At 41.6% G+C, this 72,089-nt stretch overlaps 2 protein-coding genes across 6 annotated transcripts; both read left to right on the forward strand.

Annotated features, from left to right (window-relative positions):
• The first annotated feature begins 10,935 nt into the window (after nt 1-10,935).
• On the forward strand, nt 10,936-24,495 carry znf865 (zinc finger protein 865). 5 transcript variants are annotated; one of them, XM_060904863.1, is made up of 4 exons: nt 10,936-11,969; nt 15,617-16,084; nt 16,318-16,552; nt 17,954-24,495. In XM_060904863.1, the coding sequence occupies exon 4, from the start codon at nt 18,005-18,007 to the stop codon at nt 22,538-22,540; it is 4,536 nt and encodes a 1,511-aa protein (XP_060760846.1). In that variant the 5' UTR covers nt 10,936-11,969; nt 15,617-16,084; nt 16,318-16,552; nt 17,954-18,004; the 3' UTR covers nt 22,541-24,495. The 5 variants fall into 5 exon arrangements, with proteins under 5 accessions (XP_060760846.1, XP_060760847.1, XP_060760844.1 ...); XM_060904864.1 differs by having other exon boundaries at nt 10,936-11,401; XM_060904861.1 differs by lacking the exon at nt 15,617-16,084.
• A 3,245-nt stretch (nt 24,496-27,740) lies between these two features.
• Nucleotides 27,741-55,490, forward strand: dbpa (D site albumin promoter binding protein a). Its single transcript, XM_060904866.1, has 4 exons — nt 27,741-28,692; nt 30,082-30,498; nt 43,135-43,382; nt 51,757-55,490. Exons 1-4 carry the CDS (start codon nt 28,512-28,514, stop codon nt 51,970-51,972), a joined length of 1,062 nt encoding a protein of 353 aa, XP_060760849.1. The 5' UTR covers nt 27,741-28,511; the 3' UTR covers nt 51,973-55,490.
• Nucleotides 55,491-72,089: the final 16,599 nt, after the last annotated feature.

Below are 72,089 nucleotides of genomic sequence, written 5' to 3' on the forward strand. Positions count from 1 at the left end.
GGGCATTCAGTGTTGATTTTCGGCCTTGTTCCTTACATACAGAGACTTCTCTGGATTCTTTGAATCTTTTGATGATATTATGGATTGTCAATGGTGAAATGGCTAAATTCCTACATTATACATTGCAATCGTACATTGAGAAACTTTGCTCTTAAACTATTGGACTATTTGCCCATGCAGTTTTCCACAAAGTTGTGAATCTTGCTCCATCCTTGCTTGTGAATGATTGAGCCTTTCCAATTACCAATTAACCTGTAGAAATAGTTCCAAACAGGAATTTTTGGAGCAATCCACAGCTTTCCCAATCTTTTGTTGCCCCTGTCCCAACTTTTTTGGAACATGTTGCAGGCATCAAATTCAGAATGAGTGTATATTTACAAAAAGCAATAAAGTTGATCAATTTGGGGCGGCATGGTGGTGTAGTGGTTAGCACTGTCATCTCACAGCAATAAGGTTCTGGGTTCGAGCCCAGGGGCCGACGGGGGCCTTTCTGTGTGGAGTTTGCATGTTCTCCCCGTGTCTGTGTGGGTTTCCTCCAGGTCCTCTGGTTTCCCCCACAGTCCAAAGACATGCAGTTAGGTTAACTGGCTAGTCTAAATTGTCCATAGGTGTGAATGGTTGTTTCCCAAGCCCAGACATGGGAGGGTTGTGGCAGGAAGGGCATTCAGTGTAAAACTATGCTCCAATTAATATGATATGTGGATCAGTAGGGTCCACGTGGACCCTGACCTGGCAACAGTTCTGGACAAGGGAGAAGAAGGTGGTGATGAATAAAGTTTATCAGTTTGAAGAATAAACATCTTCTCTTTGTATTGTTTTTAGTTAAAAATAGGTCAAAAAGATTTGCAATCATAACATTCTGTTTTTATTTACATGTTACACAGAGTCCCAACTTTTTTTAAATCGAGGTTATATATCGGGGTTATGTGTGAAGTGTGATGGCATCTTCCCCCTAAAGTCAGGAACCATCTCCTGTCTTTTCTGTGTGTTGAGGTCCAGGTTGTTTTGGCTGCACCAGTTTGTTAGTCATAGCACCTTTCTTCAACCCATTGGTGGAAATGAGGCTGATCAGTGTAGTGTCATCTGCAAACTGTACAAGTTCAACAAATGGGTCACTAGAGATGCAGTTGCTTGTGTATAATGAGAAGAGCAAAGTGGAAAGTACACACCCTTGTGGAGCCCCAGCACTGAAGGTCAGATTGCCAGACATGCAACATCCCATTCTCACATACTGCTTCCTGTCTTTGAGCAAGTTTGTAACCTAGTGACATATGCAGAGTAGCAGGGTGAAGGAGGTCAGCTTATTTTCTGGCAGCTCTGATATGATGGTTTTGTAGACAGTGCTGAAATCCATAAACAGAATAATTACATAAGCCCTGGGAGTATCCAGATGTTGGTGGCTGTAATGGAGACCCATGTTGATGGCATCATCCACAGAACTGTTGGCCTTGAATGCGAAATACAAGGAGCCGAGCAGACCATCTGTGTCCCCCCCCCCAAGCATGTCAGGATGAGGCACTCAGATGACTTCATCAGAACAGATGTGAAGACAACAGGTATGTAGTTGTTGAAGTCCATGATCTTCACTGTTTTGAAGACTGGGATGATTGTGGAGGTCTTGAAGCAGGCTGGAACAATGCATAAATCCAGGTATTCATTAAATAGGTCTGTGAAGATTGGTGCCAGTTGATCATCACAGTATTTGATTGTAGAGGAGGAGATGCAGTCTGGATTAACAGCTTTTCTGATGTTCAGCTTTTTGAAAAGGTTGTGTACTTCCTTCGTAGTCATGGATGGTGGAGGTGGGGAGTGAGTTAAGGGGGGGCAGCATTAGAGGGAGTAGCAATGGCAAAGGGAGAGAAGTGTGTTTCAGAACACACCTCTCAGACTTTCAAAAATTTCAGAAATCACTTTATTTCACCAGGTACATTTGCATGGAAGGAATTTGTCTTGGTACAAGGTGCAGACTTTTTTCACAGAAGTTATTCATCGTTGTAAGGCGACCCTTGTTTTAGACCAACACTGATGTTTTACCTGGTTGGCCAGTTGGAGGTTGGTTTTACAGCTGTGTGGCTTCTTTTTGTAGACTGTGAGCTGTTGAAGGCCTTTCCAAACTGAGGAGCAGTCCTTAGGAAAAAAGTGATCCTTTGAAAATACAGCCTTAATTCCCTTTAGTTGAACATACTTAACTTTCCTATATGCCTCTCAGTTGCCAGTCCAGTGAGCTTGCTTTCCATTGACAGAAAATCTTAAAGCTATTGCAGAGAAAAAACACATTCTCGACAATTGTGTGTTTCCAACTTTGTGGCATGAGTTTGGGGAAGAACCACATTTAAGTATGATGATCAGGTGTCCACATACTTTTGGACATATAGTGTATCTCATAATTGCAGAGACAGATGATATTTTCCTTAATACAAGCACACGAACAACTTTCAAAAGAATTAAAAAAAACTTTTCGGGGCAAAAGAAAGAAAGAAAGAAAGAAAGAAAGAAAGAAAAGCTTAATCATATTGAAATGTAATGCTAAACTTTTTTTAATTACCTTGAATGTCGATACCAATATGAAATAAATCATTTATATGCATAATTTAATAAAATGCACAATATGCATTTCAGTATTGATGTAATATTTTAATATGAACTTATAATGGAATACATTTAATCCTTTAGTTCAACATTTTACTTCTGTATTTAAATATTTCATTCACTATTAATTGCTTTCATTCCTTGGTGTGTGCTATGAAAATGAAACTAGTCAACAAATCTTTCTCAGTGGAACCCAGCAGGAGCTCTGCCTGCATTTGACACAATTTCTTCTTCAAATTAATTTATCACAGACTTTATTTGTACTGAAACACATCATGCACTCAAATAAATGTTTCCTACTGTTCATTGTGATTCTGTATAGTCTTCCTTGGATGAGGTGACAATGAAAACAGCAACATCCACATCCTAGTTGAGGTGCCATTATTTTATTTTTGCCTCTTCAAAACAAAACAATTTTCTAATATTTTGCCTTGCTGTTCTGAAAAACTATGAATGACCAAGGCTTTCGTTTTTGAGGTTTGTTTAGGATGCTTCTCAGAAGCAAACATTTAATCAACTTTAAATATTGATGCGTAGGCCTACAGGCAAAGGAAATGAATTTGTGTTGATCATTCAATAAAACATTAGTCCTTCCTGTTAGTTTTGATGGAAAATATTGACAGATTTAATTGTTGTATAGCATTCCCCAAAGCATGAACTAAATGGATAGTGGAAAGGAAACAAACAAACATAAGAAATAAACAATGAATTATATTCAATTTCATTATTAATTATTAAGTCTTGATTTAACATCTTAATTAATTATCATGTAAATAATAATACTTTATCTGTCACATGCACACTCATTTAACCCATCTGAAGCAGTGAACACACACACACACACACACACACACACACACACACACACACACACACACACACACAAGTGAGCAATGAGCACACACATACCCAGAGCAATGGGCAACCATGCTACAGCCCCTGGGGAGCAGTTGGGAATTAGGTGCCTTGCTCACTTCAGAAGAAGAAGAAAGAAACCTTTATTTGTCACATGGACACTTCAAGCACAGTGAGATTCATCCTCTACATTTAACCCATCTGAAGCAGTGAACACACACACACACACACACACACACACACACACACACACACACACACACACACAGAGTGGTGGACAGCCATACTACAGTGCCCAGGGAGCAGTCAGGGGTTAAGTACCTTGCTCAAGGGCACTTCAGCCCAAGGCCGCCCCATGTTAACCTAACTGCATGTCTTTGAACTGTGGGGGAAACCCATGCTGACACGGGGAGAACATGCAAACTCCACACAGAAAGGCCCCTGCCGGCTGCTGGGCTCGAACTCAAAACCTTCTTGCTGTGAGGTGACAGTGCTAACCACTACACCACCATGCCACCCTCTCTCTCACACACTCTACACACACTTTGTTGGTCCAAGCGACCACAACATGACCTCATCGCATACATCACCACAGGAAGCCCACCTAGCATTTTAAAGAAAATTCATTTTTCTCGAACACTATTTGGTCTCCAAAAATGAAAGTTTAATTTCTGAAATCTGCAACTACTTTTACTTAAAATAAGTTTGAGAATAAATCCGCTGGAGGATCCCTTTAAGTCCAGACATGAGATGGTTTTTCTCTTGTCTTGGACTTGTCTTGGCCATTGGTCTCGCCAAATATTCTAGAGTCTAGCTACCTTTAAAAACCTTTTTTTCCCTCAAGCAACTCCTCCAAAACAAAATGATTGATTAATCAAGCTCATTCAGAAAATGGGCATTAATTTAATTAATTCAAAATCCATCTAGATTGGTCATTGACAATGGCCACCTGGTAACCCATCATATGATTGGACTCAACAAATGTGGTCTTGACTACAGCTCCGGTCGCAGCATGTCACCTACCATGTGTACCCCTGTCCCAAGCCCCAAGCTAACACAAGCTAACTTACTGCTTCAACAGCTTCGTGAGTGGCCCCTGCAGAACACCTTCAGACTCCATTACAGCTTCAGCACTATTGTACTTTGGCTCGAATCTGGTGAAAACCGTCAAATCTAAATTTCAAAGAAGATTGTCACAGGGATTGACATGGGGCAAATAACAGACTTTGGGTAATTAGCTAACAAAAACAACAAAAACACCTTAATATAACAAAATATTCCATACTTTCTGTAAATTATACCATTATTTGTAAATATTTAACATTAGAGGTAGGTTTATTTATGATTAGACTATTAGGCAAATAAAAGTTTAAGCCATGATGCTAATGAGCCTATTGCTGTCAAATCTATGGAGCAAAATGCCAACTAATATTAGAAATTTTAGTTCTTGAAAGTTGGTCATTGAGGCACTTGACATTTTTTTCCCCTGCTGGTTTGTGGGTTCTGAAGATCCAATCTTGACCAGACCTGGTGGTTATGATAAAAGACCCTTTACAGAGCTTTTTTCCCCCAGCAAAAATCATAGATATAGACACATTTATGATATAGAACAATCCCAAGCACCGCAACAAAACATTTATTTGGGAAATCTCGAGTTTGATTCCTGACGAAGCCACAACCATCCATGGCCAGCATTTATTTTTGCAGGGAGACATGAGGACATTATTTTGGGAGACTTGGGACATAGTCGGGAGACATGGAACAAAAATAAAATACCTAGGCCTACATGTTGAATTTTGATTTATTATCAAAACTTGTAACATGAACTGTATGAACACACAATGCTGGAACAGCGATAGAAAAATGTCAGTTTACCCAAAACCTGACAAGACAGAACAGTTCCATTCTCAAGAAGGAATGAGATTAGCTTAATCTTCATGCAGGTAGACGCCCACATTTTTATCAAAAATTTTAAAACAATTTTAGATTTGCAAACTACAAGAAAAAACCTGTAACATGTTGAACTGTCCCAACTCTCCCCATCTGGCCATCTCATCTCATCTCATCATCTCTAGCCGCTTTATCCTTCTACAGGGTCGCAGGCAAGCTGGAGCCTATCCCAGCTGACTACGGGTGAAAGGCGGGGTACACCCTGGACAAGTCGCCAGGTCATCACAGGGCTGACACATAGACACAGACAACCATTCACACTCACATTCACACCTACGGTCAATTTAGAGTCACCAGTTAACCTAACCTGCATGTCTTTGGACTGTGGGGGAAACCGGAGCACCCGGAGGAAACCCACGCGGACACGGGGAGAACATGCAAACTCCACACAGAAAGGCCCTCGCCGGCCCCGGGGCTCGAACCCAGGACCTTCTTGCTGTGAGGCGACAGCGCTAACCACTACACCACCGTGCCGCCCCCATCTGGCCATTTTGGGGAAAAAAAACTTAAATGCTTTTTTCCCCTAGAATTTAAGTTTCATCTCGTCTCGTATTCTTCCACTTTATCCGGGACCGGGTCGTGGAGGCAGCAGTCTAAGCATGGAAGCCCAAACTTCCCTTTCCCCAGACACCTCGGCCAGCTCCTCGGGAAGAACACCGAGGCGTTCCCAGGCCAGCCGAGAGACATAGTCCCTCCAGTGTGTCCTGGGTCTTCCCCGGGGCCTCCTCTCGGGGGGACATGCCTGGAACACCTCCCCAGGGAGGCATCCAGGAGGCATCCGAAAAAGATGCCCGAGCCACCTCAGCTGATTCCTCTCGATGTGGAGGAGCAGCGGCTCTACTCCGAGCTCCTTCCGAGTGACTGTGCTTCTCACCCTATCTCTAAGGGAGCACCCAGCCACCCTGCGAAGGAAACTCATTTCGGCCGCTTGTATCCACGATCTTGTTCTTTCGGTCATTACCCAAAGCTCATGACCATAGGTGAGAGTTGGAACGTAGATCGACCGGTAAATTGAGAGCTTCGCCTTTTGGCTCAGCTCCTTCTTCACCACGACGGACCGGTAAAGCGACCGCATCACTGCGGAGGCTGCACCGATCCGCCTGTCGATCTCACGCTCCATCCTTCCCTCACTCGTGAACAAAATCCCAAGATACTTAAACTCCTCCACTTGAGGCAGGACTTCTCCACCAACCTGGAGAGGGCAAGCCACCCTTTTCCGGTCGAGAACCATGGCCTCAGACTTGGAGGTGCTGATTCTCATCCCAGCCGCTTCACACTCGACTGCAAACCGCCCCAGTGCATGCTAAAGGTCCTGGTTTGAAGAAGCCAACAGGACAACATCATCCGCAAAAAGCAGAGATGAAATCCTGTGGTTCCCAAACAGGATTCCTTCCGGCCCCTGGCTGCGCCTAGAAATTCTGTCCATAAAAATTATGAACAGAACCGGTGACAAAGGGCAGCCCTGCCAGAATCCAACATGCACTGGGAACAGGTCTGACTTACTGCCGGCAATGCGAACCAGACTCCTGCTCTGTTCGTACAGGGACCGGACAGCCCTTAGCAAAGAGCCCCGAACCCCATACTCCCGAAGCACCCCCGACAGAATACCACAGGGGACACGGTCGAATGCCTTCTCCAGATCCACAAAGCACATGTGGACTGGTTGGGCAAACTCCCATGAACCCTCAAGCACCCTATGAAGGGTATAGAGCTGGTCCAGTATTCTGCGACCAGGACGAAAACCGCATTGTTCCTCCTGGATCTGAGGTTCGACTATTGGTCAAATTCTCCTCTCCAGTACCCTGGAGTAAACCTTCCCCGGGAGGCTGAGAAGTGTGATTCCCCTATAATTGGAGCACACTCTCCGGTCCCCTTTCTTAAAAAGAGAGATCACCACCCCAGTCTGCCACTCCAGAGGCACTGTCCCCGACTGCCACGCGATGTTGCAGAGGCGTGTCAACCAAGACAGCCCCACAACATCCAGAGACTTGAGATACTCAGGGCGGATCTCATCCACCCCCGGTGCCTTGCCACTGAGGAGCTTGCAAACCACCTCAGTGACTTCAGCTTGGGTAATGGACAAGTCCACCTCTGAGTCATCAGCCTCAGTCTCCTCAATGGAAGACATGACGGTGGGATTGAGGAGATCCTCAAAGTATTCCTTCCACCGCCCGACAATATCCCCAGTCGAGGTCAACAGCTCCCCACCCGCACTGTAAACAGTGTTGGCAGAGTACTGCTTCCCCCTCCTGAAGCGCCGGACGGTTTGCCAGAATTTCTTCGAGGCCAACCGATAGTCCATGGCCTCCCCGAACTCCTCCCAGTTCCGAGTTTTTGCCTCCGCAACTGCCCGAGCTGCAGCACGCCTGGCCTGCCGATACCCGTCAGCTGCCTCAGGAGTCCCGGAGGTCAACATGGCCCAACAGGACTCCTTCAGCATGACGACATCCCTTACTTCTGGTGTCCACCACCGGGTTCGGGGATTGCCGCCACGACAGGCACCGGAGACCTTGCGGCCACAGCTCCAAACAGCTGCGTCCACAATGGAGGTAGAGAACATGGTCCACTCAGATTCAATGTCCCCCGCCTCCCTCGGAAGCTGGGAAAAGTTCTCCTGGAGGTGGGAGTTAAAGACCTCCCCAACAGAGTGCTCAGCCAGACGTTCCCAGCAGACCCTCACCATACGTTTGGGCCTGCCAGGTCTGTCCAGCTTCCTTCTCCGCCAGTGGATCCAACTCACCACCAGGTGGTGATCAGTTGACAGCTCAGCCCCTCTCTTCACCCGAGTGTCCAAGACATAGGGCCGGAGATCAAATGAAACGACAACAAAGTCTATCATCGACCGCCGACGTAAGGTGTCCTGGTGCCACGTGCACTTATGGACACCCCTATGTTCGAACATGGTGTTTGTTATGGACAAACCATGACTAGCACAGAAGTCCAATAACAAAACACCACTCGGGTTCAGATCGGGGAGGCCGTTCCTTCCAACCACGCCCCTCCAGGTGTCACTGTCGTCACCCACGTGAGCAGTGAAGTCCCCCAGTAGCACAATGGAGTCCCCAGTCTGAGCACCCCTCAGTACCTCTCCCAGGGACTCCAAGAAGGCCGGATACTCTATACTGCTATTCGGCCCGTAGGCACAAACAACAGCAAGAGCCCTCTCCCCAATCCGAAGGCACAGAGAGGCGACCCTCTCGTTCACTGGGGTAAACTCCAACACATGGCGGCTGAGCTGGGGAGCTATAAGCAAGCCCACACCAGCCCGCCGCCGCTCACCATGGGCGACTCCAGAGAAGTGGAGAGTCCAGCCCCTCTCGAGGAGCTGGGTTCCAGAGCCCAAGCTGTGCTTGGAGGTGAGCCTGACTATCTCTAGCCGGTACCTCTCAACCTCCCGCACAAGCTCAGGCTCTTTCCCCCCCAGCGAAGTAACATTCCATGTCCCAACAGCTAGCCGCTGTGTCCGGGGATCAGGTTGTCGAGGCCCCTGCCTTCGACTGCCACCCAATCCACACTGCACCAGTCCCCTACTGCTACCTCTGTGGGTGGTGAACCCACAGGAGGTCGGGCCCACATCACCCCTTCGGGCTAAGCCCGGCCGGGCCCCATGGGCATAGGCCCGGCCACCAAGCGCTCGCATATGAGCCCCAACCCCAGGCCTGGATCCAAGGTGGGGCCCCGGCTGCGCCATACCGGGCGACGTCACGGTCCTCGATGGTTTCTCCATAAGGGTTTTGGTGAACTGCTCTTGGTCTCCCCCTCCTAGAACTGCCACCTTATTGTGGTGGAGGGGTTTGTGTGCTTGAATGATCCTAGGATCATTCAAGCACCATGTTGTCCTTGTTGTCCTTGTCCATGTTGCACCATTCAAGCATCATGTTGTCGGGGGCATTATGCCCCTGTCAGGGTTTCCCAAGGCAGACAGGTCCTAGGTGACAGGCCAGAATTAAAGTTTAATAAATAATACTATATACAGTATATGGTGGGCGGCACGGTGGTGTAGTGGTTAGTGCTGTTGCCTCACAGCAAGAAGGTCTGGGTTCGAGCCCCGTGGCCGGCGAGGGCCTTCCTGTGCGGAGTTTGCATGTTCTCCCCGTGTCCGCATGGGTTTCCTCCGGGTGCTCCAGTTTCCCCCACAGTCCAAAGACATGCAGGTTAGGTTAACTGGTGACTCTAAATTGACCGTAGGTGTGAATGTGAGTATGAATGGTTGTCTGTGTCTATGTGTCGGCCCTGTGATGACCTGGCGACTTGTCCAGGGTGTACCCCGCCTTTCGCCTGCAGTCAGCTGGGATAGGCTCCAGCTTGCCTGCGACTCTGTAGAACAGGATAAAGCGGCTAGAGATAATGAGATAAGATGAGATATACAGTATATGGTAACTCTCAGCTACATACTTTAATTCCTAACAAATCCCAAATTCACCAGCGTACATTACACCATAGAGTGGAGGTGAAGTAGAAAACAAGTTTTGGTTGATAAAAAATATTTAACCGCACAGACCTTACTGCAGTGTCCAGCTTCAAAAGAAGCAGGTTACTCTAAGGGACAAAATCTAACTTCTGATGTCATCTCAAACCTGATTGGTTGAAATTAATTTATGGGAATACAAACTGTCCCCGGTCTCCCCTGCTACACTGAACTACTGCAATACTAAAAGGGCATGTTTTTAAAATAACACACGTCTTCCTAAGAGAAATCATCCAAAACATAATAATATGTAATGGTAAATGCATGAATAGAATTATATTTGTAATACATATTATAATATAAATGGGGTAATAAATAAGCTAAGTTTGCTGGAGTAGGATGTGTTGTTTGGATCCGCCCCTAACTTTGGCTTCTCAGTGTAAAAATGAAACTAAGCGTACTTTTTTTGTTTTGTTTTAAGTCTCTTTGCGTCTTTATAATACAAAACCTATTGAAAATGTACATACTTATAGTGTTATTATTTGAGTAATGGAAGTCGGACGAGTGTTTTTAAACGTGTATCACGTGTACGCGCTCTACAAGGAAACAGACGAGGCATCAGTGGCATTCGCCATTTTGAGGGGCAGGGTCAAGCGAGTCCTTCAGAAAGGGGGAAACAGCAGCAGCTTGTGGCTAAAATGGCTTCGGAGTGGTGACATTGGGTGTACTATTACCCTCATAAAACATGCCTGACCAAGTTATCCGTTCCCTCTTTCCTCAGGTTACGCTTTCCTTTCAAAACAACTGTTTTAATGTTTTTTTTTTTGGTTACACTTGGTAACTAAAACATTAGTTTTATAGGTGTCAGTGTGCATTTGGACGTTATAAATTTGCCCGAGCCATATATTTATTACTCCTTAAAAGAGTCATACATTTCTAAACTCTCCGGAGTTTTGTTTGTTTATATCCGAGTGCACACTTTTTTAGTTCGTGAATATTTATCGATAAAGTCTGCCCATGGATAGAGACTTCGAATTACGTATGATGATTTTTTTTAAACTTCACAAGCATTAAATCAAGTCCAAGCTGAAACAATTCGCGTAATAATTTTAATCCACTCGAAAATAAATCTCATTTGTACTTTCCATCCTGTAAAGTAAGTATATTTTTGCACCACGGTTTAAAAAAAAAAAAAAGCAGCCGGACGCTTTATCGTGCGACACCGGCCGGAACTGTATCACTGCCCGGAAACGACCACTCTGTGTGTGAAACGAACATAAGCGCCTACAGGAAGACGGGGACATTAAAAAAAATGACACAGAGGGGAAAAAAATTTGGTTAATAAAACTGATTAAAGCAAAAGAGAGAGCCCTGGGAAGGACGAATCCGATTGAGAAGCGGTTCAGCGACCGAAAATAGGTCGCTGTGGAAAAGCGATCACTTTGCATTATCCAGCTAACCGAGCGGAAATTGGGTTTGGTTTAACGGGGCGACAACAGAGCTCTCGGGCCAATGGAGAGGCCTGTGAAACTGTTTTCGACGGGAGGATGAGGAAAAATGACCCGCTAACCTGAAATCGGAAACCGCCTTTGTGTACATGTACGTTTCGGCGCCTTTTTCTTTTCTCCTTTTTGCATAGAACTCCTTTCATGTTGTACTTTCGAGCAGGACGACTTGTTTGTACATGATAAGCGTATGACACACACCAAGTCGGATGGTTTAATGGTGCACCGATGAACGGTGAAACAGAATACCGTGTTTATTTAGCTCACGTTAGCTAACTAGCTAGATGTATCGAGAGCTCGACTGCAGGCTGGTGAAGTAACCAGTGAGCACACTGCCTCGACACATTACACATTCATAATCATTTAACACCGTTAAATAATCACTATATAATACTTTTTAAAATATTTTTGGACACCCGTGAATATTTTGTAGCAGTTGCCAAATGGCTCGGAGTTGCTTGGAATTTTGATATGCATATCGATATATCTATTTTAAAGTTTCAATTTGTTAGCATTTTGAATATTTATAAACTTTGAGGGATGTGATTTATTATAAAAATAATAATTAAAAAAGCCTTCAGTCCCTCATTCTGTTCCGAGCTAACAAAACTCTGAGTAACCGGAGTAAGAGCACCGACACTGAACACTTCAGCACAAGTGTGGTGAGTTTTCATCTCATCTCAGTCTCATAGTTCTGCACCAAATGTGACTTGTTCTGTTTTGCACAATCGCTACATTGACTAGTTCCAACCTGAATCAAAGTCTCGCACCTGGTGTTAAATGTCGAGGTTATTTCTACATGTGTTTCTCCTACATACCTCCCGTCACTACCTTGAAGCCAAAGTGACATTTCTAATGAATACAACACACAACTGTTAGGAGTTTATAATCTCTCTCTTTTGTATTCATTCAGTGTCTTTTTTTTTTTGATATTACGGCAAACCTTCTTGACATAAAGGCTATTGATGAGGGCATTTTTCTGGCCTGACCTGCTTATGAGGACCTTAACACCGAATAGGATGTATTTCCCCAGTACGCTGAGCTTTGTTTATAGTGGTACAGTGTGTTAACTTGAGTAATTGGGAGTTATGGACCCAGGAACAATCCACCCCGAAACATTAAATATGGTTATGGGTTGTTTTACAATCAGGGTATAAAGTTTGTGTCACAGGGGTCCAAAATTCAAATTGATTCAAACTGGTTCTTGTACCAGTTTTTAAGTGAAGAACAGATTTCAGGTGATTTTTTTGACGTGTGTGTATGGTAGTTTTGTGTAATCTGCTATAAGATGGGAGAAACAAATGAAGTGATTCTCGGAGAGGACATTTTTTTTGACAATTCAGAATCCACGACTTCCATAGTGCTTTTAAATATAAGGCTGTAAGCTTTGTGTTAGTCGTCTCTAATATTTATGTCCCAATATCTTGACCACATTTTAGGATGAAAATAATCATTTTAGATATGTTATTTTATATTGAAAAATTAGCTGTCTCGGAGAGGACTTTTTTTTTTTACACAATTCCGTACTAATTTGATCAAAATAGTCTGAAAATTTACTGGCATTCAACATTAAAACTTAACTATGTTTCCAATGATATGGAACCAAATATTTGTTTTATGGTATAAAGAATGATTTAAGTGCATCCCTTTTGGAGCTACCTGTGGTCAAAAAAGCTCTTTTTCTAAATGACACGAGTAATTTTGCTAAATATGACATGTATTGCCATACATTCACCAAAAATAACGTTATCACCAATTTTTTTTTTTTTTTTTGCATGGTAAATAGAGCTATCACAGGGCTACAATAAACAACCAAGTTTATTTAGTCAAGCCTTTTGATATTGAAGATAATAAGTGTTAAATGTGATTTTTAGCTTGCGTACCCTGATTGTAAAACAACCCTTATACTGGTGTACTTGTGATGTGCATTGTAATGTTTTGCTTCATGCTGTATTTGTGTTCTTCCTGTGAGAAGTTAGATGATGTGCTCCTAAAAACAAGCAGAAATTTATTTTCTCACTCACCGTTTTCAACAGCATATGAACCATACCGTAAATCTAGGGATGGACTAAAAATTTAGTCTGGACAATTTTTTTTTTTGGACAATCATGGCCAAAAATGGTACTTGAGCCTTATTACACACTGCCTTAGGGATGTGCATCTTCATCACCGAGGCTGATGTAATACACATCTTGATGCATTACCAACAATCCGATACAGTACTAGTCAAGGTTGGACAGCATCCTAATTCAGTGATTTTTTTTTTCTTTATTTTTACATTTTTCAGACACTTCATGTCTTAAAGTAATGGATTTCGTGAGCGGTTCTTGACACATTATGAATTACTACAGTTGTAGTATTTAGCAATAGGGCTACTGTTTGATCTCAAACACGTTGGGAAAAACTCGTCCACTAAATAACTTTTGACAAGGTACACCTGTTAACTGAAAAGCATTCCAGGTGACTACCTCGTGAAGCTGGTTAAGATGATGCCAATAGTGTGCAAAGCATCAAGGTAAACGGTGCATGTTTTGAAGAATCTAAAATATGAAATGCATTAGTGTGTTTGTTTTTTTTTGCTTACCACATAATTCCATATATGTTCCATATGTTGTTTCATAGTTTTGATGTCTTCAGTCTTGTTCTATAGCATAGAAAAGTCACACTACAGAACAACCAATGAATGAGTAGGGGTGTACAAACTTTTGACTGGTCCTGTACATATGAAGCATCCACTGATGTGATGTGATGCGATAGGATATGATTCACCGCTATTGTGATGCATTGCGTTTCAACATAATGTGCTTTAGTGTGATGCAATGTGTCCACCTGGACATGACTCCAAGTTCTGCAATACTTGACCGAGAGATTTGGTAGTGATGATGAGAGCATGCTTGAGAAACAGTGTAGAGAGGAGGAATCAATCTAAATATAAAATTATTGTTAAAAAAAAATTATTGATCACATTTCTAAATAATAAAAGCAAAAGGTCTCTGCTAGTAATTTATACAGTACCGGTCAAAGGTTTGTACACACCTACTCTCCTCAATCATAGGTTTTTCTGTATTTTGACTGTTTCCTACGTTCTACAACAAAACTGAAGACGTTAAAACTATGAAATAACATTTGGGATTATGTGGTAAACAAAGTGTTAAACAAAATATGTTTAGATTCTTCCAAATAGCCACCCTTGACACTTTGCACACTATTGGCATTATCTTAATCGGCTTCAAAAAGTTAATTAGTTAAAAGTTAATTAGTGGACGAGTTTCTTGCTTTCTTAATGCAATTGAGATCAAATAGTAAATAATAAAAGTACAGTAAATAGCCCAGTTCAACAACTGTAGTAATCCATATTATTTCAAGAACCGTTCAACTAAGTAAAGAGAAACGAAATCCATCATTAATTTAAGATGTGAAATGTCTTTTAATTAATAAAATAAGGAAAAAACATTGAATGAGTAGATGTGTCCAAAGTTTTGACTAATCTTGTATATTAATACATGGGATTTTAATGATGCAGAAATTTTAGAAATGGTGCATCCTGAGTTCATCCCAAATTGTACACGGTGCACTTTTTTTTTTTGAATCAAGGCAGTTGCCTTGTGACCTTTTATACTGATGCACCAATGTGAATCTTTCCATCCCTATGATACCTATTAGATGCAGTTTTCGAGATGCATGTCTAATATACGCAGCATTGGTTAGTCCACTGCTGACTTTTTTTCCAGATTCAGTTTTTGGCCTGAATTTGGGATTTGCCCTGGAAATGTAAGTTTTGTTGTCTTACTAGAGAAATTCAACATAGAAGTAGGGGAGACAATAAACATGATGTATGACTGAGGTATGTTGACTTCGGGGGTGTGGCATAAGATATGATCAGTACGATGTCTTTGATCAATCGTGGCAGCATTAGCATGAACGTTGAAGCTTTGGAACCCTTGCTCTGTTTTCCTGGTAGGTGGTGAGCAAGCTAGGCAGGTTAAAAGGATTACAGTTGCTACTGCTCTTGTCTCTGTGGGATGAAGCAAGGGCTTTGGCTTGACTGTTGGGGGGGGGTTGTCTGGCGTGGTGGGCGTATAGGAATATATACCAAAGTTAAAAATTGACCAACCTGTCTGTGAAAGACATTTAATTGGAGGTTCAAAAATGTCCATGCATCAACTGTTTTATGGATATTACACACAATATGGCCAGAATCTTGTGAACACCTGACAATCACGCCCTTATGTGGTTCTTCCCAAACTGTTGCCACAAAATTTGAACTGCACAATTGCATAGAACGTTTGTTTGTTTTTGTATGCTGTAGTGTTACAATTTCCCTTCACTGGAACTGAGGAACCCAAACTTGTTCCAGCATGACAATGCCCCTGTGCACCAAGCTCCTTGAAGGTCCATGGTTTGCCAAGATTGGGTGGAAGATCTCGAGGGTTCTGCACAGCGCCCTGACCTCAGCCCCACTGAGCACCTTTGGGATAAACTGGAATATCGACTACACTCCAGATGTCTTCATCCAGCATCAGCACCTGAACACACATCCCCACAGCCACGCCCTAAAACCTAGTGGAAAGCCTTCCTACAAGAGTGGAGCTGCTTGTAACAGTAAAGAAGGACTAAATCTGGAATGCAAGGTTCAACAAGCACATATTAGTGTGACGGTCAGGTGTCCACATACTTTTGGACATGCAACATGTCTGTGAACACTGGGCCAATTATTTTATTATTCAGTAACCAGAGTGTGTGTAGCTGGTGCTCATGATCGTCTTGCAGTTATGGGGTAATTAAAATTCCTTTTAATTATTAAAAACATTACTTGTATTGGGCTTCTGAAGAATCATGTCACTCGGTCACAAAACGGCGTTAATACTCCAAACCCCCTAACCTCTCAAACCTTGAACAGTCAAGAATCTGTTGTCAATTGACTCTCTTGACTATTGAATACGTCTTTATACTATATATCATCTGAATTGTATATTAATCTTCCTTTTTTTTGGCTTTTTTTTTTATTAGAATGAGGTTGCTGACTGCAGACAGAGGTTACTACTGGATCATATCGCTGCAGTGCTCGTGGTCTTCCAACTTGGGACTTCATCCCATTCAGTGGACATTCTGACATTGCTTCTTTTGCCTTTTCACTGTGATTTGAACTGAACTGCAAAGACAGTATTGAAGAAGGAACACACAAATGGGGACCATTTCTCTAAATGCCTGTGAGATAAATAAGTAAGAGAACATTCCCTCACCGGTAAGATTTATTTATTTTTTTCTAATTTTTTTTTATCCCCTGCTGGCCGGAAGGCCCGAAGGGGGATTACGTCATGGCGATTTCCGTGCGTCCGTCCCGGGAAGGGTGCTGACCTTCTGAAATCAACTCCTCTCACAATTTTTGGAGGAATTTCGTGAAACTTGGCAGGATTCTTTGTGTCAGTAATACACATATTACAATTTCGTTCAATTCGGTCACATTTTACCAGAGTTACAGCCCTTGATTTAACAAAATTATACTTTGTCAATTTCTTGAGTGTATGTTTTCCTTCTGAATTCAACTCCTCTCACAATTGTTGGAGGAATTTCACCAAACCTGGTAAAAGGCATTGTTGTATGTCAGTACTACACAGATTGTAATTTCGTTAAATTTGGTCCCGTTTTACCAGAGTTACAGCCCTTGATTAACAACCTTGTACTTTCACAATTTCATGAAGGTGTGCTTGCCTTCTGAAATTAACTCCTCTCACAATTTTTTGGACGAATTTCTCGAACCTCGGCCTTGTTATATGACGATAATACGCATATTGCGATTTAATTTCGTTTGTGAAAATTTTACCAGAGTTTTGACCCTTGATTAAATAACTTGTACTTTGACAATTTCATGAGGGTGTACGTTCTTCTGAAATCAACTCCTCTCACAATTTGTGGAGGAATTTCACCAAACTTGGCAAAAGGCTTTGTTATATGACCGTTATACACATTGAAATTTCATTTAATTTGGGCAGGTTTTACCAGAGTTATGCCCTTGATTATTAACAAACTTGTACTTCAGCAATTTCATCAAGGTGTGCTTGCTTTCTGAAATCAACTTCCCTCGCAATTTTTATTCCCCGTTGGCTGAAAGGCCCAAAAGGGGGATTGTGACGTGGCGATGTCTGTCTGTCCGTCCCGGGAAGGGTACTCACCTTCTGAAATCAACTCCCCTCACAATTTTTTGAGGAATTTCACCAAACTTGACAGGATTCTGTGTTATATGTCGGTAATACGCATATTCCAATTTTATTTAATTCAGTCGCATTTTACCAGAGTTATGGCCTAGTTGCCAGCAGGGGATGTTGTGTTCTCAGAGCACTCTTGTTTAAAATGTCATGTTTATAATTTGCTGCTCATGGCAAAAATGAAACTCAGCTTGTACTATTATGCATTTTACTGTACTAAGGAAAGTGACGTGCATTACATGACTTGACATAAATGGCTCAGACTTCCAATGTTTTACCATGAATAATTTTTTTTTTTTCTGGGATTGAAAGTAGACCTGTTGAATAGTGTGCACATGAGTAGAAGTAGATTTTTGAGAGTTTAAATTAAATATCATTACACTTAATGGCACTATCAATTTTTACATATAATTTAAGTAGTTGTGTTCTTTTTACTACAGCAACAAGGGAACGAGAAGGAACCAGAGGACTGTCCCTCAACAGTGAGGGAAATGTTCCAGTTTGGAAAGTACCCTATGGACATTTTAGAAATGCTTAGTGGGCACCAGGCTCATCAGTTCAAAGGCCTAGGGTTTGAACGACAGCTGCAGCACCAACAGCAACTTCAGCACCAGCAACAGTTACAGCAGCAGCAACAACAGGGCGAGGCCTCTGGAGCTCTCCTCTCTGGGCTTGGCCTAAGTTCCCTTCAAGGCTCTAGAAGTAATGCGTTTTCAGATTCCTCGTCGATTTTTGCCAAAATGAGTGCACCACCTCCACCCATCCCCCAGCAAACACAGACTTCTTCATCACAGAGCTCTCGCAAATCTAGTAAGATGAGCACCACTGGCAGTTCAACTTCTGGATACCCACAATTTTTGCGTCCTTTTCACCCTGCAGAAGCTGCTCTAGCACAGGAGCAACTTCACTCGGGGATGGGACGGTTTGATTTTGCAGGAGGCAGTAGTACTGGTGGTTCTGGAGTGATTGGAGGAGTTGTAACATCTGCTCCCCCACCACCCCCACCCCCACCCCTGCACCCAGGTCTCTCCGTGCCTCAACCATCACCTGGACCATCTTCTTCATCACCTTCTCCCTCCAGTTCAACCACCACCTCCAATAACCCTGCTACCAGCAGCAGTACAGTTGCTGGACTGGTTGGGGCTCAGACTGAGGCACGTAGTTTACACCAGCAATTTAGTTGCATGCTTGCAGCCAACCAATACTTCCTTTCTGGAATGCCTACCAATGCTAGCCTTGAGCAGTTCCTAGTTCAGCAGGGTCCCCATAATCATCTTGGTCTTACAGACTCAAACACAGGTCTAGCTCCTCCCCCAGCACTTCACCCCTCTCACTCACATGGCCACGCAGCCCCTCAGCCTCAGCAGCAACAACAGCAGCTACCACCACATGCATTGTCACACCCTCACAGCCATGCCCACCCACATCACCCTCTTCACCCTGCCCCTCAGCCATCACCAATTAGTGGATTTGATTTTCAAGGCATCCCTGTTCTTTCTTCTAATCAGCTAGCTTCCTTAATGCAACAGGAAGCTGGACTTCCTCTTCCACTTCCACTTCATCTCTCTGCCCCAAAGGATGATGGGAAAGGGGATGGTACGCCTGTGGCTGGAGGAAGCGGAGGTAGTGGCAGCAGAAGAAAGAAAGCAATGGCTGGATACTTGCCCCAGAGGAAATCTGATGGCAGTAGTGGCAGTAGTAGCAGTACTAATTGCCATACCAACTCTGGGGCACATGGCCATAATGGGTCTTCTGGCCTTGTTGGAGGAGGTGCAGGGGTTGGCTTGAGAGGTCTTAGTAGTGACCCCTCCTCAATCCTCTCCTCTTCAACACCATCCTCCTCCTCTTCTTCGACTGTCTCTTCCTCTGCCCCCTCCTCAAATTCTGCCTCTGTGTTGGTAACAAATGTTTCACAGATACCCAAATCTGATAATCAATCTGCAATGACTCCCACTGTTACTCAGCCTGAGCCTTATCACTGTGGACAGTGCGGCAAATCATTCACACATCTTCCTAGTCTCCGTAGACACATACGTAGCCATGAAGAAGGGGTTAATGGTCGCAATAGCAGTGTCAACACAACTTCAAATACGGTCCATCAACATCAGTCAGATACAAGTCTCCCTCACTCAACACAAGATGGCATATCTCAGCAAAATGCCCATCATCAACATGAACCAAGTCAGTCCAATCCAGACCCTTCCTCTTCATGCCCAAGTCCAGATAAGACATATTGTTGCAGTGAATGTGGGAAAGGTTTCAAGAAAAGAGGACATCTCCTTCAGCATGGTGTTATACATTCTGGGGCACGACCATATGCTTGTTCTACCTGTGAGAGATCTTTTAACCGGCGTGAATCTCTTACTCGACATGAGAAGATTCATGAGGATAAGCCTTACCGCTGTCCAGCTTGTGATCGCTGCTTTAGAGAGAGTACCTCTTTGCTTAACCATGCTGCCTCTGGCTCATGTGGCAAACCAGGTAGGGGATCAAGTTCGAGAAGCAGTGATGGCAGTTCAGTGAGTTCCGAAGACAAGGTTGAAGGTAGTGAATACCAAGGTGCACAAATAGGAAATGAAAAAGAATTGTGTTATCCGAAAGTTGAGGGAGGTACAACAGAGATGTCCTGTGATGGCCTGTATCCACAAGGGAGAGGAGGGAATCCAAATACTGGTGATAAACCAGAAGGCAAATATAATTCAGCATATTCAAGAGATCCCTACCAAACATCCTATAGAGTTGATGATTATCGTCGCCCACAGAATACCCTGACCTCATACTCTGGAGATGGCTCTTGTACTAACAACATGTCAGGCCCTGCCCTCAGGAAAGCCCCCCTAGCTCCAACACTTCACCCACACCCTCCAAATCAGCAACAGCATCACCATCACCAACCACATCTTCCCCTTTCCTCTCTTCTAGACGACTCAGAAGATGAGGTTACTAGCAGTGCCATGTCTGCGATAGCTGCCGCTGCTGCTGCCTCTGTCTTGCCTGAAATCAACAGCAGTGGGGGAAGAGAGGAACGAAGAGATATAATTGGAGGTTTATTGGGGGGTCTTGGCTTTGCGTCTTTGGGTGGCCCATCTTCTACATCTGCAGGAAATGGAGGAAATGACGAGTGTTTGAATGGATCCATGATGCCTTTGTCTCATCCTGCCCAGCAGCAGCCTAATTCACAAAATGTCACCTCTAATGCCAAACCGAAGCGGCCAAGGAAGCCTAGACAAAAGAGGGAACCTAGGCCTGGTGGTATCCCTGGAGAGGGTGTTAAGCGTAGGCGGAATAACCAGAATGGGGCTCGAGGGGATGGAACAGAAAGGCCTTATTTATGCACTGTTTGTGGGCGTGGCTTTGGCAGACGCGAGACCCTCCGAAGGCATGAACGTGTTCATACAGGAGAAAAGCCATTCCATTGTGACGTTTGTGGCAAAGATTTTCGAGAACCTTTCCATCTCACTAAACATCAGACTGTTCATTCAGGGGAGAAGAATTACAAATGCTCCCTTTGTGGAAAAGATTTTGGGTATGCCCAAAGTCTGAAAAGACATGAAAAGCTGCACCTCAGAGGGGATTTCAAGCCAAGACGGAGTAAAACCAAGTCTTTGGCAAATCAAGGAGGAACAGTTCAAGATAGCAGTCAAGCAGCCCCTGGATCATATTACCCTTTTTCTCAAAATAAAGCTCAAGCATCCAATGCTAGCACATCCAACCAACCCCCTCCTAAGCTTTATACGTGTGAAATTTGCTGGAAGTCATTTCGCCATCACTTCCATTTGACTGCTCATCACCAAGCCATTCATGAACATGGTGGGGAGAAACTGTTTTCATGCGAGGTGTGTGGAAAAGCCTTTGCTTACTCCAACAGTCTGACGAGACATCGCTTATCTCAGCATGGTTTAGCACGTGCTGGACCAACCACCCAGCCAACAGGAAGTGGATCTAGTGGAAATGCATCATCCTTAACAGAAAGTGAGGCTGCCACTAATGTTCTTCTTAGTCTGGCTCCAGACAATGCAAGTCATGGTGTACAGCAGGCACATTCAACCATTGCTCATACACAGCATCTTCACTCTCAACCTGCTGGCTATTCCCCCCTCTTCTATACACCAGAGTCAGGTCCACATAGTTCGAATACCAATGCCCCTTCACACCCTCAACACCCTCAGTACTCACACTCCACTATAGGGACCCTTTCCCATCAGCCTGTAAGTGCGAAGGGACAACAGATTTATCAAGGGATTACAGGAAACCCCATTCATTCTGCTCCCCCTCATATCCACATTTCATCCTCTCCACTCCATATTTCTCAGTACCACCACCAGCCACACTCTTTTCAAATGCAGCCCCAGCATCTGCATCATCAACTTTTACAGGCGCATGGAGATGTTGCCCAGAAAAATAAAAAAAAAAAGAAAAAATATAGATTCTTTGGTGGGGGACAGCTGATTGGTGGATTCAGTCAATTTGAGAGTGCAAGATGGCATAGATTTTTGTGGAGAAAGAAAAGAAGGCTTCAGCAGCAGCTTAAAAGGAAAAGGTGGATAGCCCAGTTAAAGTGGGTCAAGTATACTGGAGGAATTGGGATTAATTTAGGGATTGGTACGTGGCGTGTAGGTCAGCTGAAATTGAGAGGTTTGAGGTCTTTGATGGTTCCCTTAAGGTTCTTTACATGCCCCATCTGTCCTTCCACCACCTTTACACGCCGAATAACCCATTCAGTTCACCGTGTGATAAGGCACCCCCCAAGGAAACATGGCTGTCGGGCTCGCCTGCGGTGTATAGTTTGTGGTAAGCGTTCTCGAAGGCTCCTCTCAGCTCTTCGCCATCGGGCTCGGCACCTTTCCCAAGGATCTTTCTCTTGCCCCCAATGCCCCTCACGGTTTTGGAATGCTGCCCTACTACAGAGGCACAAATTTGCTTGTAGACGTGTTGGTAGAGGACGAAAAACACCAAAGGGGACTTATTCTCAGAAAGGAGAGTATTATATGGAAAGGTCAGGTGGCATTGCAGAGTACAGGCACTAAGTATTTTTCACTCTGAAGAAAGTATGACCGTAAAAACTGATGAGTTTTAAAAACCTAGAGACCCCTAATGCACAGTGGAAGTTCTGCTTTGAATCCACTACATATTTACAGTCACAGACGCACTCATTATATAGATGGTCTCTGGTTCAAGCCAAGGGAGTGCCTCCAATAACAACATGAACATTTTAAGCCTGTATCTAAACAAGAAAAGACAAAACACACATCCATTAAGGACATGGATCTGAAACATGGTTTCTCCAAAGGGGAAGAATATTTTAGATTATGGGACTATTTGGTAGCACCTTTTGTTGTTATAGTAGCATCTCTATCCTTTAAAACACATTCATTACGTATTTTCGTAACTTTTTTTTTGTGCTGCGATAATGAATGCAAACCAGTAAGAGTGAACTAATCTTAACGGTAACATATTTTTCTCTAAGTGACTTTCCCCTTATTACTTAAAATTTTGGACAGTATAGTCTTTTATTTTGAAATATATGTAACTTTCTGTTTCTTGTGGCCTACCCCCAGTAGTCTTGTGTTTTATAGAAATGCTTGTCCTGGGACTAATGTTGCTGTTTGAGATGTTGTTGAACATTGTTTATTCTCTAAGGACAAATGTACTAAGACACTTAGGTTTTCAACCCTTAACATTGAAAACTAATTCTCATTCTTGCCTCAAAACTTTCAAATCATGTGAAAATTGTTGCATAACTGATGGGGTGGGGGCACCATAGCTCAATAGATGCCATGTTCCATGAATTTAATGTCACCTGTTTTTTAAGAAATATGTAATTTTGTAGGTATTTCTATGACAAGTGTTATATCTTTGGTTGTGATGATGGATTGGCGTGAGTAAGAGTGGAGAACCCAGTCCGTACTGTAAAATGCGTATTATATTTTATGTATCAATTGTTTTTGTTGCTTTTTTTTTATTCTTCAGAGTGCAAGTTTTTTAATCATTTGTACTATTTGTGGTTGGGCGTGTGTATGTTTTAAGATGAGGGGAATATATGTAACAATGTGTTTTTTTTTTTTTTTCCTTTTTATCCTCCCTCCCCCACCCTCCCCCATTGTCTAATCTAAACAAGTATAGCACAGGTCCCCAACACTATTGTATACATTTCAATACTTTGCTTAGCTCCTCTGTCCCAGTGTAATCTCAGTAAACTAAAATATGGCATATAAATACTAAACTATTGTTTTTTTTCTTCCTGTTTTCTGCAACAGCAAAAAGTAGTAAACCACAATTAAAAAAAAAAAAAAAGCAAACAAAAAAACCTGAAAGTCACCGAAGATGGTTTGATATTATTTGGAAGAACAAATAATCTCTCATCAAATAAGCTCAGCTCTTTAAGCTTGGCCTCATGACGAAGAAAGGCCTGGCGTTAAGGGCATGTAGATGGTATTGATGACAAAAGGCTCAAAAATGGACCAGGTGGCATGCACCTGGCACTTGCAGTGCTGCCTTGCCTTTCTGGAGCTGTTTCCCCACTCACATGTTCTGGCACATGCCCTCTGCAGTGCCATACGCCATTAGAGACGGGGAGGAGAATGCCTGCAGGGTTGCCGTGGCAGAGGCACACAGCCGTCTGTTCTTTGAGTTTCTCGCTTTCTGCAACCTAGTGCAATGAGTTCAACGCTGTTTTGGATTTTATTCTCCCGTAAAGGGTCTGAACTCATTTGGAGTTACTGATAGTAAATCAGTCATAACTGATGTGAAAGGTACAGAACGTTTTAGAATGATTGTTTTTTTTTTTTTTTGAAGTTATACCAGGCTTTTTAAAAAAGGTTATACATATCTTACGATGCAGTGCACAAGAAGTTCACTAGATGGTGGTAAAAGACCCAGATGTGATCACTTCATGGTGCCTTCCTGATGAGTGTTTTGCAGGGTGGGGAAAAAAAAGCCTTGAACACAGCAGTATGTTTTGAAATTAAATTGTATAATGGAAGGTTTGTGTATGTTGTTAATTTATAAGAGACCCTTATACATAGTATAGAATGTTTTCATGACCCATACATTTGTATATCTGTCTGTCTGTCTATTCCAGTCCCCTTGTCCTGTTTAAAAGCAAAAGGCAGAAACATGGCTTTTCGATGAGAGGTGTTGCATTGAAAGCATAATACAATTTTTAGGACTTTTAATACAAACTGAAAATATGTTACCACACAGAACTAGACAAACCTGTTCAATCCTCATGAGTCCTTGGATTTTTTTTTTTAATAATATATAAAGACTTGTGCTTGCTCTCCACAGTTTGTTGTAGTTGTCTGCACTAAATCCACTGGCTCTCACCTACGGTATGGCGGTGTTTGTTACTCGCATCTCACGCGGCCCTAGCAATAGAGGGAACAGAGGGGGAGGCGCAAGTGTCTTAAATTGGACCAATGGGATGCGGAGAAAGGCCAGCAGTGACCTACTTTAGTCCAATCGCATGGCAGGAAGGCTGCCGGTAAGGTAGTAACCGCGCGTGCATGGGCCATGTGCACGAGTTGGGCCACGAGTTTTTTTTTTTTTACCGGTGAGCAAAATGTGTGTGTAGGCGCTCCTGGCATGTTAGATTATTATTATTATTTATTGATTGCGTCATATTTAAAGCAGTCTATATCTATTTTCTCTAAAACAAATTGCTTCAAACATTTGTTTCGTTAAAAGTATTACACACGCCGACCATTACACGTCACTTCCATAATTTATTAATAATCCTATGGAACTCTGTTTCTGCCCCAATAATAATGAAAGGGTTTCTCATAACTGTGATAAGTTCTCATAATAATGAGAATTTTCTAACAATTATGATATAACGGAAATCCTATCTCATAATAACGACTTAATAGTGATTTTTTTTAAATCCGATGACGTAATATCTCATGATGTTGATTTTCTCATTAACTCGAATATGAGATCTCATTATGACTTTAATAATTTGCTTAACTTGCTATCTCATAATAATGACTTGGTATCTCTGGACCAGCAGGAATGACTAAAATGTCCATTTAGCAAGGCATTGAACCCCCAGCTGCTCCCTGGGCTGCCCACTGCTGTGGGGGTGTCAGGGTCCTGTTGTACTGTACGTCGCTCTAGATTAGAGCATCTGCTAAATCGCTGTAGTGTAATGTAATCTCATGACTTAAGCGCTCATATTTATGACTTGCTCTGTCAATAATGACATGACTCCGTATCTCAAGGACTTACTATCTCATAAATATGACTTGCTATCTCATAGTAAGTTGTATGTCATTATTATGAGATAGCAAGTCATATGTCGTTATCTCCGTAATAAGGACTTGCTACAGGTATCTCAGTGAATTGAATTATGACTAGTATCTCATAATTATGACTAAAGCGGTCATTAGAATGACTTGCTATCTCGTTAATAATGAGTCTATATTGAGAAAATGTTCACGTATGAAATAGTACGTCGTTTTTATGACACGCTTTTTTTTTGCGGAAACATAAGGACATCCTAAAATAAAATTAAATGAAAAAAAAATCGCTCGGGTGTTTTCACCAAAGTGGATGTGGGACATTCCACCGAATGGGTGCCATTTGCTGCTTGTACCACTCCCAAATTAAACTTAATTTGTTATATCTTTTCAACACTGATTATAATAACACATATTTAACTATTCAAAATGTGTATTGGTCAACCTCAGGCTACGTTATTTTTTTTACAAGGTTTGGAAGTCAAAGATGGCTGCATACTCTTTATATGAGTAACAGGACTGAAAGTAACAGGACTGACTTTTTAGCCTAGGATTAGTTAATACATGGAATTAAGCCACATGGCGTCATTGCTAATAGCATGACCACACTTAGCACATTCTAGTGATTTGCCAAAAGTCTGTATTTTTAAAATAAACAAATATCATCTAAGAAATGTTGACATTGACCTTATAAGTCAAAGTTAAAAAATCATCAAATATACAGAAAAGTAAATGAGAGAACTAACTTTTGGTCTTCCCATGGCCTTCAGAAGACACAACTGATGTAACTTCCTGTTGAGCATGTGATTTATGGAACGTTCCAAATTTGTCAGATGGGGTAATATGTTTGGGTAACAGGACTGAGTGAAAACCCAGGGACACGACTAAAATGTGTATTTTAACTAAGATATTGTGGATTTCTTCTCATTCATCTCATTATCTCTAGCCGCTTTATCCTTCTACAGGGTCGCAGGCAAGCTGGAGCCTATCCCAGCTGACTACGGGCGAAAGGCGGGGTACACCCTGGACAAGTCGCCAGGTCATCACAGGGCTGACACATAGACACAGACAACCATTCGCACTCACCTGCATGTCTTTGGATTGTGGGGGAAACCCACGTGGATACAGGGAGAACATGCAAACTCCACACAGAAAGGCCCTCGTCGGCCACGAACCCGGACCTTCTTGCTGTGAGGCGACAGCGCTAACCACTATACACCACTGTGGATTTCTTATGAAAACATATACAGGGTGTCTCAAAAAAATGTACTCACACTTTAACTGTCCCTAACATGCTGCCTTTTTTTGTGTTGCAGGTGTAATTAATCACAGCATGGCAGGAAATTATCGCACCAAACCAAGAACAATTGATGCATTGAAATTGGAAATTGAAAGACAATGTCGCGATATTCCTAATGACCTGTTTCGTGACGTTTGCGAATCCCTTGGTGCGCGTTATCAGCGTTGTCTGGACAATAATGGTCATCAATTTGAACATTTGCGTACATGATTCTTCAATTACATTTGTCTTCTGTATTCGAAGCTATTCCATTTCACTCTATGTTCATAAATAAAGGTTTTCTCGTCATTCAAAGTGTGAGTACATTTTTTTGAGACACCCTGTATTTAAACTGTTTGGAGTCACACAGCAGTGCAAAAGAAATACTGTTTCTGAAGGATTTTAATCATAATATTTCATAGTTAAGTATAAAGTTAGAGTGCGGGGACAGGTAACACATGCTATTTTTCAGTGTTTTAGGTAGTTTTTATTAATCCTTACAGTTATACATCTTAAATTTGCAATCGGATCAATGTGCAGGACAGTCTGCGTAATACGAAAATGTATTTTAAAGTACATTTTTATGTGCATTTATACATATAATTTTCTAGGGACGGAAATGGCACCGATTCGGTGGAATGGCTCATGTAATTAATATTCATGCTCCCCGCCCACTTGTAATAATTTATTCATGAGCCGCGCCCCTCAGCGCTCCCCCTGTCCCCGTGAGAGGTGACGTAACGAGAGCTCGCCCGTGTTCGTTCCAGCTGACCGTAGCCGCGATTCTGAGCCGTTTCAGTGGCTCCGGAGCAGGCGATGGGTGACAACAACACCAGCAAATAAATAACGACAGGGAAGAGAGCACGTGACAAGGGGAGGAAAGGAAAAAGAAAACGGTGCAGCAGATCTTTCCTGTATTTTTGAGGCGGCTGTTATTAAATGACAGCTCGGGTAGTGGAGCGCTTTTGTCGGCTGCGCGTCTAAAACGCGTCGCACCGCACCGCTGGGCTCTAATGGACGCCTGTCGTTTCCAGATAATTCGCTTTTTCAGGAAATATTTCCGTCCGGGCCTGAAGGAGCCCCAGCTCAAATTGGTGCCAAATGTCAGCAAATAAGCTACCTCGAACACGTCAAGAGTGCGAGCTTCAATTCAACTTTTGTTGATATCAGCGACCCAGAAGCGTCCCTGGGCGCCAGGTTTAAACCCAACAAGAAGATGGATCACAGTGCTGCTGAATAGAGAGAGAGAGAGAGAGAGAGAACCTATTGGGGAAATGGATTGAGTGGATAGCACTTTGGGAAAGCTTTCTGGATGCGGTTCGAGGTGTAAACCCTCTCCTATCCTCCCATCAATGGTCAGCTGAGGGCTTTATCCAGAAGCAGTTCCTGTCGATCATTCGCTATACTCCTATTTTTGTTTCAAGTTGGCTGATTTGTGATTTGAAAGTGAACCCAAGCCAAGTATCCAAGTATAGTCAGGTTATGTCCAGGCCTCTTTCTCAGCTTCTACCTCCTCCAGATCTTCCCTCTGGAGGTAGTGCACAGTTTGGCCCTACTTCTGCAGCATCCAATGGGCACCTGGGTCCAGTGGCCAGTCTAAAGTCTCTTCTCCAGCTTCCCATTAAAGGAGACAGCAGAGGGAAAGACTGCTGTGAGATGATCGGTGAGTCTCTTTGTGTGTGTGTGTGTGTGTGTTAATGGGTAGGGATCAGACTACACAAGTTCAACCCGATTTATACCGTGGCCAACAAATTTCCATGGTAGAGGACCATGGACTGCTGTTCAGAAGGTTATGAGTTCAAGTTCCCACTGTTGGACCAAACTGCTCAGATGTATAAATGAGATAAATGTAAGTCACTCTGGATAAGGATGTCCACCAAATAAACGTCAATCCGAATGTCAAGAATGAGGCATCTGGGGCACCTGACGCCCTGATGAAAAGTCTACATAGCATGTCATAATTGTTTATGCAGTATCGTCTCACCTAGTTTGGCAACGTGTATGACATGTTCCTTCTGTAGATCTTCTCCATGGTGAAACACAATGATGATGATTGGTTTGAGTTAAATTTGAAGTGTTGCCAGTCTGCCAATCAAGAAAATGGCAAGAATTTATGGCACGATGATTGCCAAATCTGACAAAAATATCATGGAGTCTGAGCCTGGCATAAATGGGTAGTAACAGTATAATTACTATCCATCCTGCCTATATATACAATTATTTCATTACTGATCATTTTGTGGGTCAAATCAAATCGAGGTGTTGTCATTGTGTTTCTTAAAGGTGACATTTATTGTTTGATATTAAAAGGCAATTTTTTGCTTTTGCATATGCAGGATTTATGGTCAAGGTGTCAGTAATGTATGATGAGAACTAAAGAAAAAGAAAACAGTCTGGACAAAGATGTCTTCCAAAGGTTGGCGTTTGTTTCTTCAGGTTTAAGCTGCATCTGGAAGTTATATAAAAACACTGTCAATAAGGAAAGCTCAAATTTTCACATGAAGATTTGTATATTGGGTCTGGTTGCAGAGCTGCTTCTGTTCAGCCTTTATTCAACGCCCTCATATACACCCACACAATCTCCTTTTCTCACTTCTCGTCCTACTCCTTTTAGTCCCCCTCCTTCAATAACTACAGCTCTTTTTTTATTTTTTTATTTTTTTTATGAACCTCTGACCATCTCACCTTAACGCTTCACCCACTGATTGTGACTATTTTCATATTGTATCCAGTGTAGTATTCCTGTCATTCCTCTTCACATCCCAACCTGGATACCAGGTTTCTACCTGGTGTTGTGGCTGTTTTGTGGAGTGTGTGATTCCAAGCCTACAGCTTGTATGGTTTTGTGGCACCCACACTTTATAACAAGCATCTATATTTATAGATTTTGAAACATTTTAATATCATACAAGGAATCCTGTGCAAGTGTATGGCACACATTTTTAAGACGCAGTACCATCATTACAATGAACTCTTCCGAGGCAGGATGCAAGGTTTCGAAGATGGCGGCAAGACATTATTATTATAACACAAATATATGTTTCTGTTATAGATCAAGACAAACCGTTGGACTCTGATGAGGATTCACTAGGTGGAATTGGAACTGGGGCCAGTGGCTCGATGCGCACCTCTTCCCAGACGGCATTCTTGGGGCCATTGCTGTGGGAACGCACTCTACCATGTGACGGTGGCTTATTCCAGCGGCAGTTCATGGACTTGGAGGAGTTCCTGACTGAGAACGGCATGGGGTGCATGCCACTGGGGAACACCTCTGGTACTCAGGCCCTCATCCCCTCGCAGGGCATGCAGTCAGCCATTCCAAGTCAGAGCTCCTCACCATCTCCAGGATCTTCCTCAGCTTCCTCCATTTCTTCTCTCTCATCTTCGTCATCCTCATCCTCCCTTCTGGGACTAGATGTGCCACAGGTCCCAACCCCAGGATTGCTGGGAAGTCCTGAGTGTCTGCATGGTAAGCATTAGGCAGTGTCCATGTAGACTTTTTTGGAGTCGGAGTCTGTCAAAAATGCATTTGCGGGCATTGCTGGTAAGTAGTACAAGCAGTGTGTTTGCCTGAGGAAATTCTTATTAGGTTAAATATATGCATTTTGTTTTGCGCTACGTACACTGACTGTGTAGAATTGAAGCTTGCCATGAGCTGCACTGGATCATGATCGTCAGTGGCATCATTTTTATTGGTAGTGGTGCGTTTTTGACAGATACATAAAAGGAGTGTGTCTTGGTACATGCTTCTGTGGGTGTATTTTTTTTTGGCAGATAGTGAGGGTAGAATTGAAAAATATGGGCTAGACACTATATAGTCAAAAGTATGTGGACACCTGACCATCACACCCATGTTTTTGTTGAACATCTCATTCCAGATTTATTTCCTCCTGTATTGTTATAATAAGCTCCACTCTTCTGGGAAGGCTTTCCACTGTATTTAGGGGCTTGGCTATAGGGATTTGTGATCGTTCAGATACAAGAGTATTAGTGAGATCAGACACTGATGTTGGGAGAGGAGTTCTTGGGTCTCCCAGTTCATCCCAAAGGTGTTCAGTGGCGTTGAGTTCACTCAGGGCTCTGTGCAGGATACCTCAGGTTCTTGGGGAAACTTGGTCTTTATGGCATGCGCTTTGTGTACAGGGTCATTATTGTGCTGGAACAGCATACATCAACATTCTATATAATTGTGTGATTCAGACTTTGTGACAACAGTTTGAAGGGGGTGAAAAAAAAGACGGTCAGGTGTCTACATACTTTTGGCCATATCGTGTATTTGTCCAGATAGAAGTGGGTGTATGCTGTAGACTTATGGATGCTGTTATCCACTGTTCTGAATACAAGCTGCACAAGATCACTGGTTTATGTTATAGTGCGGTATAAACTGGATTCCCTGAAGCAGTTTGGTTCACGTGTCGAGTGCAGTAAATTTTTAGAACTGGAGGTTGCTCCAAACTCCAGTCAAAATGGTGCAAAATAGTCCACTAAATCTTAGTTGGCTAATTTTGGTTTGTTTTTTCAACCATTGTCGAAAAAAAAAATTGTCTTACACAAGTCTTTGGAGTAACATAAGTTTTGGTTAACTGGAGGCTATAACTTCGCTCTTTGTTGGCCCTTTTCTAGTAAGCTGGAGTAAGCTGGTGAGGTTCTTGACAAAAGCTTTAAAACTTCAGAAATCAATAAATGTAAAAGAAATGAGATTGCAATGTTGGCATTATTCACAATCTGACCAATGGAGGTTACAAACATATAGTAGCTCCTGGAGTCATACAGATATAATATTGTGCTACACCTATATAGCACAATCAGATTTTTCTGTAATTGAACCCAAACAATAGTCAGTGACACAAACCATCTTTTAATACAGAGTTCCCTTCAAAAAAAAAAGGTAGGAGTTTTGCATTTGAAGCTCAGAAGTCTAATTTTATTAACAGCTGTAACGTTGCAGTCACATTTAACCTTGGTGGTATAATAATAAAGAGCTTCAGCGTTTTAAAAAGGTTAACTACTAGAACAATTATCTTCTGGTTAGTGGGTTGTTCGATTGACTGACTGTATGTTGGCAGAACTTTGTTTTAGGTATGAATTGTTGTAGAATGCATTGTGTATGCAGCTCAGCATTAGGCAAAGTATGACTGGTTGTAACTTAGTGACTGAGGTTCTGAACATTGTGAATTTTAATCCCAGGACAACCAAAGAGCCACTGTTAGGCCCTCGAGCAAACAAGTTAACCCTCAGCTGGACGTTTGTACATTTTATGTCCCCTATCTCTCTGTATGTTGATTTGACTAAATCTGGAATTGAAGGTCCATTGGAACAGAGGTCCTGTGGAGGCACAGTAAAGGAAAAGCAGCTGAGCAATAAGCAAGGAAACAGAAAGGAAAAGAGGGAGAGAAATGGGAAAGGGAGGGGCAGACTCGAGCAGTGTGTTTTCTTTGCGTGTTTTTGAAGCTTGTTCCCTCGTCCTCCCTCTTGCTCTGTGTCTCACACGTTGAGGCCATGTGCAGGCAACTCGTCACGTGCCAATGCAGAGAGCAATGAGGGGAGAGAACAAGGGGAAGGGAGGGGCACGAGAAAAAGGGGAGGGCCAAAAGTGCATGTGTGTGTGTGTGAGAGAGAGAGAGAGAGAGAGAGAGAGAGCAAATCCCGTGTTGCTGTGACTTTGAGAGATATCTTTGTCATTTCTGTATGATGACCCTGGCGGACATGTGATACGTGATGGACACGGAAAAGAGAAGCACACCAATATAATACTGTATGTTTAAGCAATATCACATGAGAGGAAGAAGGAGTGCTGTTGTATTAGTGCATATCAATACATCTGTGATTCGGTCGTCGCTAATCACTGCCATTCAGTACAACAGCACAACCTCGAGGATGATCTTGCTTTCATACAACAGTTCTATAACCAAGAAATTAATATCGAGTAAGTGACATTTCAGAAACAGTATGGATAAATGTTCTGTTTACTTTTGCTCCACAAGTGGAAATAGAGCCCGAAGTCACTTTGTAGCCCGGTGACTAGCTGGCTCACGTTGATTTGTGCTACATTCCCATTAAAGGTGCTGTTCGTAGAATTGTTGTTCATATCTTACTTTTCATCTTCACCTGAGAAGCTTTCACGTTTTAAGTCAGAGGTTGCATTCTTGAAAAGTACCATTTGCCGTTTCCGCCGATGATGTCGCTAAGACTATTATAGTAACTGCTTCGAACCAGGAAGTGGAATTTTACGTGCAGGACACAGACTAGCACGGTGAAACGTCTCCGCATCGTTATGCGAAATATCAGCAGTCTTGGCTGTTTGCTGCTCGGCCAATCAAATGAGTTGACTGGAACTACCTTTTAATAAGACCACTTGAATTGTGTGTATGTGTATGCACTAGAGCAGGGGTTCCCAGCCCTGGCTCTGGAGTACCCCCTGTGCTGCACAGTTTTGTGTTTAATAAACTTATTAGCTGAAACAGGTTGGGAGCAGAGAAAACACTAAATATGCAGGACAGGAGACATTACAGGACCAGGGTTGGGAACTTGTGCACTGGAGTTTCATGAATATGCATAAGGGAATGCTGTTTTCTTAGCATGTGTGTCCACTTGTGGGTCTCTCACAAATGCATTTTTTGTTTGTTTGTCATTGTCTTCTTTTTTGAAATAATGGTAACTGATTTAAAAAACCCAAAAAACAAACGTAAAAACATTTACTTAGGACAGTGTACTTGGGCGGGCGGCACGGTGGTGTAGTGGTTAGCGCTGTCGCCTCACAGCAAGAAGGTCCGGGTTCAAGCCCCGTGGCCGGCGAGGGCCTTTCTGCGTGGAGTTTGCATGTTCTCCCCGTGTCCGCGTGGGTTTCCTCCGGGTGCTCCGGTTTCCCCCACAGTCCAAAGACATGCAGGTTAGGTTAACTGGTGACTCTAAATTGACCGTAGGTGTGAATGTGAGTGTGAATGGTTGTCTGTGTCTATGTGTCGGCCCTGTGATGACCTGGCGACTTGTCCAGGGTGTACCCCGCCTTTCGCCTGTAGTCAGCTGGGATAGGCTCCAGCTTGCCTGCGACCCTGTAGAAGGATAAAGTGGCTAGAGATAATGAGATGAGATGAGTGTACTTGGGCTACGGTCACATTACAGCTCGTGATGGATTATCGATGAAAATGAGGTGTTTGGTGGCAATATTTCCTCAAGCTTCAGGAAATTTCCCGAAGCTTAAGGAAATATCACCACCAAACACCTCATTTTCATCGATAATCCATCATGAAAAACTATTTGCCCCATAGTGTGCTGATGAAAACATTTGCCACCAAATTTCAATGCATGCACAATGTTTTTGGCCAGTCATGAGGCAGAGACGCACCAAAAAAACCCCCAAAAACAAACGAACAAAAAACTCACGCAGCTTGGAGAACATTCACTGTGCATTGCATTGCCAAACTTTTCATCGACAAGTATTCGCAAACACATCCGCGAGCTGTAGTGTGACCGTAGCCTGATATAGTACAGGACAAAACCTTGAGAAAAATTTGCCATATATTTAGTAGCTATAATAGATCAAATAAAGGAATGTTGTTAATCAACTGATTAGCAGTTAACTTTGAAAGACACCATTTGGCGTGGCACGGTGGTGTAGTGGTTAGCGCTGTCGCCTCACAGCGAGAAGGTCCGGGTTCGAGCCCCGTGGCTGGCGAGGGCCTTTCTGTGTGGAGTTTGCATGTTCTCCCCGTGTCCGCGTGGGTTTCCTCCGGGTGCCCGTAGTCAGCTGGGATAGGCTCCAGCTTGTCTGCGACCCTGTAGAACAGGATAAAGCGGCTAGAGATAATGAGATGAGAATGAGACACCATTTGATTCCTACATCTGCTGTAACAGTTTAATATAATGACTATGAACTCTGTTTTCTTGCGATGTTACTTGATGTTGCTTATGTCTTGGTGAGAAAACTAACCACTATTAAGGCTGGCCCAAACTTTGAATACTCCATAGGTCTGTTTGAAATGAGAGGTTGCTGCCTTGTTGCCTCGCTTCCGTAATAGACAGGTGTTTTATAAAGCAGGACTTTCAACTTTTAAGAGCGTTCATTTTGTATGGCCTGTTAGGATCGCATGTATGTTAACATGATGTCAGCATGCCGTATAACTAAAGCTAGCTAATGGTAGCTAGTTGCTTCACAAATCATACCAAACAAACTGAATTGTTTACAGTCAGTGTTATCCTTAAAGGAAAACTGAAAGCAATTTTTAAAATAAATTCTATTTATCTCATTTTATTAAATATAGGAATGCATTTTTGATAGCTGTTTTGTCACTGCTATAGCAAGTTACAAGTGTTTGAAATATGCTGTGTAATACATCAGTCCATATGTCAAAGCAATGGGCGTAGATGAGATGCGTTGAGACCTGTGCAAGACATCGTAGGATGGAAGTAAAACTTACAGCAGAAATCCAAGTGACCAGCATCTGCCAACATTTAAACTCTTTTAAACTCGTTTTTGTGCAATTTGGAAAACAGTTTTCAAAATGGCGGCACTGACACCTGGCTGACACTTCACGTTTCGAAGTCTCGCGCAAGTCTCTTGAAGATTGCATGAATAAGCGACGCCTGACATGGACCAAACGAACTAAATTCAACATGGCTAAAAAACGAATAGGCCAATAAGTATAATATTTAATTCCAATTAGTTGCCAATACGAGTCATGATATAAGGTTACTAAAACCAGGGTGCGATTTGTCAAAAAACCAGAAGGGGGGATGTTTTTTTTTTAAATCATGAAAGGTCACAAAATTAAGGTAACAATAGGCTAACAGCTCAATAACATCCGATGATATCAAATGAATAACACTAAATGAAAACGAACACTAAACCAGAGATAGTAAATTCATCTTCCTATCTCTCTGACTAAATACACGAACACTAACACAACAAAGTTCGCATTGCTTGTCGCGTTGCTGTGATGTTTCTCTCCCTCCGGATTAAATGGACACTAAAGTTCACATTGTGCGCAGCTTTCCGATTTAAACTGTTTTTTTCTCATCCTTATACTTCCTGTTTCATGGACTGTAACGGATTTGTTTATTTAGTAATTTTAATACAGAATTTACTTTGAAATTATAATCAAACACTCCAACGCCCCCCCTAAAAAAAAAAAATCGGCCGTGAAAAAGGCGGCATCTGCCAAAAGGCGCGCTGTTTGCATCCCTGCAGATACATTGATACATTGTAGATAATAACAATATCTTTGCGTTCTATGAGAACGCAAAGATATTGTTATTATCTACAATGTATCTATTTGCTGGGGACGTTCGTGAACATCAAAGCTGCCACTTCGGGTCATTTTGAAAGTGAGTGCAATGTAGACCATAGAAAACTGTGTCACAACATGCCTGTCATGTCAACTTTTTTTTTGGTTTGTTTGTTTTATTGACGGGGTTGTCCCCGAGGATTTTTTTTCAGCAGAGATAAAAACCAGAGGGGGAATGATCCCCACCATCCCCCCCAGCAAATCGCACCCAGACTAAAACCAAAATCATAATTGAATAACACGCTAATTAAGAAATAAAGCAAGTTTTAAAATGACTTCAGTTCTCCTTTAAAGCTACAAGATGTAGGATGTTCCCTCTTTGGTACAAAAATGTTGTTCAGTTGTTCCCCGTGGATTATGCTGTGTCCTCTATGTGGATTAATCTGAATATGGTAAGAACTGAGCTAGAAAAATTCAACGAGAATTCAGGGCTGTACCCCAAACTGCGTCTGCTCACCAAATAGGATGGCTAAATGGTACAGGAGGAACTGTTGTACTAATATACTACATAGTACAATAAGATATGATTTGCGGCGCATCCATAACTGAAAGATTTAACTATATCTGCTGCCGTTTGAGACATGTTATGAGAACCATGTGAAAGAGCAAAACCTGTAACAAAACTTGCATTTTAGCAAGCTTGCTAACATCGGCTGTTTTAGTAAGCTAGTAGTTAGTTGTAAACTAGTCTGCTAATGATATCACTTTCGCTAAAATGCAAGGCCTTGTTGGAAAAAAGAATTATCTCTGTTCTGATCACATTGTTGTGCTGCTGGTACAAGTCTGAGTTTAGAAGCTGGCACTCAAAGCAAGAACACATTTTATTTCTACAGGGTGAGATGAAATATTTTTGAAATGTCATAAATGGAGAAATTAGTCCTATTGAAAAATTCAGAGTGATCTTGCCAGCTACCACAGGAGTCCCCTAATGAGAACCCCACGAGAGTCTCCTCTTTTGTTTTGTTTTTTTTGTTTGGATAATTTTACAGATTAATATTAGAAATATTGAAAATGGAGTTTGTGTGTGCTAATATTTTACTGGGTCAATCAAGTCAGTCAAACCATGTTTAAATTAATATGCACTATTTAAGTCTTTTTATGTATATTATTATTAAAAGGGGCGGCACGGTGGTGTAGTGGTTAGCGCTGTCGCCTCACAGCAAGAAGGTCCTGGGTTCGAGCCCCGGGGCCGGCGAGGGCCTTTCTGTGTGGAGTTTGCATGTTCTCCCCGTGTCCGCGTGGGTTTCCTCCGGGTGCTCCGGTTTCCCCCACAGTCCAAAGACATGCAGGTTAGGTTAACTGGTGACTCTAAATTGACCGTAGGTGTGAATGTGAGTGTGAATGGTTGTCTGTGTCTGTGTGTCGGCCCTGTGATGACCTGGCGACTTGTCCAGGGTGTACCCCGCCTTTCGCCCGTAGTCAGCTGGGATAGGCTCCAGCTTGCCTGCGACCCTGTAGAAGGATAAAGCGGCTAGAGATAATGAATGAATGAATGAATGAATGAATATTATTAAAAGAATTCTCATGTCACCTTCAAACCTACCTACAGGTCTGTTTTTATGTAACAGCTTTTTAGAAAAATAGGATTTACTTTTGAACGTAAGGTCAGAGTTTTAGATTTGAGACGATGCTCATGACGCCAATCACAACAACAGTGGGAAGTTTTGAGAGAGACGGAGCTCATCAACGTGTTTAATGTCGCTGTGCATAAAATCACTTATCACTTTATCATTCCACTTGGAAAGGAGGCAGACTGGGATGACTTGGCTCTGAATAGTGACTGTTCTCTAGTGGTTGTTGCTTTTATATCTTCTGGATGTTACGCAGTGAACAAGTGCAAGATATCTTATTCTGGAAGGTACGCGGTGAGTTTTTGGACACATGCACAAAATAATGCGTCATGTATAATCCAGGCTCTTCTGCTTCACCTCTGCGTTGTATCGCATCGTCCTTGCTTGGATTTTCCAAAAACAACACAACACAACCCTTCCCACTCGACTAGTAAGTCCAAAGGAATATTCCTTTGGTTATGAGTCACTTTCATGACACATGCGTATGTTACTGACATAATGTTAAAATGTTACAGTAGTCCAAGTTATAAATCTGCAATTTAAAAAATGTATCGTGGTCATAATATCCATTTGAGGACATTTCCCCTAAAGGTTTGTGCACCCCTGAGCGACCAGCTACTAGAACATGGATCAGGCGAAGAGACCGTCTTTGGTAGCTGGTAACTTATTTTCCGTCTTATTTCTTGTCTAAACTGAGCAATAAATGTTTGAAATTTTCTAGTCTTCTCGTTTGTTTCTTAAAACTTGTTTGGAACGTTGTTGAGAAACAGTTTCCTTTTAGCAGCACTTACATTTCCAGTGATCTGGAAAAGATGATCTACCAGATTGACCAGTTAGTCTTGTGTTTTGGTGACTGATGACTAGTCAGACTAAGCTGGATTTTTCAGCAGGGTGTTGATTTACTTAAGTATGCCTGTGAAGATTCTCAGTCATCCAGGTACATAGTAATCTGTGGTTGGTAGAAGAGAGCAACTGGACTTGCTTGAAGATTCTTGAAAATGTTTCACCTCTCATCCGAAAGGCTTCCTCAGTTCTGTCTGACTAATAGGGAGTATCAGGTATTTATCCTCTCATGGATCATCATAGAATCAGAATTCTGATGGCTGCATTGTAGGTGGCTGATAAAAGATGTCTTAAGGCCCGGTCACACAGCACTCCGCGTCTATATCACGTACAAAAAGATACAAAAATCTGGTGGACGTGGTCGTAAGTGGTAATTTTTGGTCAATTTTGGCTTTGCCGTGCTTTGTATGGGGTATGGCCGTCGGCGGCTGTTTCACTGCCATAGCACTGCCAAATCACGGGTAACCGCGGCTCAGCGTCGTTGGAAGAGCGGCTTGCTGCGCATATAAAAGCGGTAGGATATGTTGAGCCTGTATCAGTTGGTTCTGTTGGTGCTGGAGCATTAAGATGAGGACATCACAGCGTTGAGGGTTCATGTTCACCCCTTGACATCTAGACTGCAAGTGCCGAGGTCTCAGAAAATTACGGTATTTACATGCCGCAAATCAGAAGTGATGCAGAAGTGATTAGACAGTGATCAATCGAATTTAGAACTTGTTTGAGACGTCGTTTAACGGGCTTAGACAGTGCTATGTACGCGGAAAAATCCATTTCTCAGTGATAAGCCGCTAAACACACGCTATATCCCGTGATACCAACGCGTAACACCCGTCCGATGACCGTGCTCTGCCCGTGATAGACCGCCAAACTTTCGCGTCTTACCACGTCTCCCCAAGTTTTAATAACGGCCGGGACACTGATTATCACGTGTTTTTCACCTGTGTTGCACGTCTTTACCACGTGTGCCGGCCGTGGTTGTCCGCGGTCTAAAGTTTTGAGCAGTCCAAAACTTTTTGCCGCGTCCGACGCCGTTCCGATTTCCCCCTGCGTCCTGTCACGTCTGTATATCGACTGTAACACGTCTTAACTTCGACATCAACACGAACAACATCGTCTGCTTCACGGGAGAGCACTTTTTGACGGGTTTTGGCCGTGATAAAGCCGTAAAGCGCTGTGTGACCGGGCCTTTAGACACCCACCTCTGTTCAGAGATGGCCGTTCCAGGTTGACAAAAATGAACGATCCTCATCTCATCTCATCTCATCTCATCTCATTATCTGTAGCCGCTTTATCCTTCTACAGGGTCGCAGGCAAGCTGGAGCCTATCCCAGCTGACTATGAGCGAAAGGCGGGGTACACCCTGGACAAGTCGCCAGGTCATCACAAGGCTAACACATAGACACAGACAACCATTCACACTCACATTCGCACCTACGGTCAATTTAGAGTCACCAGTTAACCTAACCTGCATGTCTTTGGACTGTGGGGGAAACCGGAGCACCCGGAGGAAACCCACGCGGACACGGGGAGAACATACAAACTCCGCACAGAAAGGCCCTCGCCAGCCACGGGGCTCGAACCCGGACCTTCTTGCTGTGAGGTGACAGCGCTAACCACTACACCACCGTGCCACCCATGAACGATCCTCTCTGGCTAAAATGTCTGCCAGTTTTCTGGAAGTCCTCTCATACTCCCGCACCAGTCAAAGGGAACTCATCCCAAAGTGCGTAGAAACATGTCTGTGAAGATTCTCAGTCATCCAGGTACATAGTAATCTGTGGTTGGTAGAAGAGAGCAACTGGACTTGCTTGAAGGTTCTTGAAAACGTTTCGCCTCTCATCCGAAAGACATGTTTCTACGCACTTTGGGATGAGATCGACTGGTGCGGGAGTATGAGAGGACTAACAGAAAACTGGCAGACATTTTAGCCAGAGAGGATCGTTCATTTTTGTCAACCTGGAACGGCCATCTCTGAACAGAGGTGGGTGTCTAAGACATCTTTTATCAGCCACCTACAATGCAGCCATCAGGATTCTGATTCTATGATGATCCATGAGAGGATAAATACCTGATACTCCCTATTAGTCAGACAGAACTGAGGAAGCCTTTCGGATGAGAGGTGAAACGTTTTCAAGAATCTTCAAGCAAGTCCAGTTGCTCTCTTCTACCAACCACAGATTTAATTAAGTAATTAGTAATTGTTTTTTCCTGGTCATGTTCACGGTGGATCCCAGGAATGCTGGGCGTGCAGGGCAACATGCGCACGTGCGCGCACACACACGCCTAGAGGCAATTTAGAGTAGCTAATCCACCTACCAGCATGTTTTTATTCAGTTGGAGGAAACCGGGGAACCCAGAAGAAATCCAAGCCCAGGATCAAACCCTGGAGGTGTGAGGTGGCAACACAACCTGCTGTGCCAATGTGCCAACATAGTGTGAAATGAAAATTTAACACAAATAATTGACATACAATGTTTGAAATTAATAACGTATGTGTATGGACTATATATGTGATTTATGTCTTTATTATATGATGGATGCAGCATCTACCTTCATGGTAAAAATATAGAATGCCTTTATTGCCACTGCACAAGTGTACAACGAAATTTAGTTCATCATAGGAGAGCAAAGCTGCTGCATATGTGCATGCCGCCACTCTTGGGCACTTCAGCCCAAGGCTGTCCCATGTTAATCTAACTGCACGTCTTTGGACTGTGGAGCACCCAGAGGAAACCCACGCAGACACGGGGAGAACATGCGAACTCCACACAGAAAGGCCCCCGTCAGCCACTGGGCTCAAACCCAGAACATTCTTGCTAACCACTGCACCTCCGTGCTGCCCACATCAAATATATATAAATAAACTAGAGTTGGTTTTGAAGTTGAAAATGGGACTGAATGCTTTTCCTCTGAGTGGGGTGGAGAGGAGAGGAGGAAAAGGCATTGCTTTGAAATAGGTGTGCTAAAGTTGTAGCTTGGCTTATGACTGACCCCTGGTGGCTGCATTGTGTGACTTCAATCAGACTGAGTATGAGTCTGACCACTCCATGTGGATTTATTTTGCAGGAACATTTATAAAAAGCAGTGTATAAGTGTGGCACAATACAATCCAAATAGAGCTGTTAAAGGAATAATTCTCCCTAAATGACTTTTGTATTCATCTTGAAAAATAACACGTGTCAATAATGGTGTCAAAGATTTATTTGATGAATTACTGAATTAATTTTTTTTTTTTTAATTTTCAACTTCGTTCACCAACATGTCGGTCTGTTTTCACTTGTGTTAATTGTCCTTCATTCCCGACAATGCCGTTTTACTGCTCAGTGATAGTGCCAGTAGTTTCATCTCTGTCTAAAGAGTGGAAAAAGATTGGAAGGTGAGAAAAGTATTTAAAATGTGAACTTCATATAATGAAATTATACAGTAGAGAGTTCACATTATATATATATATATATATATATATATATATATATATATATATATATATATATATATATATATATATATATATATATTTCCTGTGGTGTATTTCATACATTTACATTTTATGATTTGTTTTGAATTGAAGGGCAAGATTTCAGCCTTGGAAAAATTCAGAACTCTAAATACAGATCACAGAAACTGAAATATCAAATACAGATTTGATGTACATTGTGTTAAAGTGGAATCCTCTGGGATTCCCAGGGAAGAGTAGACACTTTCAAAGTGGTTGAAACTCACAGTTGGACTTTTATCAGCTTTCAAAGCTCCATACAGATGCAACAGCTCTTTTTAGTCGGTTTTTAATCTGGCCAGTTTTCAAACTGTTCATTTATACACTCAGCTCGAACAGATCAGGTTCCAGAGCTTCAACTTTCACACTAATACTGCTGATGAAGTTCTTGCCTTTTCCTCCCGTAGATCACGAACTAGCCAAGTAGAATCTCAGTCCAGCGTTTGCTCTCTTCACTACTTCTGCTTTGTATTTCTCAGTGATATGATGTTGCTAACAGCAAAAACCTGACTATTATCTTTTGTTTGAGATCGTTGAATTTTTTTTCTTCATATTCAACACCATTGTAGATGTAGCTGTGCTAGTAATGTCCACGTGTGACATCAGAACAGCACACAGCTTCTCATGGGAATATCACAAAATCCAGCATCAACTGACAAATTATCAGCACAGTCGCTTACATTACAAGTATTTATATTATTATATATTTAGATATTGATATAGAATTTCAATATAATCATATTTAATGTGTTTCAGGGTGGAGTTGTTTAAAGGAAGCCGTTAGCGAAGACTGAATTATTTTCCCAAAGTACACGCATCCATGAATGCTGCCTACTGTAAAAAGAAAAAAAAAGGTTCAACCCATGTTCAGAATGAACTCCGTCTTTCACTGATTGACTTGTGTGTCTAAACAGGTGGACAGGCCGTGCAGCAAGACCCATCTCCCAGCTCTTCCTGCGCACCTCCACCAGTACCCAGCACTGGTGCCCCTGCGGCTGATGTCATGGTGAACTTTGACCCTGACCCAGCCGACCTGGCCTTGTCCAGCGTCCCGGGCCAGGAAGCGTTCGACCCACGGCGACATCGCTTTTCTGAGGAGGAGCTCAAACCTCAGCCTATGATCAAGAAGGCTCGCAAAATGTTGGTGCCTGAGGAGCAGAAGGTATTATCTCTGACCTTCCTGTGTGTATACAGTGGGGTCTCAGACCACGTTGAAGGTTTTTAAAAAATTTTTTAAACTGAAAATAAACTTTAAAGTTGTAGAATTTGTACCATCTTGACTTATATAATAATATAGGTAGTTTTTCGGTAACAGAATTACATTCACAGAAAAATGTGGTAACTTTTTTAGTTGCAGTACTCAAGATAATGGTATGAAATAAAAATTTCACACTGTATGGGGTATCTTTTGAGCCTAAAAGCATAGAAAAATTGGCTATGTTTAAGTCTGAACGCAAAATCTTTTAGGAGGAAAGAAAAGTCTGTAACAGAATTGGATCAGAAAAAACTGAACTTTCATTTTTTTAAAATTCAAAGAAAGATTTCTATGAAGCGGCATTGCTATAATTGGGATAATGATTTTTAAATATGATTTTCAGTACATTTTGCCTTGGATTCCATATTTTATCAATATCACTGAGCTGACAAGTTAAGGCAATCTTAATTTCATAATTTTGGCCTCTCTGCTAAAGAATTATACGACGTTAAGTCAAAGTTCTAAGACAGATGTTATAATTTCAAAAGGAATTCAAAAAAGGAATACAAAGAAGGAATTCTCCAATGGAAATATCGCTTACAGAAGTATTTAGACTTAAATGGAGGATATGTAGAGAAATAGCTTTATTTTCATAAATATTTTTTCACTTGTCTTAGGCCAAGTTTACATTAGACCGTATCTGTCTCGTTTTCTTCGCGGATGCACTGTCCGTTTACATTAAACCGCCTGGAAACGCCGGGAAACGGGAATCCGCCAGCGTCCACGTATTCAATCCAGATCGTGTCAGCTCCGGTGCTGTGTAAACATTCAGAATACGTGGATACGCTGTGCTGAGCTCTAGCTGGCGTCGTCATTGGACAACGTCACTGTGACATCCACCTTCCTGATTCATGTGACGCGACTGCTGAAAAATGGCGCGGACTTCCGCCCTTGTATCACCTTTCATTAAAGAGTATAAAAGTATGAAAATACTTTAAATACTGATGCAAATACTGCCCATTGTGTAGTTATGATTGTCTTTAGGCTTGCCATCCTTCCACTTGCAAGTGGTAAGTGATATGCACTGGGATCACACACACAGCGGCTCAGTCCCGAATCACAGCTCGTGCGCTTCACTCGCGCGCTCTGTGAGCTGCGCAGGGCCGGAGTGCGCACCCTCCAGAGGGCACTCGCTGTTCAGGGCGGAGTGATTTGGAGCGCAGGATGCCTGCGGAGCCGAGCGTATCCGTGTATTGGTGTTGCTGTGTGCACACTAATCGTTTTAAAAACGTTAATCTGATGATCCGCTGATACGGTCTAATGTAAACCCCACCTTAGAACTTTGACTTACCCGTGTGTGTGTGTGTGTATAAATAATATATATACACACACACTCTCATATAGTGTGTGTGTGTATGTATATATATATAAAAAAAACGTGTGTATTTTATATAAAGACGCACACAAAATAATACAGCATTGTGAAAAAGTCTTAGGCACCCTATTTTTTTTCCCATACAAACTATTTTATGACTTCTACATTATCGAGTCAGTACACAAACATGTTAGAGTCCAAACATTAGTTTTCCAGCACAAAATTAAATGTCACAGAAAAAAAATGTTTGTATCTGAGCAGCATATTCCATAAGAGAGCAGTTTTCAGATTAAAAAAGAAAACATAATGAACGCTACTGGGTTTTGGTGCAAAATTAAGAAGCAAGTGACAGTGTCCAGAAGAACTGTGGGCTGCGTCTGCAAGATGCTCAGTAAAACCTACAACTCATCTCATCTCATTATCTCTAGCCGCTTTATCCTGTTCTACAGGGTCGCAGGCAAGCTGGAGCCTATCCCAGCTGACTACGGGCGAAAGGCGGGGTACACCCTGGACAAGTCACCAGGTCATCACAGGGCCGACACATAGACACAGACAACCATTCACACTCACATTCACACCTACGGTCAATTTAGAGCCACCAGTTAACCCAGTGGTTCCCAAACATTTTGGCTGGGGACCCCCTTTTGGACTTCAGAATATTTTTGGGACCCCGTGACATCGACCCCCCCCACCACCACCCATTATGCAGTGGAATAAGTTCTTACCGGTACTACAATCTCCAGTGCGTCACTTTGTTTTCTTAAAACTCATTTTACCCGGGTTTTTTTCCACAGGCGTTTTACACCTTTTTCATGAGATAGATAACTTCTTAATATTCTTAACTAGGGCCTACCTTGTTGTACCTATGTACAAAAAAGGACATTACAAAATATTTCAGTTTGTAAATATTTTACTGTGAGAACTTTCTTGTCAGTACATTTAATTTGGAACTTGACTGAAAAATGCAAAATGATGGATTCCCTCCATGAGAACAAAAAAAAAAAATTCCAAACAGGGCTGAAGTAGTTGTCCTCTTCAGGGTGCTGGCGAGCCATGCCACATGTGGAATGTGCTGCTCTTCTCCCTTTGGCCAGCCAAGTCACTTTGCAAAGCATGCTCACATTTAAATCACGAGCTTGCGCTCCTGTAGCCTACTAAAGCGGACTTAGTGAAACTGTGCGCTCAATGCTATTCAGCCGTGTCCCAGTTATAAATGGCGTGAGCACAACGTTCTAAAGCTTAACCATGATTTATAAAAGGTGTATTTGAAGAGTCCTTTATTATTTGTCCAAGTGAAACCACCAGTGATGTGAATGCCATGTCTCAATCTGATACCCAGCCACTTAAAAACATGATGTTTGAAATGCCGATTAATTTCGTTGACACAATTTTCTATCAAAGACGAGACTTGGCTGACTAACTGCTGAGCGGGCAGCGCGAGACGGAATTGAAGCTCCAAAAACACACCAACAGAAAGACCAAAATATGGGAGACATTTGCAGAAGTTTTGAAAACGGATTTCCATACTTGCTGGCGTTTAGTACCATTATTTTCCTAATTATTATTTTTGCGGCTCGAATGGGTGGATTTGAAAGCATCGGTCGATGCACAGCACTGCAAAAGGAAGCTGCTGCTGACGTGCGTCACACATCCTATGACTTTTTAAACACGCTACTCTTCATCGGAGATGGTCAGAAATGGCATATTGTGGGTAGATGTGTTTTCTTCTCAAACAGCGAACGTTACGAATTTTATGTGGGGTTTTTTTAGTCAGCATAAACCCTCTCTCTTACAGGTGCGACGCACCAGTGAAGGGCGGAGCGCGATTACTGAGTGAAAGGGAGCAATTGAATTCTAATGACCGTTGCAGCTATACACTGAATGAAATTCATATTGGAGGGCGGGGAGCGATTATGGAGTGAAAGGGGGTGATTGGGTTCTATAGACTGATTTAATGACTCTCTGCCAGCTGACGCATTACCAACATTCCGACGCCATTCAAAACATTCCAATGCCCGTTTTTTTTTCTGTGTTATGCAAACAGTCCCGTCTCTCCGCGACCCCCCTGGAGTCCCTCCGCGACTCCCAAAGGGGTCGCGACCCCCACTTTGGGAACCGCTGATTAACCTAACCTGCATGTCTTTGGACTGTGGGGGAAACCGGAGCACCCGGAGGAAACCCACGCGGACACGGGGAGAACATGCAAACTCCACACAGAAAGACCCTCGCTGGCCACAGGGCTCGAACCCGGACCTTCTTGCTGTGAGGTGACAGCGCTAACCACTATACTACCATGCCGCCCAATCTACAGCTCATTTCCTTATAAAACTGCACTCATTGGACCTGAGACTACTATTTTTTTTATTTTTATTTTTTTAAAGCAAAGGGTCATCTCACACCAAATATTGACTGGATTACTGATTATTGTTTATAGTATTATTTTAATGTTGAAATATTTCATTATTTTTTAAACCATTTTTGGTCTACAGCATTTCTTTACATGTGCTTAATACTTTTGCACAATACTTTCTGTGTGTGTGTGTGTGTGTGTGTGTGTGTGTGTGTGTGAGAGAGATATACATACAGTTGTGGTCAGATGTTTACATACAGTGACATGAATGTCATCTTGGATATGAACGTCATGGCAATATTTGGGCTTTCAGTAATTTCTTTGAACTGTTCTTTTTCTGTGGCAGAATGTACAGCATACATCCTTAATTAAAAAAAACATTAGAATTTGGTGGACAAGTTTTAATTTTCTTTGGGTTTTCTGAAATCAACACAGGGTCAAAAATATACATATGCTTACTTAGATTATTAATTCGGAGGTGCTGAAACTTCCAAAATGTCTTTTATCTTGTCAAGGCCGAGGTCTCTTAACTTCCTGTTAGTGATTATGATTGACTACAGATGGTAGCTTCTCTGTGCCTTCATTAAAAGGGTCTGTTTACAGCACTCATTAGATTGACCAACACATAACACAATGGGAAAGTCCAAGGAGCTCAGCACAGATCTGAGAAAGAGGATCGCGGATATATACAACTCCAGAATGTCTCTTGGAGCCATTTCTAAACAGCTGCAAATTCCAAGATCAGTTCAAACAATTGTATGCAAGTTATTGTGAGGTGTAGTCACTTTTCAAGCCACTTTGCTTCAAGAAAACCCAAACTGTCACCCTGTGCTGAAAGCAAATTGGTTTGGATGGTCAGGAACAACCTGGGAACCACCATGACACAGTCCTGCCATGAACTGGAAGCTGATGGATCACTGTCTATAGTTCAGATCACCATGGACTAAGAGGCTGCTATCCAAGAAATAACCCCCTGCTCCAAAATTGACACCTTCAAGCTTAACTAAAGTTTGAAGCTGACCACATGGACAAAGAAAAAGTCTTCTGGAGGATAGCTGTATGGTCAGATGAGACAAAGATTGAGTTGTTTGGCCACAATGACCACCATGTACAGAGGAACACTGTACCAGCTGGTGGTGGTAGGATCATCATGCTCTGGGGCTGTTTTGCTGCCAGTGAAACTGGTTCATTGCACAAAGTGGATGGAATAATGAAGGAGGACTACCTCAGAATTCTTCAGCATAAACCATCAGAAACTTGAACATGACTTGGGACTTACAACAGGACAATGAACCCAAACACACATCAGAGCTGGTTGTGGAGGATAAAGCAGGCTAATATTAAGCTTAAAACAAGTTCTGACTTCAACCCTATTGAAAACATATGGACCGTGCTTATAAGTCGAGTCCATGCCAAGAAAAAAAAATTAATTGAACTCTACCAATTCTACCATGAAGAGTCGTGAAATATCCAACCAGAATTCTGCCAGAAGCTTGTGCATGGTAAACAAAAATGAACAAGGTCAAGGTAAATCTTGCAAAGAGACATTTTACCCAAAAATTAGGTGTGCTGTATGTATATTTTTTGACCCTGTGTTGATTTCAGAAAACCCAAAGAAAATTAAAACTTGTCCACCAAATTCTAGTGTTTTTTTTTAAAGATGTATGCTGTACATTCTGCCACAGAAAAAGAATAGTTCAGAGAAATTACTGAAAGCCCAAATATTGCCATGACATTCATATTCAAGATGACGTTCATGTCACTGTATGTAAACTTCTGACCACAACCGTATATAGTATTCTAATTTGACATTCTAAATGATTCTGCACTAATTTTAGGCCCCTACACAGGCAAATGTATGACATGTTAACTGTTTTGGATCGAAGGTCAGATTTTCCTCCCGTCTGATCTCTTCTACTGAAGCGTGTGACGACAGTCCACTGGATTTGATCTAAAAGGGGTTATAAGGTGGTATGCAAACTCAGGGCGTCAATTTACACTGTCGTTAAAGCAAAAAAAATAAATAAATAAAAAAAATTGGACATCCAAAATACTGAGACTCTGTGAATTTCATTTAAGTATTTCTAAGGTACTAGTTTTCACATTTGTTATTGCTGAAAATATCATTTGTCATGAAAACCTTTGTGTTTTCTTTCAGACTTTTGGACTCCACTGTAGTGGTTCAAACACTTTGTTTTCCATTTTGTGTATCAGAACTATAGTTTTTGTTTATTCAAGTTGAAGTAATCCGTTTCCCGGCTGCCCTACTGTCCTTAAAACTTCCAGGGTGCGATATTTTTTTTAAATGACATCTCGGCTACATTTTTAAAACAATGCCTTTTAACCGCAATTACACTAAATACAGACTAAAATAAAGAGAGTTTGGAAAACGTGTGATGAAGCAGATTGCAATTTATGGGTAAACATTAACTGCTGTATTCTATTAGCTATAATAGCATGGAGCATAAAAGCAAGAGACAATGAAAAATGTTTACATGAATATCTCCTTAGTAACGAGACATAAGCAATGTTCAGTCTGATAGTGTCGGTTGTGATAATTGCATTAAATGTGTCTTGTAGCACGGACTGACTTTGAGATTTCGACAATTGTATAAGTTTATTAAATGTGATTTATATGGATTGAATGAACTTGGCTATGACATCAAGCTTGATGTATATAGACTGTATGATGATAAGTCCTGAATCATCAGCTATGATACAAGAATAAAACATCAGTGTGTGTCATCTGTCTATCATGGCTGTTTTAGAAACAGAAGGTTGCTCGCTTGTTGTCTTGCTGCTGTAATAGACAGGTATCTTATAAGGCAGGGATTTCGACAGAAAGTGTCTTCTAAGGACGTTAGTTTTGAATGACCTTTTAAGATAGCATTTATGGTAACGTGTGACGTCAGCATGGTAACGTGTGACGTCAGCATGCCGTCTAACTAAACCAGTGTTTACTAGTTGGTTAAGAGATGCCACCCAAATCTTATCAAGTTTAGCAAATATATTTGGTTATAGTCATGGGGTTATAAGATTGTACAATGTTACAAAAATCTAAGCCAAAAAAAGTCCAACGTTTGTGATGTTTGGTTTTTCGTCTTTTTTATTTTCTTCATTGCTTGCTGGAACTGCTGGACAGGTTGATGGGTAATAGGCAGCAATGAGGATATATCGATGTTGCCCATTGTTGTAGTCGAATCACTAAACCTCGAGTCTGAATCCAGTCTTGAGTCCGCAGTGTTCAAGTCCAAGTCATTAAAGAAAATTTTGAGTTGAGTCTGAGAACAAGACTCCAACCACACCATTTGATGGTGGCTGTTGCTGCCTTTATGTGAAACCGTTTACGGCGCATGTGCGAGAGTCCGCTTGGTGCGCACGCTGTCCAGAGCGTGCCCAAGTCTATCTGATGCGCTCGCCAAGACGTGACATTCTTGCACGAAATTGCTACAAAAATTAATGTAGATATAAATATCTTATGCCAAATTATTATGGCATGTTACAAAAAAAATAAAGAAAAAATCAGAGTCTTCATCTCCAATTTACGAGTACGAATGCAGTTAATGTATGAGTCCGAGTCATCAGTGCTCAACTCCAAGTCAAGCCATGAGTCCTTAAAATTAGGGCATGAGTCAGACTCGAGCCCATGTCCTGGACTTGAGTACTACAAGCCTGATGTTGCCTTCAACTGGAGGCAGTTTGAAGGCATTTTAGAAAACGTGAAATGAGGGTTTGATCCATTTCTAATGGTCCTTGATGCCTCGCTGTCTTGTTGGACATCGTCCTGAGGCAGCATTTTCCCCATTTCGAATGCACCCTATATTTGGGTTTGGTGCTAGTGTCACTTTGGTTGGTGCGCCATTACCTCTGCCAGCTTTGTTGGAGGAGGTTGTGTTTTCACCTCCATTTGTTTGCCTGTTCCCAGTGTAACTTAAAAAGTAGTAAACAGATTTTGATGAAATTTGGTGGACAGCTTTAGTATTGTCCTCGGCTCAAGTGATTTTGAGGTTGATATGTGGCTTGGTGGAGGTAATGACTCTACTGAGTGTCCTTCTAGATTCATGGTGCATTCCTGTTGGTTGGTTAGTCGACGTAGGTCATAGCAGCAATCACACTGTGAGATGATTATCCTAAATTTCTAACACTATCAGAATTTTGTCCCAGTCTATCTTTGAACCTCTCTCACAGTGCAACAACTAAACATATTGCCACATTTCATTCCCGGTGGTCATCTTTCGTCCAGGACAGTGTATCCCACCTGGCTCCCCTTAGGTTAAGGAACTGAAATCTACTCACTTAGTGTCCAGCCTATAAAAAAAGTAGCACAGTAGCGTACAGCATGATGATGATGATGATGATGTTAATGGAGAAGCAGAGCAGTTTTGTGAATGATAAAAGCAAAGTGCTCAATGCTGAAATCCAAATCAGCCCAGGATCCAGAACCTTCACTGTGATTTTAAAGTAGATTTTGATCAGAACCATTTTTACTTGATTAACATGAAGTACAGTGTCCTGAAACATTGCTCCAACCAGGATCTGACCACTCATCTTTTTTTCCCCACCCACCCTTCTTTTCTTTTCACCTTCCCCCATCCTGCACTCTTTACCTCCTTAAGGATGAAAAGTACTGGAACCGGCGTGTAAAGAACAACGAGGCGGCGAAGCGCTCACGTGATGCACGGCGCCTTAAGGAGAACCAGATATCTGTCCGTGCCGCTTTCCTGGAGCGAGAGAATGCTGCACTCCGACAGGAAGTGGCTGACATGCGCAAAGAGCTTGGCCGCTGTCGCAACATCATCAACAAATATGAGAATCGCCACGGAGACTTATGAAGGGGACACGAAGGGGGAAAAAAAAGCAGTCTAGTCTCTTGAAAAGGGAGTTGAAAGGCAGGGCTGTCAAACCACACTCAGAAATTTCACTGAAGTTTTTTTCTAAACATGCACTACTACAACACTCACGAATTGTGTTTCTCTAAACGTGTGGCATTGTGCATGTGGCTGCAACAAATAGTTGCTAACAGCTCAGTAATCCTAGCGAAAGGGAATGCTCACAAAGTCTATAAGAAACGCTGTTCACATTCATATTATTCTTTTTGGCTGTAACACTATGCTAAAAATGTAAAAAAAAAAGTTAGCTTGTGTCAGTTTTTTAGGGGACAACTCGATATTCAGTGTTGCTCAGGCTTTATGAGCATTTCTTATTCTTGGTATTTTTTCTTAGAAGATTATGCAGACGACGCTGCAAATATTTTCTATGACAAAAAAAGACCTTGTATATTTTTGACATGGATATGGACAGTTACAATAAAAGAGAATAGCAGGAAGTGGACCGGAGGATGAGATAAGATGAGATGAGAGAGAGCACAAAGATTTAGGCAGGAAAATTGTATATTTTTATACTTACAGGAACAGACAGGCAAAGAGATTTTGGAAATAATTTTTCTCTATATTTTCTATATGGGTGGGTAGGGGCATTTGTGAAAGAGAGCTATATGAAGATGTATTTCAAATCAGGTTGGTTCATGTGGCTGATCGAGGAAAGTCTGATACTGAAATTAAACAAAAGAACGAGACGAATCCAGCCAAACTAACATGACGGACAAAGTGCATTGTACTAAAATCAGTGGCTGGTGTTGAAGCAAATGGCAAACTAAGTGTTTTTGAAAAATTTTCTTACAGTATCTAATTTTAATTTTCTTCAATTTCGGTGTGTTTGGTTCTGAGTTGTAAGCAGATAAAAGGAGAAAGCAGGAGGTCTGGACATTACACCCTGTCACTACATTAGAGGAACGGATGTACAAAAGATTTTCCATGTATATATTTAATTGTTCAAGCTTCTATTCCACACACACACACACCTATGTACACAAACTGGACCTTGGATTGCATGTGCACAAACCAGATGTCTTTTAAGTCAACACACATAATCGAAGCTATTTCAGCACAGTCGTCATCCCTGATCCTTCACACACATCTCTTTTTTTCTCTTTTCCTCTCTCTTTCTCACAGTCTATGATTTTCTCATTTTCCAAAACAGTGATTCTGGATTATTTTACTTAGCTTTTTTTTGGTCCAAATTTAGTTGGCAGTGAGTTGGTTGCATGGTAGCTCATTTTTTTATATACTGTACGATCAGCACGGAAAACAAATTACCCACATGTTGTCCTTTTGGTACAGATTCCTTGCACTAACCGTGTCTCTGTTTAAATCATAAGAGATCTTTTTAATCTATTAGAAGTGTTTTGTAAATTCCCAAACTCCGGTATATTCTCACGAAATGAATGCACCTGATACTACTGTAAAAAATAATATACTATTATATAAAAGTTATATCATGACCTTTATGAAATGAAAGTATTCTATCACTAGGTATGTCTGTAAATATCAATATATGTGAATATGTGATTGTCGAGGTAATTTGCATAAATGTAGTTTCTACAGAAATCTATTGCTTCACAAAAAAGTACTGAAACCCAGAAACGAATCAATTTGCAAACTCGGATAATAATCAAATAATGTTTTTAAAAATACATTTTTTTTCAAAGGAATTTTGTCCTGGTTGTATAAAATATACAGAATTCCTTTGAAGTCCAATTAATTTTGGGATGACTGCTACAAATATACAGGACTCTCAAGAATTATTGGCACCCTTTAAGAAAATGAAAAATCTAAAATGCGACATTTTGCACTCACGTCAACATTGTAAAGTTTATTTAAAGTTAATATTTTGGTTAAAGACTATTTTTTTAAGCAGTGAATGTTTTCCCCCAACAAAACACTAATTTTCAAAATTATTCGTACCCTTATGATTAAAATTTTGTGATGCCTGCCAGGGTAATAACCGCACTGAGTCTCTTCCTGTAACATCTAATGAGGTTGGAGACATGTGTAGAAGACATGGTCCACACCTCCATGCAGAACATTTGAAGCTGTTGCACATTCTTAAGTTTGTACATGTGGACTTCCTGTTCAGTTTCAGTAGGGTTCAAATCCAGAGACCGAGATGATCATCGACATGGATTTTGTGTAACAATTTCTTTGTTCAAACCATTTCAAACTGTGATCTTTACCCTTTATTAAAAACCTTCTTCAACGTCTTCCTCACTGTGTGGGGCAGACAGTGTGCTCAGTGCTTCAATTCGTGGCAAATTGTTAACTTTTTCAGACATGTGAAACATTTTAATGTGGCTTTTATTGTGTTTTAATGATAATTTAATTGTATTTTATAACAATTGTCTGTCTCCTGGATTGAAAGGCCTTGTTTTTCTTTCATGGTAATGGATGAAAAGGGGATTTTACATGTGTGTAGCCTCATATTTATATCCCAGGGATCCCAGACATGGTTAAAGGCAACAACAGAGTTCCTGTGCAAATGCAAAGTAATATAATAATAATATAGATTTCAAGAAATGTCATTTTGTTTGCATTTATATAAAATATTTCTCAATAATTTTGGCACATATATTTCTGAATTAATAGAAAATACGATGTCTCATGAGAAATTTTTCTTAGAACGAAAAATTATTGTGTGAAATGTTTATTTTAATGAGTCAATTTTGATAATTTTTATGAAGGGTGCCAATAATTATGGAGGGCACTGTATATAAAAATCTCTGATTTGCACAGGACAATTTAAATGTTTCTTTTTTCTTTTTAAAATTATTATTATTATTATTATTATTGATAATATTCTGGACTGGTTCCTATTCCTTTGTTCCTGTTCAGAGTTCTCTTGTGAGGAGCTTTCTAATGAAGCGCTCACCTTTGTAGTAATAACACCAATAGCACCATCTTGGGAAAACTTGTATCGCCATTTGACTGTTCATAGTTGGCACTGTCCACCAAGACTTGCCATTGTACGTGTGAGTTTATACAAGCTGATTAAAAACAAGCAAGATTTGTTTTTTCTCCTGGATGAATCTAATCTACTCCTTCGTGCCAGCAATGACTTGGTGCTGCTTTTCCTCTTGCACATCAAAGGAGTATGATTTTTGTTACATCAAAACTTTCTAGAAGCTTAAATTGAAACCTTGTGCTATTTTTCTATATGACCCTGTACACATGTTAATGGAATTACACAGCCACTGGTAACTTATCCTCTTTTTCCAGTGACGAGTTTCTTACCAGTTGTTATTGCGGGTATTGTATTCATCATATTTTGCCTCTTTCCATGTGGAATATTAACAGGTCCTTGGTTGTGACTGTTATTAACTACAAATACCAAGAGCATACAATTATCAAAGCTAATAGAACCAACACTATCTACTGTTCTATGTTTGGAGATACTGGGAAATGTGGTCTGACTTTTTCCTGACACGCCAATAAATGGTTGCCATTATTCACCGAAACCTAGTTTGCATTTTGCATATTGTTGTAGAGTTAGAAAGTGCAGATGAGTCCATTTGACTGCCGTGAATCAAATGATGGACTTTATGCCCAGGTCAGACGGCAGGCTGCAACTAGTTTTCAACTACTTGTGTCTTACCCAAATCCTTTAAACTAGCAGTTATCAAACCCCTGATTAAAAAACCTGACCTTGATCCCTGTCAGCTGTCCAATTATCGGCCAATATCAAACCTCCCCTTTATCTCCAAGATCCTTGAAAAAGCTGTGGCACAGCAGTTATGCTCCTATTTACATAGGAATAACATCCATGAAATGTATCAGTCAGGATTTAGACCTCATCATAGCACAGAGACAGCTCTGGTTAAAGTAGTAAACGACCTACTGTTGGCGTCTGATCAGGGCTGTGTCTCGCTGCTTGTGTTGCTTGACCTTAGTGCAGCATTTGATACCATTGATCATTCCATTCTTCTGGGTAGATTAGAAAATGTGGGAGTTAAGGGAACGGCCCTCTCCTGGCTCAGGTCTTATTTAACTGATCGCTATCAGTATGTTGATGTAAATGGTGATTTTTCTGGACATACTGAGGTAAAGTTTGGTGTTCCACAAGGTTTTGTCTTGGGTCCACTGCTTTTTTCTTTATATATGTTACCTCTGGGTGATTATTATTCGTAAGCATGGTATTAGTTTCCACTGTTATGCTGATGACACACAGTTGTATGTTTCTGCAAAACCTGATGAGAGACACCAGCTTAATAGAATTGAGGAATGTGTGAAGGACATTAGACACTGGATGCTTATTAACTTCCTTCTGCTTAATTCTGACAAGACTGAAGTACTTGTACTAGGACCACATGCAGCTAGAAGTAAGTTTTCTGATTACACAGTAACTCTGGATGGCCTTTCTGTTTCTTCACATGCAGCAGTAAAAGACCTCAGAGTGATTATTGACCCCAGTCTTTCATTCTAAACTCACATTGACAACATCACCTGGATAGCTTTCTTTCATCTCAGAAATATTGCTAAGATAAGAAATTTAATGTCACTACTTGATGCAGAAAAACTAGTTCATGCTTTCGTTACCTCTAGGTTGGATTATTGTAATGCCTTACTGTCTGGATGTTCCAATAAGTGCATAAACAAGCTCCAGTTAGTTCAAAATGCAGCAGCAAGAGTCCTTACTAGAACTAGAAAATATGACCACATCACCCCTGTCTTATCCACACTGCATTGGCTCCCAATCAAATTTTGTATTGATTATACAACCCCGATTCCAAAAAAGTTGGGACAAAGTACGAATTATAAATAAAAACAGAATGCAATGATGTGGAAGTTTCAAAACTCCATATTTTATTCAGAATAGAACATAGATGACATATCAAATGTTTAAACTGAGAAAATGTATCATTTAAAGAGAAAAATTAGGTGATTTTAAATTTCATGACAACAACACATCTCAAAAAAGTTGGGACAAGGCCATGTTTACCACTGTGAGACATCCCCTTTTCTCTTTACAACAGTCTGTAAACGTCTGGGGACTGAGGAGACAAGTTGCTCAAGTTTAGGGATAGGAATGTTAACCCATTCTTGTCTAATGTAGGATTCTAGTTGCTCAACTGTCTTAGGTCTTTTTTGTCGTATCTTCCGTTTTATGATACGCCAAATGTTTTCTATGGGTGAAAGATCTGGACTGCAGGCTGGCCAGTTCAGTACCTGGACCCTTCTTCTATGCAGCCATGATGCTGTAATTGATGCAGTATGTGGTTTGGCATTGTCATGTTGGAAAATGCAAGGTCTTCCCTGAAAGAGACGTCGTCTGGATGGGAGCATATGTTGCTCTAGAACCTGGATATACCTTTCAGCATTGATGGTGTCTTTCCAGATGTGTAAGCTGCCCATGCCACACGCACTAATGCAACCCCATACCATCAGAGATGCAGGCTTCTGAACTGAGCACTGATAACAACTTGGGTCGTCCTTCTCCTCTTTAGTCCGAATGACACGGCGTCCCTGATTTCCATAAAGAACTTCAAATTTTGATTCGTCTGACCACAGAACAGTTTTCCACTTTGCCACAGTCCATTTTAAATGAGCCTTGGCCCAGAGAAGACGTCTGCGCTTCTGGATCATGTTTAGATACGGCTTCTTCTTTGAACTATAGAGTTTTAGCTGGCAATGGCGGATGGCACGGTGAATTGTGTTCACAGATGATGTTCCCTGGAAATATTCCTGAGCCCATTTTGTGATTTCCAATACAGAAGCATGCCTGTATGTGATGCAGTGCCGTCTAAGGGCCCGAAGATCACGGACACCCAGTATGGTTTTCCGGCCTTGACCCTTACGCACAGAGATTCTTCCAGATTCTCTGAATCTTTTGATGATATTATGCACTGTAGATGATGATATGTTCAAACTCTTTGCAATTTTACACTGTCGAACTCCTTTCTGATATTGCTCCACTATTTGTCAGCGCAGAATTAGGGGGATTGGTGATCCTCTTCCCATCTTTACTTCTGAGAGCCGCTGCCACTCCAAGATGCTCTTTTTATACCCAGTCATGTTAATGACCTATTGCCAATTGACCTAATGAGTTGCAATTTGGTCCTCCAGCTGTTCCTTTTTTGTACCTTTAACTTTTCCAGCCTCTTATTGCCCCTGTCCCAACTTTTTTGAGATGTGTTGCTGTCATGAAATTTCAAATGAGCCAATATTTGGCATGAAATTTCAAAATGTCTCACTTTCGACATTTGATATGTTGTCTCTGTTTTATTGTGAATACAATATCAGTTTTTGAGATTTGTAAATTATTGCATTCCATTTTTATTTACAATTTGTACTTTGTCCCAACTTTTTTGGAATCGGGGTTGTAAAATACTACTATTGACCTTTAAAGCACTGAATGGTCTTGCACCACAGTACCTGAGTGAACTTCTGCTCCTCTATGACCCGCCACGCCTACTTAGATCAAAAGGTGCAGGCTATCTGCTGGTACCTCGTATAGTGAAGGCTACATCAGGGGGCGGAGCCTTTTCTTACAAAGCCCCACAGTTATGGAACAGCCTTCCAAGTAATGTTCGGGAATCAGACTAAGTCTCAGCATTTAAGTCTAGGCTTAAAACATAATCTGCTTAGTCAAGCCTTTTGTTAATGGTGTTTATGAGGTAAAGGTGTAGATTGGAGGGTCCTCAGACATAGTGTTTTGGTAAACTGGGATGTATGGATGCTGTCAGTCCCCACTCGCTTGCTCACTCGAGTTTGTTGACAGTGTAGTGGCTGGATGCTTTATGTCCTGGGGCTCCCTCATGCCTGTGTTACCTTCTGGCTCTCCCCTTTTAGTTATGCTGTCATAGTTATTTGCCGGAGTCCCTGCTTGTACTCAGTGCAATATGTATACTGTTCCTACTTATTCAGGTGACTTTGGGCATACCTAACAACCTCCCCCCCAAAAAAAAAAAAAATCTGTCCCCTCTGAGTTACATGTCGGTCCTTGGATCGAGATGCTGACCTCTTCTGCTCCTCGGACCTGCCTGATCCATCCTGGTGCCCTGTGTCTGGTTGGAGTCTCATTGCATCGCTCCTGTGGAGGACGGCCCCACGTGGACAGTTGAAAGTCACACCTGGAGGACACTCTGGACACTTACAGTCATGCTTTTATGGCTGAGGACTACAGTTGACTTGCTAACTTTAGGACTGCAGTTGTCATGAACAGTTTTGCACTTAAGTTTCCATCAATGAAGAGTTTAGAACATCAGCGAAACTGACTTCATGTTAAAACTGTTAATGTTATAGTCATGTTGTCTGTTGTTGCCCAGATGAGGATGGGTTCCCTTTTGAGTCTGGTTCCTCTCAAGGTTTCTTCCTCATGTCGTCTGAGGGAGATTTTCCTTGCCACCGTCGCCACAGGCTTGCTCATTGGGGATAGATTAGGGATAAAACTAGATCATGTTTTAAGTCGTTCAAATTCTGTAAAGCTGCTTTGCGACAATGTTTATTGTTAAAAGCACTATACAAATGACTTGACTTGACTACCTGCGATAACAAAATTGCAGGTGGACACAAGACTGGTCTTGTGTCAATGCACGACGACACAGATAATGGCAGTGTGTTGCAGAGGGTGTTTAGTAGAGGCAGGTTGACGTAAGTGGATCACGATCTGTTTGCATTTCAGCTGCGATTCGCTTCCAATCTGTGTAAACAGCAGGTTGACGTGTGTAGAGGCAGGCGGTTATGCAACGCTTGAGCGACCAATCGCAGATTGAAGCAGGTAGTGGCAGCTTGATGCAGGGGAAGACGAGTCTTTAGAGATAGCTGCGATGCAGCACAGGTAGATGCAGACTGCACCTGCAAATAGTTTACAACAACCTGCCAGCAGTCTTATGGCCTTATATTTATTAAAGGTTTTCTGTGTGCTGTGTCATCCTGCATCTAGCTGCATCTGCTTCTGACTGGTTGATTCAGCTTAAAAACTCTGCATCTTGCAATATGTCTGACCACAACGAAGGATTTGACGCAAAACACCTGCGATCAGTCACCACCCGACAGATCACAGGTCACAGCATGCATCTTTCTGCCATCTGACCTGGGCATTATGAAATTCACTGAACAAAACACACTACATGGCCAAAAGTATGTGGACACTTGACCATCACATCCATATGTGGTTGTTTGACATGCACAACAGTATAGAATGTAGCATTACAATTTCCCTTCACTGGAACTAAGAGGCCCAAACCTGTTCAATCCTGACAATGCTGCTGTGCCTAAAGCAAAGCTCCATGAAGACAAGGTGTGTTAAGGTTGGAGTGGAAGGACTTGTTTCCAGAGCCTTGACGGAAGTCAATTCCATTGAACACCTTTGGATGAACTGGAACACCGACTGCACTCAACATCAGTGCCTGATGGCACAAATGCTCTTGTGGATGAATGAACACAAATCCCCACAGCCACGCCCCAAAATCAACAAGTGCTACATCTTGAGGAAAATGCTCCTAAAAGAGTGGAGGTTATTATAACAGCACAGAGGAGACTAAATCCAGAATGAGCTGTTCAAAAAGTGTATTTATGGGTGTGATGATTAGGAGTCTACAGACTTTTGGCTATGTGATACATAAAAACACCTACAGTGCTGATTCATGGTCTTGCTCGCTGTTGCTTTGTTTATAAGTAACACACTGTATATAGTCAAGTTAGACATATTGAATCACCACAGTTTTACTATTGTGCATGTGCAATATAATCGACATTAACTCCATTTTGACGCAAGCGCAGTCAGCCAGACTAACTTTAGGTAACGGTCTTCTGCATCAATGGGAAAAATCAGCAAAAAAGTAAAGTCACAAAAAAAGGACATATCGTGCAGGAGCAGAGAAAAGAAAAGAGAAGATAAGGAGAAAAAAAACAACAGCAACATAAAGGTATATTTGCGTGACAAATTACGGTATTTTACCATAAACATTCACTGGGGAGATTGATGTGTCAAGCAAGCTTTCAGTTCACTCAGGGTATGTTCAGCTAATGTTAGCTAGTTATTGTTTTAATCTTACATTAGCTACCTAAATATAACAGTCACTAGATTTCTCCTGTTAAAATCGAAATTTCTCTAGCTAAAAATAACATTGTTGAACACTGTTCCATAAACTTGGTACCTATAACAGCTGAACATAAAGCAACACAATTACATGGGTGTGTTAGATATACAGGAGATGCGCAAATGATCAAAAAGAACAGAGCTTTTGAAGAAAACTTTATTTTGTACATTACAGCACAGTGAAATTCTCAAAACTCCTCTGGGGCAGTGACTACACACACACAGCAGTGGGCAGCTGTGCTACAGCACCCAGGGAGTAGTTGGGGGTTAGGTGCCTTGCTCAAGAGCTTTGCTTCAGCCATGAAAGTGCTGTTTATTCAATCCCTCCACCCATACATTTTTTTTTCTGCTAGTCCAGGGAATTGAACCGATGACCTTTTGGGTCCAGATCTGCTTCTCGACCCTTTTGGCCATGGCTCTCCCTGTGACAGTAATCAATAGTTTTGGTTTTTAGTGAGGCCCCCAAATCAAATTCTACTTACAGCATCATAAAGGCTTGGACCAGCCCTGTTTTTAACCGTGCTGCCATGCTTGATGCATTCAATTTAGCTGCCTTTTAGCTTTTTAGAGTTTTAGCTTTAACGTCTAGCTAAGCTGCTGCGTTTCTTTTTCTCTCTCAGGCTTTCTGTTTCGCAGTTCATGCTGTGTCTTTCCCTGATATCCAGATATTTTGCTGGCGGCCCGTTAAGAGATGCTCACACCTCTCAATTGGTTGTTGCCATGGAAACCAGAATTGTAACAGACAGAGACTTTTTTTCCCCCTGCAGAGGCATGTGTGTGTGAGAGAGAGAGTGAGTGTAATGAGGCTGTGTCCTCTTGGGAGAACTGTCACTGTTGCTCAGCAGCGTGTGTGTTGTAAGACCAAGGTTGCATTAAAACCTGCTTCTTGACACCATAACTTTTCAAGTAGTCAGTCAAAAGATGTGTGCCATTGTATTCAATGGCACACATGTGTGTGTGTGTGTGTGTGTGTGTGTGTGTGTGTGTGTGTTACATACTGAGGACCAGAACATGTTTTTAATTAAGAGTTAGGATATTTTGGCTGGTCCTCACTTCTTCAAACTGGTGTTTGAGGGTTAAGACTTAGTTTTAGGGTTCAGATTAGAATTAGGTTTAGGTTAGGATTGAAACCGTGAAATGGCCTAGTGATTAGCGTGTCCGCCTCTCGATCGGGAGATCGCGAGATGTACTTGCGGTCGGGTCATACCAAAGACCATTATAAAAATGGCACCTACTGCTGTCTGGCAAGGCATGCTGCAATACAGATGTGAGTGGGGAGTCAAACTCTTGTGGTTACCAGAGGACCAGCCCCCCACTGTAACCCTAGCTATGTAATAGGCGAGAGGCAGAGGGCTACAGAAATGGAGATTGGCACCGCCTAATGCGCAGTATGGTGTGGGAAGGACTTTAGACTTAGGATTAGAGTAAGGGGTAGGGTTAAGCATTTAGTTGTGATGGATAAAGTTAGGGTAAGGGGCTAGGAAATGCATTATATCAATGAGGGTCCCCACAAAGATAGTGTGTATGTGTGTGTGTGTGTGTTGTCAAGGCAAATCTCATCTCATCTCATCTCATCTCATCTCATCTCATCTCATCATCTCTAGCCGCTTTATCCTGTCCTACAGGGTCGCAGGCAAGCTGGAGCCTATCCCAGCTGACTACGGGCGAAAGGCGGGGTACACCCTGGACAAGTCGCCAGGTCATCACAGGGCTGACACATAGACACAGACAACCATTCACACTCACATTCACACCTACGGTCAATTTAGAGTCACCAGTTAACCTAACCTGCATGTCTTTGGACTGTGGGGGAAACCGGAGCACCCGGAGGAAACCCACGCGGACACGGGGAGAACATGCAAACTCCACACAGAAAGGCTCTCGCCGGCCACGGGGCTCGAACCCGGACCTTCTTGCTGTGAGGTGACATCGCTAACCACTTCAAGGCAAGTCATCATAAAATATGTCCAACTGCTAGTAAGCAATAATTGTCTTCTGCAGGCTGCTTCGCCATTCAAGTTGCAGTTTGAATTAATAAATTTATAAATCTTTAAATGTCATCATTGCTGCTCACTCACAGAATTCTGAGTTAGCTAGTGCAAATTGTGTGGAACAGTTTGATGTTTTTCTACTATATAGAGTTGTAAATGTTTTACTGAAATTTAAATGTTTCCTTTTGGCATGTATGCTATATGACAAAGTATGCGGACACCGGACCATCACACCCATACTGTATGTGGCTGTTGCCACAAAGTTAGAAGCACACAATTATATAGAATGTCTCTCTTTGTATGCTGTTGCATTCGTTTCCTTTCACTGGAACTAATGATCCCAAACCTGTTCCAGCATGCCCTTGTGCCATGAATTCATAGATTGCCAAGGTTGGAGTAGAAGAACTGGAGTGTTTTGCATAGAGCCCTGACTGACTTCAACCCCACTGAACACATTTGGGATGAACTGCAACATTGACTGCACCTCAGACCTCCTTAGCTAACATCAGTGCCTGATCTCACTCATGCTCTTGTGGATGAATGAACACAAATCCCCACAGCCATGCTCCAAAATCTAGTGGAAAGCCTTATCAGAAGAGTGGAGCTTATTATAACAGCAAAGGGGGACTAAAATCCTGAATAGAACATTAAACAAGCACATACTGTAAAGGTGTGATGGTCAGATGTTCACAAACTTTTGGCCATAAAGTACATCTCAATCAGAAACATACTCTTAACTCTTAGCATTTTCAAATTTGATTCCCGTCAAACATGAAAAAATCCATTTAAAAAATCCATTTAAAAAGTCGCTGAAAGACGCCTTGCATCGACTTATGGAAAAACAACATTGCTACCAAAAAAAAAAAATAAAAATAAATAAATAAATATTATATATAAAGCACAAGTTTACAGTTGGAAATGCTGATTGTCACATTTATCTGCTTCATCTAACTCACTTTCAGCCTCATCAACCTAAAGTAAGCATTTGAATGCCACCATCCTCATCGCTGTCTCTTCACTTGATTAGATTAGATTAAAATTTCTTGTCATTATGGAGAGTACAAGTACAAAGTCAATGAAATTGAGATTTACTTCATTTGGCTGATGCATTTATCCAAAGCAACTTGCAGTTGAGGCAGGATATAATGGAATCATTGAGAAGTAAGGGCCTGGCTCAAAGGCCCAGTAGTGGCAGCTTGACAATACCAGGATATGGATATAACTCAAGACCTAATCAGTAGAACAATGACTTTTCTGATGAAATTGGCATCCAGTTTTTCTTTTTGTTTGGAATGTATTCCAAATGGAAAGTATTGGAATGGTGAATGTTTCTTAAAATGACGTGCCGTTAGTATCGAAGGAGAAGTGCAAATAGTGCAAAGTTAAATAGTGCTCATTCAAGTAAAGGTTTACTTATGCTCCCTTTATGCACAAAAATAAATATGTCCATTTCAATCCATATGCAACCAAGTCTGCTCACATACTTCCATGTGTCCTTTATGCTAGCATGGATGTTGAGTAATTCATCCACCAGAGGGAAGCCAAGAGTCAAATTTTCTGACAATAAACAACATGGTGATGGTGAAGGAGGTTGCTGTTAATGTACCTGTTAAAGGGGCTGGCTCAACCTTCCCAGAAGCCTCTGCACTTCTGGAGTGAGTTGCCATTTTTGCATCTCACACTGTTTGAAAAACAATCCAGTGACATCCTAAGCCATAGATTATAAATTGTAACGTGAAGTTGAAGGTATTTTGTCAAAGTAGTTTTTATTTAAATTCATTCAACCGATCCATTCCTTTTTCATTTGGTTATTCGGTTGTCGTGGACCAGAACCGGTCTCGGCTGTCTCACAAGCAGTCATAAAGGAAAGACATATTCTACTCAAAATGTCCACATATGATATGTAGATAAAGAAAAAGTTTGAGCTGGATTTCAAAGGGATTGTTAACAGTGAAATTGCAGAGGTTTTGCTGCACAAAAAGCTAGCATAGAAGTGGTTATGTGATTTCAAAACAAAAGCAACACACTAGATTCTGGGAAAGGTGAGCCGGCCCCTTTAAGAAAGAGACAAAGCGAAGGCAGTCCTGCAGATGGCTAAATTTACTGAATAAATCACATAACCTCTCCTTAAAAAGTTACACCATTTAAAAAAAATCTCTTTTGGCTACGCTAACCCTACAATTTCTTTCCAGTGGTATTGCTCTGTTACATCCGTATCTGTAAGCTTTCAGAAAATGTGCACAAATATGGACGAAATGAACGCAGAGCCCAGACAGAAGGCTTTGTCCATAAACATGTACATATTTAATGTTGAGCATAACTGAGCTGAAAGGATGACCTATATTCTCACTCAAACTCACATAACATTTTATAGAAAAATTCAATAAAATATGTTCAAAACCAAACAAAGCTGACCTGACGAACTTGACTGAATGTCCTCCCATTCCTATGGCATTTTAAAAAATGTATTCAGAATCTCAGTTTGCCAGCCAACCAACCAAACAAGATTCTTAACTTCGCTGTAGACCTACTCAGGCGTTTTACTGTGTGTATGGGTGCTTTCCTTTTATGGAGTCCCAAAGAGTATGTCTGGCCAAAATTTTCAATTTGTCTCACACCATCTGATTCCAACTGTAGTTCCAGTGAGGCATGACAGTGTAGTGGGTCGGGTTCCACGGTTCCTGGCTTGATCCTGAGCTCTGTTCTTGCTTTCTGTCTGTGTGAGTCTCTGGGTTCTTCCCACCTCCCAAAAACATGCCGGTAGGTAAATTGGCTATTCTAAATTGTGAATGAGTGTGCCAGTTTGTTCTGCAATGGACTGTGATCCCATCCAGGTGTATTCCTGCCTTGTGCCCAGTGTTCTAGGCCCAGTGCTCCCTGACAATTAAAGTGATTATTGAAGAAAAATAATGAATGAATGATGCTTGGTGAAGTTGAGGGAAACAGGATCAAACATAACCAAAACCAAAAATAATTCATAGATATGTAAATATCATAGTGGGTAGCATAGTGAGTAGAAACGGGTTTCTGTTTCCAGTTGAGAGTACGCTGTGCGCATTTTGGCTGCTGCTTCTCACCGGAGCTTTTTCTTTTTCTTTTTGTGGCTACTGCCTCATGGAGGCTGTAGCCACTATGTCATCGTAATGTAAGAATGAGTGTAACAATAGCACACCGCACACACATACAGGTGTTCCTATTAAAATGGCCATGAGTGTATACAATTCGGTTCACCATTCGAAATAAATGGATAAGACTATAGAAATAGTTTTCAGACATCTTTATGCTTATTACTGAGGGAAAGTGTGTTCCTATTTTAAAATATACTCCAGGTCGTCCCCCTTTCCTTGCCTTCTTCGGCCAGTGGTCCCATGTGTGATGTAGATGTGACGCACTTCCAAGTTGTTATGGGAAGTTGTCGAAAAGAGTATTGAGACCACTGAGCTGTAGTGCCGAGCCTTTTCCGGGAAATAAGAGTTTGAGCCATGGCAACTACATGTGTATGTCAGCCTCAGTTCGGAGGTTTCAGTTTCGAAAACTGTAAGGTAAGAGTAGAATAATATAAAGTACACAGACACTTGGTATATTTTACTTCTGTGATTTTTTTAAATTGTTCATTTTTGGATTATGCTTCATTTTTGTGGCTACTGCCTCATAAAGTGTGTGTGTGTATGTATGTATGTGTGTGTATATATATATATATATATATATATATATATATATATATATATATATATATATATATTGTATGGACATGGTATCAGAAAACAATTTTATTTATAAGCAGTAGCCACATGTACCCATAAGGTATCTATTTTTTCCTTTTGTTCTTCTTTTTGTGTTTGTATGATTTGATGTGGTGGCACGGTGGTTGAGTGGTTAGCACTGTCACCTCACAGCAAAAAGGTTCTGGGTTTGAGCCCAGTGGCTGACAGGGGCCTTTCTGTGTGGATTTTGCATGTTCTCCCCATGTCCGTGTGGGTTTCATCCGGGTGCTCCGGTTTCCCCCACAGTCCAAAGACATGCAGGTTAGGCTAATTGGTGGCTCTAAATTGACCGTAGATGTGAATGTGAGTGTGAATGGTTGTTTATCTGTATGTGTCAGCCCTGAGATGATCTGGCGACTTGTCCAAGGTGTACCCCGCCTCTCGCCCATAGTCAGCTGGGATAGGCTCCAGCTTGCCCGCGACCCTGCGCAGGCAAGGATGGATGGATGGATGGATGGATGGTTTAATGTTTGTTCTTTTTTGAATGGTTGTGGCATAGCTCCAGACTCACTTTTGGGCGTCGGTTTCCTTCAGGCCTTGGTCCACCATGGGTGTTGCCTGTGCTGCTCACTATGGACTGCAGCGAGCTTGTTGTTCTCTTTCTGTGCGCAGTGTTCCAAGCGATGTTGCCCGGTGGCATTGCGGTGGCTGTGTGGGACATCCATTTGTGCGCGTTTTGGTGGGATTGTGGACAGCTATGCCACTGGAGTTACATCCTGACACTCTTTTTTTTTTGGTGGACTTCTTAATTTTTAAAAATTTTTAAATTGTAAAGCAACCTTGGGTGTGAGAAAAACGCGATATAAATTATTACTATTATTTCTTTGTTTCTTTGTTTTTTTTGTTAGCAACATTATTATGGAATCAATTTTGTGCCAAAATGTTCATACAATACTTTTGAAATATCAAACAAAAACGATAAATCAAAATACAAAAAAAAAAAAAAAAGTCAATTTTTTTAGACTGGCAAACAAATTATTCATGTAATTGTGCAAAATATCAGTCTATTACTCTTCAGAAACGTTTTATTTTTGTTCCACGTCTTTCTCAGTTTTGTTTGACGTAATTTATTTTGGTTGCGATTCCAGCTTTCTCGTTTGCGCTCCCTGACTTTTTGCTTGCAGTTTTGGCACAAACTTCACGTGTGGGTGGGCTGTCCAGGAGTGCATTCCCATTGGCTAACTTGTGTTTGACTGACAGCTATAGTATATATATATATATATATATATATATATATATATATATATATATATATATCATAGTCGCCACTGAAGTCCACTCTATCCTTGTTTACCGTCAATGGATCGGTCACTCGTCAAACAGTCTGCCAAAATCCAAGTAGGAAATGGCCGCAACAGCCTCCGGGGGAATCGCTGAGTGTAGCTGTCAGTCAAACACAAGTTAGCCAATGGGAATGCACTCCTGGACAGCCCACCCACACGTGAAGTTTGTGCCAAAACTGCAAGCAAAAAGTCAGGGAGCGCAAACGAGAAAGCTGGAATCGCAACCAAAATAAATTACGTCAAACAAAACTGAGAAAGACGCGGAACAAAAATAAAAGGTTTCTGAAGAGTAATAGACTGATATTTTGCATGATTACACAAATAATTTGTTTGCCAGTCTAAAAAAATTGACTTTTTTTTGTTTTTTTGTGTTTTGATTTGTCGTTTTTGTTTGATATTTCAAAAGTATTGTATGAACATTTTGGCACAAAATTGATTCCATACATTATGGGAAAACAGCTGGACCAATCTTCCTGAAACTTTCAGGATAGATGGGCATTGGTCTCAAATATAAACACCAACATTTTGATGGTCATCTGGTCAAGGTCACCAAAAAGATCAAAATTGTTGTTTTTTTGTGATATCTTCCTTCATATTCATCATATTTACTTCAAACCAATTCCAAAACATTTATCTTTCAATTCTGCTTCCATTGATATGCTACATTATGGGGTATCTCTCATAGTTTTCTGAGCAGTTGGAGGTAAAATGTCGGGGGGGGGGGGAGATCATTGCTAAAATTTGCATTTCTTCCATTATAACCCAAACGGTTACAGATAGAGAGATGTTTATCATTATCAACATATAGGAAGTCATAATGGGCTTTCATTTGGCACCATGACCTCTGACCTTGTTTGTTTGTGTGTGTGTGTGTGTCTGTTAACAATCTAGCGTCTAGACGATTGCACCGATTGACTTCAAATTTTCAGAGTAGGTGGGCAATGGTCCATAGATTACCTGATTAAATTTGGGGGGTAATCAAGTCAAGGTGAAGGTCAACCTTTTGGTCAAAATAACATTTTCCATGATAACTCAGAAACGATTGCTGACAAACAAATGTTTACTATTATGAGCATCTATGAACTCCCATATGGCCTGTCATTTGGCACCATGATCTTTGACCTTGAGTGACCTTGAAAGGTCAAACTCAAGGTCATGGAGTTTCAGAGGGCTATAACTTGAAAACGGTTGATGGTAGACAGATGTTTATCATTATCAACTTATAGAAAGTGCCATATAGGCTTTCATTTGGCACCATGACCTTTGACCTTGAATGACTTTGACATGTCAAACTCAAGGTCATGGATTTTCATAGGACTATAACCTGACAGCTGATTGAGAAATCAGAATCAGAATTACTTTATTAATCCCCGGAGGGAAATTCAAATTTGCTACCAAGCTCCTGAATCAGAGAAGAAGTAAACATGTCTAAAAATAGAAGATAAAAGATAAAATCGCCTGAAAAAAGAATAAATAAAATAAATTTAAATAAGTTCAATAACTTAAGTAAAAGCAAAATGAAGTGATTTTATATACAATGATTCCGATATACATATATTGCACCTGAGTTAAGGATACAGTATACATGGAAAGACAGTGTAGCACAGTTATACAGTGGCATTGTACAGCTTGACTGTAACAGGTAGGAATGATTTCCTAACTGTAAATATTACCATTATTAACATATAGGTATAAAATAAGTGCTGCCGGGTGAGGTTTGTTTTGCCTGGCAACACTATTATTATTATTATTATTATTATTATTATTATTAATTAATTAATTTATTTATTTATTTATTTTTTCATCACAGTTCCAGGGTCCTTGCTTTAACCCAGAGCTCAGATTATTACCTGTGCAAGATTTTGAATGTTCTCCCCATGTACAGTGTCTTGCAAAAGTACTCATCCCCCTTTGTGTTTGTCCTGTTTTGTCGCATTACAAGCTGGAATTAAAATTGATTTTTGGAGGGTTAGCATCATTTGATTTACACAACATGCCTACAACTTTAAAGTGCATATCACGGGTAAATTCAGGAGCAAGATCAATGTAATTCTCCTATTTTATATTAAACTTTGGTCAAATATCTGTCACATTTTGCATTTTGTGCAATTTTTTTCCCTTGCGTAATACCAGAAAAATTCATCTGAAATCAAGCCTTTTGAGGCGAATTCATCTGCCTCTGAAAAAACTTGGCATTTGGATTTCCCGGCAAACATTGATTTTCGTGACGTCGCGTGAGGGACGCCTCCTTCTGAATCCTACGTCAGTGCTGGTTTGCTTATGAGAAAACAACCTGGTGGTTTTCTGCAAATTTCTTCAACGTTATCACGTAATTATTAAAATGGTTAACAGCTGTATCATAGGATGGTGTAGCAACACCAATCTTGATGGGATTAGTACTCATCGTTTCCCAAAAGACTGGACAATGAGAGAGAAATGGGAGCGCTTGGTCTACACAGGCTGTGCACTGAAACCGTGCAAAGCTCTCGCAGCCTGCTGGCGCTTCCGCAGGTGACGTCACGAATCTGGCTCCAGACTCCCTTGGGATTTTTCTAGATGTGTTTTGTTATTTTATTCTTTCTGCTGTAGACAGATGGCCTTGTGCAAAATTACCCTTCTGAATAAGTGTGTAAAGCGACATACTTTCATATAAAAAAACCACAAAATTGGTCCAGGATATGCATTTTAAAGGTGCAAATTGTTGTTTTATTGTGACACAAACAATAATCAAGATAACAAACAGAAATATAGAGTGTGCATAGGTATTCACCCCTCAAAGTCAATACTTTGTAGAGCCACCTTTTGCTGCAATTACAACTGCAAGTCTCTTGGGGTATGTCTCTATTAGCTTAGCACATCTAACCACTGGGATTTTTGCCCATTCCTCAAGGCAAAACTGCTCCAACTCCTTCAAGTTAGATGGGTTGCGTTGGTGTGCAGCAATCTTCAAGTTATGCCACAGATTCTCAATTGGATTGATTGTCTGTGCTTTGATTAGGCCATTCCAAGACATTTAAATGTTTCCCTTTAAACACTCCAGTGTAGCTTTAGCAGTATGTTTCGGATCATTGTCCTGCTGGAACATGAAACTTCGTCCCAGTCTCAAACCTCTGGCTGACTCGAACAGGTTTTCCTCCAGAATTGCCCTGTATTTAGTGCCATCCATCTTTCCTTCAGTCCTGACCAGCTTTCCTCTCCCTGCAGATGAAAAATATCCCCACAGCATGATGCTGCCACCACCATGCTTCACTGTAGGAATGGTGTTCTCAGGGTAATGGGTTTGTGCCACACATGGCATTTCCCATGATGGCCAAAAAGTTCAGTTTTAGTCTCATTTGACCAGAGAATCTTCTTCCATGTGTTTGGAAAGTCTGCCACATGCTGTTGGGCAAATTCTAAACATGTTTTCTTAAGCAATTACTTTTTTCTGGCCACTCATCCATAAAGCCCCACTCTGTGGAATGTACAGCTTTAAGGAGATACGCAGAGCTTTAATTTTTAAATAAATTTCTGAGTGGATAGTATCTCTAACTCTTGTATGCTGCATAAATGGGAATAAAAAATTTTTTTTTTTGAGAGTTAAAATCGACCGCAAAGTATTTGAGCTGCCCTGCTGAGCTAGCCAGCCCTGAGTGTATGACACCACAGCAGGAACTGGTTTTAAGGCCGAGGTCTTTTACAGCTATAGACCAAAGTCATATAAATAAAAATTTATGGTGAAAGTAAGAAATACCGTTACCGACTTGCTCAACTAAGACTGATTTGAATTCATTGATTGTGGGTTGACTCTCATTAAAACAGGACAGGTGTGTTAACTTATGCAACATACATGGACCGGTACATGCATGCATTTTTACTGATAAAATGTAAAAGGCTAATTAAATAATCAGATGAACTGACACAATCACATTCTGAAGCAAATTAAATAATCTTATACTGGTAACTTAAACACACAATACAAGTTACATGTATTCATCTA

Source organism: Neoarius graeffei, chromosome 22 (assembly GCF_027579695.1).
Source record: "Neoarius graeffei isolate fNeoGra1 chromosome 22, fNeoGra1.pri, whole genome shotgun sequence".
In the NCBI taxonomy this organism is placed as follows: domain Eukaryota; kingdom Metazoa; phylum Chordata; class Actinopteri; order Siluriformes; family Ariidae; genus Neoarius; species Neoarius graeffei.

Excerpts from the sequence above, each read along its gene's own strand:
- znf865 (XM_060904863.1), top strand. The coding sequence starts at position 18,005 with ATGTTCCAGTTTGGAAAGTACCCTATGGACATTTTAGAAATGCTTAGT.
- dbpa (XM_060904866.1), top strand. The coding sequence starts at position 28,512 with ATGTCCAGGCCTCTTTCTCAGCTTCTACCTCCTCCAGATCTTCCCTCT. Across the intron at positions 30,499-43,134 it reads AAGTCCTGAGTGTCTGCATG|GTGGACAGGCCGTGCAGCAA; the intron begins GTAAGCATTAGG and ends GTGTCTAAACAG. Across the intron at positions 43,383-51,756 it reads TGGTGCCTGAGGAGCAGAAG|GATGAAAAGTACTGGAACCG; the intron begins GTATTATCTCTG and ends TACCTCCTTAAG.